We start from the raw sequence: 72,089 nt of genomic DNA, 5'->3' as shown, positions 1-72,089 counted from the left end.
TGTGCAGCCACTCTCTTGCTGTCAGAGTGCCGGTCGAGGCAGTTGTCCTGCTGCCTTGGTGCAAGCAGCACCTTCCTTAGTTGCTACTGATTTTATTTCTGTCACATACGTCAGGGGCCATTGATGCCAGCCATTCTTCCAACCTGTGCTCTAGTGCTTCTTGGGGTGCCTTCATGTAGATCCATTTCTCTTTGTTCTGTCATCTCAGTCTGTGTAGTTCTGTTCTTTGACTGTGGGTTAGATGTTTTCCTCCAGCCTGGGTGAAGGCATGACAAACTTCAAGAGCAGTGCTTAAAGCTCGTGCCTTGCCTCAATCTTTCTTATGAGCTGGAGAGGCTCTCAAGGTGCTGGGCTTTCTTATCTGTAGGCATCTGAATGCATGGAGGGGACGAGTATATTCCCATTAAACCTTCCAGAGGCACTAACTTAAACAAGAACAGCAATCTGTACATGTAGATATACTCCTCCCAGCTGTGGAACCAGACCAGTGATGTCAACTGCAGAAATCCTCCTTCTGGAAGAGTCCCCTATGGAAAGAGAAATCAAATATCAAATAAAATGTCAATAGTTTGCCACCATCTCCCCATTTTTGCTCAACTGATTAAGCCTTACTGAAATACAAGAAAAAAAAAACCACAGAACAAAGCTCATAGAGCTAAATAAATTATTGTAATAACTCACAGACAAAATTCCTGTTCTTCAAAACTCATTTCAAAACCTGACGCAGCTCGCAGGTGAAGGTGGTAGGAACTGTGCTGCGCCTTCCCCGAGCACCCCGTGTGAGGTCTGGCACTCCTGGAGCAGCCGATCTCCCGTTGGGGGCTCCCAGTGGGGACACAAAGCCAACACACAAGCACTCTAACCACCTGTGGGATGGAGGCACACACACCCACAAGCACCAAGGATCCAAAAGCGTCAGCCAAGGACAAAGCAGACAAGAGGGGTCTTCCATGTAGGTTTCCAAGGATTTATTGTGGGAAGGGCCCAGGGACAAAAGACAAGGGTACTGGAGGGTCCAGGGGCCTGACAGCAGGGAGGAGAGGCGGTACAGACTGACAACCCGCAAACCAATGGGGAAGGAAAGGGGAGGGAGGAGGGGATAAGGGACCAATGGGGCATCAAACAGCGAAGAACATTCTAGAAAGCATACATATTAAAGAGGGAACATATATATTCAAAGAGAAAGGGGCAGAAGGCCAACGGGCCAACCAAAACCCAACAATCTACATAAGGCTGCACAGGCTTGTGGGTGCTGGCCGTCGGCTAAGAGGAGATGTTAAACCTCAGAGCTGGCCCACCAGGAGTCAGCAGCTGTTCTGGGGCCTCGCAGCTCCCCAGTCACTCTGGCGGCAGCTATCAACCACCGCAACAAAAACCTCAGATATGGAGAGACAGCCCTTAGTCTTAAGTCTTTGAGAGACCATGGAAAGACAATAGTTTGTAGGTATGAGGTTCAGAATTCCTAAATTCAATCTCTCCTGAAATACCTTATTTTTAAGGCTTGATAGACATACACAGAGCTATAGAATTGCATGTGCAGGAATAACAGTAGTTCCCACTGGAACTATGCACTATGCTTATCTCCATGGCAGCCAAACAATTAAGAAAAGAATAAGCAAAAATCTACTGCTGCATATTCTTATCCTCATCCCTCCTCCTGTTTTTTTGTAATTTGCCAGCAATATCTACTATGATATTTGGATCAGAAATGTCAAAGTTAAAAAAGTCATGTGACTGAACAGGGCAAAACATTTTATATCCAGCCCTTCAAAGTCTTGTCCTTGCTGAACATTGTCAGACTGATCCTGTCCCACCTGGAATGAGGAGGGACTATGGAGTGAGTGCTGTAATGACAGGGTATCACCTATCAGCTCTTCCCAGAAGCAGCTCTGCCAAGTCTTCCACTTCACATTGGCAACTCGTAGGTCCCAGCCCTAATCTCCTTTCCCTCATCACAGAGGGATGTCTACATCCTGTGCTGCCCTGTTGTTGGCAGTATGAACCCTTGTGACCCATGGCCCCTTCTCTGGTTGCTGACTCTTAGACTTCTCCACACAAGCACAGGCTGGAGACTGAAAATGCACAGGAAAAAATAGTAGAGAATAGGATATAGGAAGAAGGTAGGAGAGACTGCAGTTGATGCAGGACTTGATCAGACAGCCGTATCAACCAGCAGCTTGCTTACACATGGCTGTCCTCATCTATCCACACTTTTCTCCATTTTCCCATGCGTATAATTCCCGCTCTCCACCTTGATCCATCTCTTTTCCCACCCTTGTCTCCTCCCAAATAAACCACTTTAGTTACTTTTTCCCCATTGGTTCCAGTTTTGCTACATCCATAACCACATTTGGCATTTCTGATACCTTTAGCTATCACATCTCAGCCTTACATGGTGTAGAATCATTAAGGTTGGAAAAGACCTCTAAGATCATCCAGTCCAACTGTTAACCCAGCAATGCCAAGTTCACCACTAAACCGTGTCCCCAAGTGCCACATTTACACATTTTTTAAAAACTTTTATGGATATTAACTCTACCACTTCCCTGGGCAGCCTCAAGTTCCAGTGCTTGACAACCCTTTCTGTGAAGAAGTTTTTCGAAACCTCTACAAGATTTATTGATACAGTAACCTGGACACTGTGGGGTTTTTTTCCAAGATTGTACTCCCCGAAAAGACTCCAGTATTGCCCTCCAGTTCTCTTACAGTTACCTGGAGAGCCTGTCCTTCTCTCACACAGTTCCCCATAACCAGCTGTAGTGGTTTGGTCCAAAATACTCATTACTGTTTATCTGCTGTGAGATAAGAATTAGGAGAAATGCAAAGCAGGCACCAAACTTGAAAGAATATAAAGAAGTTTATTAACAGACCTAAAAGAGGGAAGAAAAAAAAATTATACCACCTTCAGAACTCTCCTCTTCCCCCCACCTTCCTCCCTTCTCCCACTGACAATGTGAAAAAACAACCCTCAAGATGTTCAGTCTGTTTACCACTGCCATAATAACCTTGTTCAGTCCATTTAGAAAGAGAAGTCTCTTCTTGCTCATGCTATGAAAACATTATCACAACAAGACAGCCGCCCACTTCCAAATATTGTTCAGTCCAGTTAGGAAGAGGAGTCTCTCTGCTCCCATGTGAGTCCTTTCCCCCGACTTGCAGCTTTTCCCGCAACTGCTTTTGAGGGTCCACTCTTGAAGGTTTTTGGGGTACAATTTTAAGGTTGAGCCATTCAGAAACAAAAACAGAGGCCCTTCTCCTTCCCTGGGACCAAAGGGTCTTCATCATCTTCATCTCTAGGACTATCTCTGGGAGCATCTCTAGGAACTGAGGTTTTCTCCTTTTCCATTTGGAGCAAAAGTCCTCATCGCTTCCATCTCTCCCTGTTCAAACTTCTCATGAAATTACAGCTGCGTCAGCATCTGCCTATCTCAGTGCAGGTGCTTTTGCTTACGAGTTGAACACTCCACCCCCCATATCTTCATGAAATTACAACGGGATACTCTGATATATCATAGCTTCACAACAGAATTTCAGCTTTAAGCATCTCCTCTCTCTCTTCCCTCAGGTTTTCAGCTCTTCACAGCAGTAAAAGGGTTAATCTCACCTCGGCCTTGCAGCTTTGCAGCTGGAATGTTGAATTTTTCTTATCGCAGTGGAGAGGGGGGAGAGCCGAGCTGCTCCGGCTGCCCACGGCAAGGCAGTGGGGGGGGTTCCATGGCTGGAACAGGTCCATGGCTCCAGGATGGCCGTGGCCCGGCCCAGCCTGGCCCAAGCAGGGCCTGGCCGGGCCCGCTGGCCCCCACACGGGGCCCGCAGCCACCTGTGCCAGCGCCGGAAACGAGAGAGAGCTTGGAGGGGGAGTTTGCCTATTCTTAAATGTGGATCACAGAGGTGTTCACAACTTTAAGTGGCTTAGAGAATTGTCCATATTCAAACTGGCCAGCTGATAGGTTCTATCAGTTCCCAGAGGAAGCTGTAAGCACCCCTTAGCAAGGACATCCCTTCCGTGACTATGCTTGCTAACCTATGACACCAGCTGTGAAATCCAGCCACATCTCATGGTGTTACACCGTAATGTTTTCCAGCTGCTCACTCTGCTCTTTGTTATGTTTGGCAGTTTCTCTTGTTATGTTCCCTATTTTCTCATAGTCTGTTCCATTATCTAAGCCTCACCACGGGGCCTAGTCATCTTCATAATGTATTTTAGTGGGGAATGTAATCCGTAATGTGTCCTGGTGCAGAAATAACAGAAAAACACAAATAACTTGTCCCCTAAATGGAATCACAGAAAACATGATTGGAAAGGATTTCTGGAAGTCATCCAGGTGAGGCTTGCCAAGGAAGGAAATTTACTACTTCTTTGGTCAACCTGTTTCAGTGCTTAACTACTCTCACCATGGAAGAATTCCTTCCTTACATGTCACTGGCATTTCTCTTGCCGTGCCTTGTTGCTGGAAAATTTTCCTCTTGTCATTTCACTGTGCACGTCTGACCAAAGTCTGGTGCAAAGTTCTTTTTTACAGCATGACAGGGAAGTTTGCTTCTGTACACTATGAAGTCCACTTTTCCATTAATCCCAGTCACATCAGTAATGTACGTGGTTCAGGACAAAGAACAGGTTAAAAAAAATAAATTAAAATTAACCAAATTACTTAATGAAAACAAAAGTCAGCTGCATTTCCTCATAAATGGTTCAAAGGTCTTAGAGATGTATCAAATACATCATAGCTTCCAATTCTGTGGAATCACTTCACCTAAATCAAGGCTATCTCTTGTACAGAAAGAAAAGGAAGGGGAGAGCCTTGGGTTTAGAGAAAAAGAAGCAGGGAAGCTATTCCAAAGCTTTAAATGAAAGATACTGTCAGAAATTCAGAAAAGGAACTTGATACCTGGCTAAGGATGTTAGTATTGTCTGAGTTGCTAAGCAACTCCATAAGTTATTAATTTCAACATTAAGTAAATTCTGTTATTTCAAGAATTAATTACAGTCTACTTTGTATTATTTAGAAGAAAGCAAGATGTACTTTGTAATGATAGAGTACTTCTCAGTCTTTCACTTTACAGCAGCCTGCCACTAACATATACATATAATATCCATACACTGGTTAAAAAATATAAAATCCTTAATCCAAATGTGGATACCCAGATAGAATCAGCCTTCTTTCCTTGAGGTGTTTTAATGTCACCAAACCTGAAGTTGATCTCTACCACTCAAGTCCTTCTATTTCTTTGTATCTGCATCTCTGTCAGTTTATGACAGAAAGATATATTATAGTAATCAGTGTTCTGCTGAAGGTACAGCATCTTTTCTGATGCTTATAAGATTTATGAGCTCAAATAAGCCCTGGTCAGCATAGATGTTAACTATTTCAAAAAATGCTGTTGAAATCATCCCAGAGTACTTTTTTTTAATTTTTTTTAACTTTCTTTTTTTTTTAAGTGTTGAAATAGGTGGCAAAGCATATTCAGACATTTTGGTTTTTATACCATCTCAAGGTAAAGAAAAAAATTCAGTGACATGAAAATAGAGAAAACCACACAGGATAGGATGGGAAATCATTTAGAAGAAGATCAACAGCTTAATACATTTGCAGATGTAAGTATTTACTTACGACCTCTTGTGATTTGTATCGGTCTTGGGGTGACTTTATGATGTGTATCCCATATCGTTGCCCTATGCTCAGAAATTAACTTTGTGCCTTTCTATGCCTTTAAACTGAGCCTGAGAGGAGGAAGGAAAAACTGAGCAAAACTTTTTCAAAGCAGTTTGCAGCTTGTTCAAGGTCACACAGAGATAGCGACTTTTTCTTTTCCCAGCCAGCTTTCAGCCAGTTTTTCAGTTTCTTTTTCTCTGGAGGGAGACTGAGAGTTGAACTTTTTTCCCTTCCCTGGAATTTCGGATTTTTTCCCTTTTTCTGCTGGACTGCTTCAATATCAGAGCACATTGGGAGGACTTTCCAGCAAGCACAGAGGGCCTGGCCATGGGCCAAGCCCCAGCTCCGAGGAGACCAAAGGGAGGACTCTAACACTTGCCCAGGTTTTTTTCTTCACAGCAAAAGATTTTACTATTTAGCATTATTTTCCTTTTCCCCTGTGTTTGTTAAATAAATAGTTCTTATCTCCTTCACTTTCTTTCAAGGAAAGTTTATTTTTCCCAAACCTGGTGGGGGGAGGGGTGGTTGTGCCTTCTCTCAGAGGATATATCTCTAAATTTGACCAAACCAGAACAGTATCCTGTAAGAAATTCGTGCCACATACTTAGGAGGAATCCATAGACCACTGCATAATTTATCATCAGTCAGAATGATTCTGCTTTTGACTGTACCATGAACACAGTGGGCTAAGTGATAACCGTCATCAAGTGAAAACTGGGGAGGTTTTACAGATCTCAACACATCAATTTACACTGGTCAAGCACCTGATTCATCGTGCTTCGTACAGCAATCTCCTCACTTGGCACTTCCCTATTGCTACTTGGGGAAGGAAGGTGATTTCACATTTGCAGTCTATCTAGGAATTTGTTTATTTTTAAATAAGGAGAAGTTTCTCCTGGATGTTATTTGAGGGTGAACAATGCCTTAGAACTTAATTCAAAAAGCAGCTCTTAAGCACACAGTTGCATCATGAATATTTATCTGACCGCATGCAAAAGCTCTGAATATCTTGGCTCTGCTGTTCTCCTTCTGCACGAGACCCCCCCTTTGTTGGGAAAACGCTGCCATCGCAACCACGGGCAGCAGAAGGCGAGGGGGCTGGCAGGCAGGGAGAGAAAGCAGGTTGGGTTTTCAGGCTAATTACAAGGTTTTGTGTTCTGGGTCACCTTGTAAATGAGATATGATGCTCAGAAAGCTGCAGCCAAAGCTCCTCGGCAGAAAGTGGAGCAAACACACAAAGGTTCTGCTGGTGTTTAGCCTTTCTTGAAAACAACCTGCAATTTTCATGGTGAGAAATTACAATGGCTCTAGAAAATTGGTTCCTGGGGCATCTTGCTAAACAGACAAAAGTTGTTTTTATGAGCCAGGCTGTAAAACCATTTTCTCTGGGTCTGGTGAGTGATCTGTATCAATAGACTTCTCCCCTCAGAATTCTTCTGACATACTTGCTAAAATGCATTAAAATTAATTTTAACACAGCTTGAACAAAACAGATTTGAGCAGCTTTGCAAACTAATGCTGCTTCAAAACATTTTGTCATATTGATCAGTTTAGCACTCCTTCAGTTAAAGGCTGGCATGCTTTCTGATTATCTGTACTGCACATATAAAACATTTCTAGGCTATCTGAGGAGCAGATCTGAAGGCAGCTGGAGTCTGGTTCCTACATCTCCTCTGCCTGTGGCTTGTGTTTATGTTTCTCATTCACCTTATAATTCTGCAACTTGAACCACACTTGCCACAGGAATATTCTGAAAATTAGTACTTGCACTGCTCTTTGGAGATGCCTCATCGTCACTCTTGGTATTTTCTGGATTACAGCGGCCTGGTGGTTTATTTACATGGTAGGGTTCCATTCTGAAATGCTGCTTCACATAAATGAGCACCAAGGACGCTTTTACTCTTAAAAAACCGTACAGGGTGTATATGTGTTAGACCATAGCAGGGCTGATTCCTCATACAGGGTATAGATGTTGTGGGGACATGAAACTGCAGACAGGACTGTAAGAGCATTTTGGGGGACCCTCAGGTAATTGCAGCCTAATGCACACTGCACCTCGGCTTTACCTGTGCAGCTCTGCAAGGAGAGGACTTCACTGCTGAATATTTTCAGCCCTGGGGCTATTTAAAAGCTGTGTAGATGTGGCACTTAGGATATGGTTTAGTGCTGGATTTGGCAGTGATGGGTTAGTGGTTGGACTCAATGGTCTTAAAGGTCTTTTCCAATCTAAACAATTCTATGACAGTTTTCACCTGGAATGTTGACAAGGACCTCAGGATGGACCTCTGTCCCTCACTGTTCCCAGTCTGTCCCTCATAGACTATTCCAGCACACAATTAACAAGACTTATTCTCTTACGGTTTTGGCTTTGTTCCTGTCTGCCTTGAGAAACATGGATAAGTCACTTGCAGAGAGAAAAAAGAGGGATACAATGAGTCATCACTTTGATAGCTCAGATAAGGCACGTAACTGCTAGAGCTTGCTCATAACTTTGGGGGTCACAAAGTTTAGTTTACATCAGAGCCATCATGTCTAAGACCTACTTTTGGACTCTACCTGTTTTTTAGTGACATATTTTAGCCTAGCTCAACCATTATAACTAAGTCAAAGAATGCCTGAGCGAAACCTTATGTTCTCCAATATGAAGAATTTCTCAAAAATGTATTAGGGCTGGTAAGATGATCTTGTCTCTTCTAGCCTTATACATAAGCATTTTATTAAGCTTCTTTATCTTCTTTTGAATTCTCTGGCTTTAATATTTAGAGTCACTCTGGTTTTGCAATTATTTTTAATCTTAGTTGCAATAATACTAAAGGCAGCTGTTGTATAAGAGCTTCAGCTGTATAAAAAATCCAGTAAATTTTGCATATTGTCTCTGCAACAATAGGGCAGCATTGTCCTTTAAAATACATCAGTCCTTTGAAATTAGCAAGCAATTTGTTGGTCAGTGCACCTAAACACTGAAGAGGAGGTAAATCGATCCCTGCCCTCAGGTCCCTGGATTCCACAGTTATTGCAAGAGCTGCAAAATTAAACAAGATTTTTATTCTAGTGAACAGAGTCAATTCAGACCAATGGAAGAATGGGAGAATATTGTCAATTCCTCAGGCAAATCTAAATCTTTCATCCTGCCCTTAACTGGGGCTGCCTCAGGACTGTTGCAAAGACAACTACTATAAAAATGGATCAGAATAGCCTTTTGCCTCATCATCACATCTCCCCAAATACTGCTGCCTCTGCAATACTTTTTTCTGTTGCTCTGCCCAGGAGATAAACCAGCTTCAATAATTTGCAGCAATTTCTAATTATTGATGAGTCTTCAGGTTGCCTTCTTTGAAGGGAATACACATCCCATTAGCCATGAATTTGATTATTAGGACCCACTTCAACCCCCTCTTATTCTACTGACAACTGGACAAAATTGTGTGGAAATTGTTCTGCAGTTTTCTAGCTCTGCAGTTTACCAGATCACTTAGAGAAAACAGACCAGCAAAATTGCTATAATTCCTTTCAATTTTTAATAGCTCTCTTGTGCTGTGGCTTTAATCTGTATGAAATTGCTAAAGCACTGAGTAAATAAAGCAGCTGTTACAGCTCATGGAGCTACAATATAGCCACGGCTTCCTGGAGAATGTTCAATACTACTACACAAAGTACATATATTCACTTATAAAAATATAAGTTAGTAGAGAATATAGAATTATAGTTCCAAAAAAGGCTCCTGGATTCTTGCATAAGAAAATGTCTATACTGTATGATAAGCACAGTGGGGTACAGAACCATTAGACCCTGAAAGATGCAGTTCCTGGTTGTGTCAAGCTGCATGACTGCATACCTGTACATTTAAATACCATTTTTATATCAGATTACATATAATTGCTAACATGCATCTGTGGCTGTATAAATGATTGTACAACCGCAGGCTATGAGAGTTGAACTTTTACATATTCATTTAAACGTGCCTGTGTTTACTTGACCAGCCTCAGAGTGCAGATAAGAAGATAAGAAAAGGAAGTGCCAAAGCTGTGAGACAGAAATTCCTTTTTTCTGTACTTTTCAAAATACATTTGATCTAGTTCCAGATGACTTACAGGGGTGAGTTAACATGCTACAATATTAAAACTCTATTAACATTGAGCCTATTAAGTCTATTAAGCTGTTTTGAAAGTAAACTTAATGTTGTATGAATGGCAAGAGGTCTTAGGCAAAGCAGTATGATTTTATTCTGGAGGATCTTTGTGCAAAGGCGGATGTCTCTGTAACTCCCAGTTTAATATTTACTCTCAAAACAGCACATGTACCTGATCCAGCAAATGCACATGTGGCTAAGGGCCTTGTCCTTTGCCATCATTTAGAAAAGAGGATTTCTAAACATTCTATCAATGTTGACAAATCCTCTGAAAAAATACTGGAGGGTTTTATATGTGAACCTAAATTGGCATATACTTTATGCAAATGTTTGCTTAAAAGCTGTGTACATTGTCTTTGCCTTAAATGCCATGGTTCTGGATAAATGCAGTGTGTGCAGGTATCTTTGTAGGTCAGGAATCTGACTTGCCAGCTACATTTGTAATCCTGAAATGATAAGAAAGAATGCTTCAATCATGGAGGAATAGCAAAAGCAAGATTATATATTAAGGAAAGTATGTATTAGAGAAAAGCTAGCACAGCTTTTGGTGCAGGGAAGGCTTACACAGATACAGGGAGCACTGTTGGAGCTCCCTAAAAGTGTGTATGAGTGTGGGACATCAAAGATGCACAGACAGAATCTGTTTGGATTCCTTATGGCCTTCAACAAGATACCTTGTAAAGAATGTTAGAGCATCTCAGGTTTTAAAAAGACTGATTTAAATACTGGAAACAGTTCAGAGAAGAGTGGCAAGTATGATCTGAAGTACGCTAAGTTCTGTATGAGGAACAGCTAAACAGAGTAGCCTGAAGCCTGGAAAAAATATGATTGGGATGGGAACATTGCAGTATTCTATACAACCACAAGTGAGGTGAAGAGAAGGAGATGCATTCTCCATACATCTTCTAATGCAAGCACTAAGAATTAAATTAGTGATTCAAAACAAATGGAAGCAGAGACTTCTTCCCATAATGCAAATATGAACCATGGAACTCCTCGCTGTGAGATTTTGTAGATGTTGCAGCTTAAAGGGGTTCAGAGGGTAGCCCAAAAAATTCATGGAGGAAAAATATTGAGACTTATTAAGCTCAAAGGTAATACACATCAAGATGATGATGTCACAGAATCATAGAATTGTTAAGGTTGGAAAAGATCCTCAAGATCATCGATCCCAACCATTAACACAGAACTGCCAAGTTCACCACTAAACCACATCCCCAAGTGCCACATCTACAAGTCCTAAATCACTGGGGACTGGGGGAGCATAGCCAGTCAGTCAGCTGTGTATTGCTACATTGCTCTGAGGCACAATTTTCTCTGCATGCAAATCCTCTCTTCACATGCCTATGATGTTTCCTTAGGCTGTTTGTGTTCCTCCAATAATGATAAAAGGTAACAGCAACAGCAATATTTCCATGGCAAGTTTTGTAACTGATTCTATGACAAATTTTGGAGCCAAAAAGATGAGAGGAAAAAAGAGGTTTACTAATGACTTCCTTTCTTTCGCTTTCACCATGATTTCCATGAGTTCCAGCATGTACTCCTAAGGGTTCTTTCCCCTCCACTCAATCTAAGTAGAGCATCATTGCTGAGCAGCAAGTTAGATTTTTCTTGGAATCTTAATGCTCTGCAACCATGAGTATTAACCTCTAGAGATGACAGAGGTTATGTGTACACAGAGCAACTTTAGGAAGACCATTTATATAAGAGCAGAAAGTCTGTCCAAGGAAACAGTGCATCTGTGAAGCTACGCGTCTTTGGCAGTGTGCTGCATAAGAGGAGAAATTCCCAGGCTGGGTAAAAAGCTATGTCACATAATTTATGCCTAAGGTCTCTGAAAGAAGAAATGTTGTTGGATTCTTTTAACATACCTCTCTTAAATAGGATTCACTGTATCACTGAATCCATCTTTTGTTTTATTGAGTAGCAGATGCCCATTCAATTATTCGTTTAAGTACTGTAACCTAATATGTGATAACCGGAAATTATATTAAATAGTCTTAGAGCGAGTGACATCTGCTGTTTGATTAGAGATCTATTCAAAGCCATTTTTATCTGCTGGAACTTCTTGGGCCTTACGCTTTGACCAAATCAGAGAATGTCTCAAAAAAGTATAGGTCAAATGTAATAAGATAGCAGATATTAGTCTATTATTGAAAAGGTAGTAATACTTTGAAACAAATAATAAGCTTGAAGATGGAATTTCTCATATATTTAAATGAAAATCTCTTACTTTAGCAGTGTGTTTCTAAGGCAACTAGGGGTAAAATATTTTCTCTACAAAAATGGCACCTACCAGTGATTTCAGAGACAATTATAAGCTTCTGTTTGTTTACTGACAAGGACAGAAAATTTCCATGATGGTACAGAAGTGGCTTGGTATATATCATTACATTTGTATAGACACAGGAATTTTGAATCCTGAGTAACATTCCAAACAAAAGTTTATGAATGTCAACAATTAACATGAAGAGTAAATGCTGGTTTTTTGCTCCAGAAATTATATAAGTATGACCCAAGTAACTTATTAAATAACATGACACTAATCTGAATTACCTTTTCCCATATCATATATAAAAGTAGCTTTGTCTTCCTTTGAGGAGTATTTGGATGAATTTGTTTAATGTAATGACATTGCAAACAGCAAGTAAAGTAGACTTAGTTCAGGTCTCCAGGAATGGAAATTTTAAGTGCCATTCCTTAGCATATGAAGGGACTTTTCCACCAGGAGAGGAGAAGGAATTGTTTTGGAATTTTTCATAGTGTGCAGAAAGATGGTTTTTTTTTACTGTCTGCATTACATCTTGTTGAGACTAAATACAATCCAGTTGTCAGTATGATATATGTCACAATACAGAAAATACAGATTCCTGATTTAAGAGCATTACAAGAGCTGTTACAGAAGTATCTTGTAATGTGTGCTCCTCCATTACTTTAATTAAGAAAATATACAGAAGGATCTCAAGCATATGGAAGTAATTGAAATACATGCAGCAAGCACAGTTTTCTCAGAGCAGGGCAGATATTTGTGTCACCTTGGCTCTCTGCTCTGCAGAGCTGGAAGGACATCTGGCACCTGCCCAGAAACGCTGCAGCTATTAATCATAGTAGAGTAAGAAATGACTTCGTGTTGAAACATGAGTATCCAGAAATATTCTTGGCAGGGATATTTCTCTATTATGAACTTGCTGTTAAGCTGTTTGGAACACTTCTTAACGCATTTTTTTAAGTCTTTGTTTATAGAATTCACCTTTTAAATACATTTATTTAGTGAGGTTTCATTTCAGTAAAACTACATGTTCAGTGAGTAGTTTCTAACTCATCTAGTTAAAATCTCGAAGATCACTTAGGGCAAAAAGAAGTGGATTGCAGGGTTTATCTGCTCTATTTCTGCGATCAGAGGAGAGTCAGAGATGAGATTAGAGAGTACCTGGGGTAACTACTAGAATCACACAATGAGCACTTTCAATCACTTGGGAACTGCATTCATCGAAGAAAGCAATTTATAAAAACATCACAATATGAAATATTCGGGCAATCGTCAACCCATTCCCACCACTTAGCAGTTCATCCAACTGAATTAGAAAGGTCAGTCACTGAAAACCAAACTGCTCTGCCTAGGATGACTTTTTTTGCCATCAAGAGAGTCTCTTCTGAGTGGTATGAGAGAGAAACAGATTGTCTCAGGCGCACTGGTGATTTATCTTACGCTGAGAATTGGCTAACAATGACAGTGCCTTGATCTGCATGAAAAAAACAACCAAACAAGAGCTATAGGTTGGATAAACCAACAGCTGAGCAGCTGCAGCATCCAACTCCTACAGCAGCTATGTCTGTCCCTGTCAGACTGCACAGCTCTGCATTACCTGTTCTTCACAAGGAGGTTTAAGCAAAAAAGGTTTCAAGGACAGGGGAAGGCTGGGCACCCAACTGCTTCTCCTTCCAGTAAAAAATGGGACAGAGAGGATGCAGAACCTTAACAGGTTGCAGCAAAATCCTTAGCACCTTCTTGATGCATTTGTTTCTCTGCCTGAGCAAAAGAATTTTACACTAACTTTCTTTATCCTAAATGGAGTATAGGAGCACACAGTCCATCTTAAGGAACTGTGTACTGAGCAGCATTATCTAGCATCTTCTCATCTCACAATGTATGTAATAAAGATAATTGTTAAAAAAAAAATTGCCTGTAATTACATATTCCCTATCATTTCCAAAATCTTCCTAAATCTTATTAGTCTTACTAAAAATTCAAGGATACACTTGAAACCTGAATGGTTTCATACTTTCCTTTGAGATAATTACAGGGCAACACAAATCTATTTTAGCAGCTTTGCTACCTGGCTGATGTTGTTTTAATGTTATCTTTAAATAAAATTCCATCTCGCCTCCAACCTTGCAATCCAGGTAATAGAGTGGGAAAGAGGAAAGATCTAACAGTCTCCTTTACCAAATGCCATAAAGGTTATCATCAAACAAAGCACACATTGGGATAATTCAGACATGGGCTCCTTTTCAGAGAACCAATTAACAAATGAGAAAAACTAGGCTGGATTTGTCTGTTCCATATGCAATTGGAAATGGAAGACACTATTGTTTCTAGCAATTCTCATTCTACATTATAAACTCATGCACACTCATTCTGGCCACCCTTTCTTCTCTGAAACAAACATAATTTACAACAGTTACCTCTCTTCAATATTATGCTAAATATTGAATATTTTGCATGGTCAGCCCAGAAACAGTAAGTGAAGCAAGCATAGAATAATAGCATGTGTCAAAAAGTTGAAACTGAAGCTGAGCAGAACAGGAAATCTGATGATTTAACAGAGAGTATTTTCTGGTTTGGTTTCTTTTAATCTATTTTTATTCCTGGTGTATATATCCTCCACCCAAAAAGATGTTTTCCTACACAGATTCCTCACAAACACAGGCTGCTGAGATCTCATGATGATGTGACCTAATGTTATTCCCTAATCCTCCATCTCCACCAACTATCCCAGTTGCCCCATTTACCACAACCACCTAGATACCAAGCCAAAGTATGCAATCCATGCTTTGGCCGGAAATCACCTTTGAGCTGGGGAAGCCTGGAACCTTCTCATCAGCAGGTGTGCATGTCAGTGCTATGGGGGTAGCCATCTGCACTGTGGCCAGCTTTGGGTACTTAATTTATTAACTAATGACAAAAAATTAATAGACTTACAGAGCAGGCATTTCACACATTTTCAGGGCCTCTGGGCTGTGGAGCTGCTTGTCCCCCCACAGCTCTCTAACTCCAGGCTAATCCCAGGACAAAGGGTGATGGCTTCAAACTGGAAGCGGGCAGGTTTAGATGAGGTATTAGAAAGAAATTCTTCACTATGAGGGTGGTGAGACACTGGAATGGGTTGTCCTGAGAAGCTGTGGATGCCCATGTCTGAAAGTGTTGAAGGCCAGGTTGGAGAGGGCTTTGAGCAACTCCCCCATGGCAGGGGAGTTGAAACTAGATCTTTAAGGTCCCTTCCAATGCAAACCATTTGGTGATTCTATGAATCTATGAGATAAAAATAAGACTTCTTGGAAGCACCAGTTTTATTTAAGAGCCCTACTTCACCAAATCTGACACACAACTTGGTGTCAGTGCTAGGTGCCAGAATATTCCAGTATCCAGACCAGTATCTACAGGCCTCTTGCCTCCTAAATGTTCTCTCAACTACCATTTAAATAGTCACCTGCCTGCTGTCAACAATTTTGCTCTTAAGCTCCTCTTCCTACCACATTACACACACATGAAACATACTCTTTACCTTCTTTACTTGTGTCCTATATACAACCCACTTGACAGCCACAGGCCTTGCTCCAACAGCTCCTAGGGACCCTGGGGGAATCCAGGCCAAGCCAAACACAAACATGGAGAACCCTTTCCTTGTCACTCTTCTCTCCCAAGTTCGTACAGTAAAATTCTGAAGGTAAACGTGATTAGAGGTGGAACAATTATAAGAAAAAGGAAGTGGGCAGGGCAGGGTAATATCAGGCAGCAATTAGATTAACTTAGACTACCAGGTCACACTCCAAAGAGAAGCATACAAAAGAAAAGCATCAGGATTTAGATTTTTTTCAAATTTTTATTCAACAATCTGCTTGCAGGAAATGCATAAACAAAAGCTTACATTAAATACTGTACAAAATATTGAAGTTGTTGACGAGCTAGTCCCCAGGTATGCTCACTTTTTATATCTTCAGCCATCTGCACTGCAGCTCCCAGAACAAGATCTGAAGGTTTTCCTGGCTGCAACTAATTATGACACATGAGAACTGCAGCCCTTGACAGGCTCCTGCTTGGTAGAATTTGACAAGACAAAAGCAGTCAATTGTTCGTACTGCAGTAAAAAAACCCTGAAGTTTACAAATGAAAAATAATCAAGTGTAATAAATGCATTTCTCTCAAAAACAGATGAGCCCACAGTCCTGAGGCACACTTATCAGAAGACAAAAAACCATGTTTTTCTGCTATGGAAATGCACTTTGTGGTGCTCTGTATTGATGACCTGTAGGCAATTACATCTCTCAAACCCTTCGGGAAAGAAAAGCAGATTACCATAGGAAGTTTCAATCACAATCACTGAGTAGAAGCCTTCAGAAAGATTCAGTAGCTTCAGACCAGAACCATGAACAACCTTCAAGCTCCTTTACAGCCATCACTGCCATTTTTAGTACAGTTGTTAGGAGGGCCTGGATTCCCTCTCTCTCCAATCAATGTTTTTATAAGGTGGTGTCAGTTTATGAGACATTTTTAGAGCTATCAAAGGCCAACTTAAGGAGGAGGATCTTCTCCTCGAATAGCTTTGTACTTTGCCATATCTTCCGGGAACACCTTTGTCAGTTCTTGAATTAACAGGCTTTTAAATTTCTGGAAAGAAAACAAAAATGTATATATATCATCTGAACAATTTATTTAGATTTCATCAAGCAATGTTACCCGATGAACAGAAATGTTTGTACCCAACACACCTCTCAATGACCTAAGAGAATGTTACCCAAAAACCCCCCAAAGCCACACAAACACAGGAAGTTATGTTTACAAAATCCACTGAAAATGCCCAAATGAAATCCACTAGGAATGCACCAGGCAAACTAAAATGTCCTTGAATTCCCAGAAATTCTTTTGCATTTTCTCCTAAGAAATACAGATAAGTTGGACCTCTCTTGTAAACTCTGGTGCACCAATATCTGCCTGACCTTATTAAGGAAAGCTGATTAAGGACATGTCCTCTTGATATGATACGGAATCCACTCCACCTTCAAAAAGCAACTCACACCTGCCTTAGAAGTGCATCATTTCACAAGCACAGAGAAAAGGAGGAGAAGCTTAGGGCTTATCTCCACATGTCTACATTGTGCAGTACAACTTGTCATCCTCCACACTAAGCCCAGCCAAAGAACATTCTCAGAACTCATTAAACTTCCTTTTCTGACTGTTTTTTCTGCAGTAGTTCCAGCAGCTAAACAGTATCACGGAATGCTTAGATTCATACTGAGTACAAGTTTAGAAAACCGTAAACACTGGCACGCATTCACTAGTTTTAGAAAGATTAACAGATGATTATAGAGCACATTTGACATTTTAACCCCCTAATATCCATTCAAGACTGGAAAAATACCCCTTTCGTTTTGCTTATTTCTAAGTTCGCACACAGCAGAATTACACACCTGTAAAAAAAAATAAATAAAATATCTCTACTGCTACATGTAACTTTAACCGATACAAAATCACAGTGAAACCTGCATCTCCAACTGTGGGACGAACTACAGGTTTCCTTTCCTGAACAGGCTGTATCAGCATCAATTAAGATACAGGGGTGCAGGGCAATTTCTAAGACAAATCACATAATAACAGAAATTAATAACTGCACAAGTGAAAAATGCCCACATATTTACAGAAAAGTAAAAATTTATCAAATACATTATTGCATTATACTTCCATTAATTCTGGTTTACCTTCATAGTGTCAATTTTTCCTTTTACTTGCTCATTTTTAGCCAAAGCTCGCTCCAGACACTCTTTGGTGTAAAGCTGAGGGTTGCGGCCTTGATCTATGTATCTGAAAGTAGAAAAGACTCTACTAAACTATCATGTTCCTACTAGCATGCTCTCCAAGGTACAGAATTATTCACCTTGCTGTCTTTTTCTTTCTACTATTATCTGAAATGTGCATTTTAAAAACCACCACAGTTAAACTCAGCCATTTCCAAAAGACAGCTGAAGGACGAGGCTATGGCTAGCAAACCTCTGTTTCCAGAAAGACTGGAGAGCCTTGAAGGAAGTATTAAAAGCACACACACACAAAAAAAATATATCTACCAGCTCCTCAAAGGCAATAAGCACAGATGATCAAAGGAAGATGGTCATTTTCCAAGCAACTGAAAGGGCACTAACCAGGAAGTGGCCTAGTTAGGACATGCTGAGCATTAAGCACACAGGAATAGGGCACCCAGCAAATCAAGGATGAGGAGGAGCTGCACACATCACAGTAAAGAGTGAAAAGTAACACTACTGTATCAGCAAGCCTATGTGTATTTTTGCTTTGCAATACAAGTCCTGGCAAAGGGAAACTCCCTTGATGAATAAGGAAAAGAGAACATTTCAGACAATCACCATAAATTCGCAACTGGAGTAAAAGCCCGACTGGAAAAAGCCCTGTACAGCCAGTAACACACTGGAGTACAGCAGACCAGTAATATGTGGACTTACAAGAAACACTAGTAAACTAAATTGTTAGCTATACCACAAAAGCTCTCTAGTACAGCTCTTCCTCTATGTTCATTTTTCTTTTAATGGTCTAATTCTCTGCCAACAGACTGCCACTCCTGAAACTAAATACCTGAGTACTGGCTTACTTTATTTTCACATCCTGATCCTAATCTGTGTGTAAGTTTACTTCCAAAATGAAAGCTTACTTACTAAATCAGTGTCCCTGCCCATGGCAGGGGTGTTAGAACCAGATATTGCTGAAGGTGTCTTCCAACCCAACCCATTCTGTGATGCTATAAAATGACTAAATTTCACAGAATTTGTGTTACTGCCTATGTACTTAGAAGTAAAAAAAAAAAAAAAAAATCTGAAAGGCCAAGTTGGACTGAGCTCTGAGCAACTTATCTAGTAGGCAGCATCCCTGCCTACGGTGGGGGGTTGGAATCAGGTGGATTTTAAGGTCCATTCCAACTCAAACCATCCAGTGGTTCTATGAAAACAGGTGTATAATTTATCACTTCTCCCACCTTTCTGCCTTCTCACAGGCAGGAGGTACTTATGACCTCCTGCCTGCTCACGTTCTCATGAGACATTTAGAAGGACCAGGTTTAAGAGACAAACAGCCCTCAGCCAAAATACCCACGCTGCGAAGCCAGGCGACCTCGAGTCACCGACTGCAGCATCTCCCCTTCCAGGCACACAAGGACTTACTCAAAAACTTCCAAGGGCACGCTGATATCGTGAAGCTGCTGCCGGCATTTGTCGATATCCTGCAAGCCCGTCACCATGAAATTCCTGTTGGGAAGAAAAACGGGTCAGGTTTAGCCGATTCAGTGGTCGCAGCGCTGCCCCCGACGGCAGGTGCGAGGCCAGCGACACCCAGGGACAGGGACAGGGAGACCTGAGGCACCACCCTGGGGCCTGCGGGGGGAAGGGAAAGGCCCCGCAGCCCGGCCCGCCCCCGACAACGGCCCCTCACAATTTCTGATTGAGCCCCGTCTGGCTGCTGGGCTGGAAGTCGCTAACGATGATGCCGAGCTGCCGGATGTTCTCCACGAACTTCTCCAGGTGCTCCTCCAGGGAGTCGAACTTCTCCGCCATCGCCGCCACCGCCTTCCCGGCCCCGCGCCACTTCCGGCTGCGGGCGCCTGCGCGGGAGGGCGCGGTGGCCGCGCCCCCTCCGGGCCAAGCCGCGCCCCCTCCCCCCGCTCGGGCGGTGCCGTCCCGGATCCCGCCGCCGGCGCGTGAGGGGGAACCGGGACAGCCCCGGTTCAGGAACCCCCCCCCACACACACACACTGTGCGCCTGCCAACTCTGAGCGGTATTCGGGCCTGTGCAAGAAACAGGTGCGGTGACGGGCAGAGGTTCTGCTTCATAGCCAAGCCCACATTGGAATCATCCAGTGGAATCGTGGGAGAATGGCAAAACGTAGAAACACAGAATTGCAGAGCGGTTTGGGATGGAAGGGATCACCTAGTTCCAACCCCCTGCCATAGGCAGAGAAACCTCCCACTAGACCAGGTGGCACGAAGTCCCATCCAACCCTGGCCTTGAACACCTCCAGAGATGGGACATCCACAGCTTCTCTGGGCAGCCTGTTCCGGTGCCTCACACTCTCACAGTGAAGAATTTCTTCCTAATACCCAATCTAAACCCACCCTCTCAGCTTGAACCCATTACTTCTTGTCCTATCATGAATTAGTCTATATTAAATAATCCAGCTATGATTCATCCCTGTGGAGAGGTTATCTGACATGCTTAAACCCCCATGGCACATCACAATAACTGTATGTTTTACAAATAGCTTTGTTTCCAGTATGTGTGTTTTGGGTTGAATCTCAGCAGATCAGTCCAGTAATGTCAGAAAATAACTCATCCAGCTTTAGGGTCCCCAGCACAGGAAGGACATCGACCTTTGGAGAGAGTTCAGAGGAGGCCACCAAGTGGATCAGAGGGATGGAGCACCTCTTCTGTGAGGAAAGGCTGAGAGAATTGGGATTGTTCATCCCGGAAAAGAGAAGGGGTGACCTAATTACAGCCTTCCACTACTTGATGGGAGTCTACAAAAAAGATGGAGAGAGACTTTTTACAAGAGCATGTAGTGGCAGGACAAGGGGGAGTGGCTTCAAACTGAAAGAGAGTAGGGTTACATTAGATACTAGAAATAAATCCTTCACTGTGAGGGTGGCGAGACGCTGGAACAGGTTTCCCAGAGAAGCTGTGGAAGTGTTCAAGGCCAGGCTGGATGGGGCTCTGAGCAACCTGGTCCAGCAGAAGGTGTCCCTGCCCATGACAGGGGGTTGGAACTGGATGATACCTTCCAAAATCCCAAACTGGGATTTAATATATTTTATGCATTTTGTAGCTATAACTTGTGGCGATTTCTGCTCCACCATGAGGACCATCAAAATCTGCAATTCTTAATTTCTTGGATATATTGGGGGTTTTTTTCATTTTTGATAGCATGACAACAACACCATCAGATGGTCAGTTTCTGTTCTGGGTTACCATGCTAGATCGATCAGTGGAAGAAAGTTGGGTCTTTGGAAAATACAAAGCACTATTTGGGAGCTCATAGGTTTAAGTATGATAACCTAAAATTAAAAAGCATATGACTGTAAAGAGCACGAAATATGAAGGAAAATACAGTACTGTGAAAATGTGAAATTAAAAACCAATCCTGGGATGCAGAAAACAATTTATCAGTTCTAGGCCTTGACAAGTATTGTCATCCTACAATAAAATAGTCCCACTGTCTACTGATCAGCAGTTGCTGAGTATCCTGTTTCTCTGTTTGGCAGAATGTTGTCTGGACAGCAGAAGTCCCAGGATTATGGGATTTTAAGACAAGTACTTAGCACATGAGAGATCTTGGTCTGAGGAAAATAATAACTTTTTAATATCTGGAAGGAAGCATGTACAATAGGGTGCACTTACCAAGTTAGAGCTGAACATGAGGAACAGGGGGGTCAAGTTTTGAAAGAACAGTGTAAATACAAATGATTGTGTCAGGCATGGCTCTGCAGGCACAAGAGGCTGGGATTCAAACAGGAGAGTTGCTTTACATCCCTCTTTGCACTTGGGCAAACACATCCAGTGGAAGTACGGAGCAGAACCACTTGCTTTCAGTTCATGAACAAACAAGGGCTTTGAGGTGCTGTTAGAACTTCCTCTCCTTCCTCTTAGTGTGAAAGCCTTTGGTTCTTGGAACTGAGCAAATATGACTTCTAGCTTGCTTGGGATAAATCCTATAGATGCCCATTATCACATCTGACTCAAGGAACATATTCAGCAGAAGAAAATAATGGAAGTTTAACATCAAATATAGAGATATCCAGCTCATTTTAAATCTATATTTACTAGCCTGGTTAGGCTAGATTAATTAATTAATTTTGTTAGATAAATGTATACAGTGCTTTTAAGGTTAAAACTTGCTGTAAATATATTACCAGTTGTTAAATTTTCTCATGATCACCAGCTTGGGCATCATTTTCATGTTCAGGGTAAAAAGTAAAAATGAAAAACTTGTGTTCCAATGAAAGAGAAAGAGAGAGAGAGAAAGAGAAAGAAAGTAAGTCAGTCTGACAAATAACTGAATTGTTCAATAGGTACATAGATACAGAAAGATTTTAAAAGAAAATGTCATGGCTCATGACGTAAGTAACCATATTGCACTCGTACCCTCATTTTCATACAGGGAGTGAGCAATTACGGACTTGTAAGCTGGACATCTGCACTGGCAGTTAAATAGGGTTTGTAATAAAGGATGGAATGAGGAGCCATATGGATCAATACGACCCATTTGGGAAGAGTAGCACAGATTAAATGAAAGAAAATCCTGTTTTGCAACCCCCTAATGAGTTTTTCAAGGGGTCAGCAAGCATGTAGATAAGAGTGATCTAAATGATACAATCTACTCGATTTGCCATCAGCTCTTAGTGAAATCCTTAAACAAAATCTTTTAAGGAAGTAAAGCAATGGAATAAGGGGAGAAATCCTAAACTAAATAAAGAACTGAATTCCAGATAGGAAATGCAGGACGGGGGCAAACATTTAATTCTTGCAAGGGGAGAATTGATCCCAGAAGAGTTCAACAGGGAACTAGGCTGAAAATTGTGCCATTTACTATGTTCATAGATGACCCAGAAAAGAGATCAGATGGCACAATGAGAAAATTTGCTTATGAGAAAGTTATTTGGCAGGCTAAAGATGAATGCAGTTTGTAGGAAACTGTAGAAGGACCTGAAAAGACCTTAAGATGGATCAGGTAAAGCAATGCACATAGCAAGTAAAAACCCCCTAGTTTCACATGAAGACTCGTGGCCTCTTGACCATTGCCATACAGGGGCAAGACCTGAGGATCAGAATAGAAAGTTCTTTGAAAACATCAGCTCAGCGCTCAGCAGTGATCAGAAGTCGTGTGGAGAGTTAGGAATTGTCAGGAAAGGAATTTGAGAACAAAGCAGAAAATTTCATTGTGCTACTGCAGTAATCCATGGTTTGCCCCAACCTTGAATACTGTGTGCAGTTCTCATTCCCTGGAGCAGACCTGGAAAGGAGTCAGAGCAGGGCTGCCAAGATGACTGGTAGATATGAAGTGGCTTCTGTAAGAGAAAAACATGAACAAACAGGGACTCTTCAGCTTGAGAGAGAGCCCATTAATGAACTTATGGCTAATACTTCACTGTATTTACAAAGCCATGAATGGTCTGGAGCCTAGATTGTCTTTCAGCACAAAAACTAGGGGCCATCAAAGTAAAGCCAAGAAGTGACAACTTCAATACATGCAAAAGCAGTGATTTTTGTCATACAAAGTTCATAAGCCGTCCTGTGGGAGTATTTGCCAATGGATGTTATGGACAGGAAAACCTTAGCTGTGTTCAAGGGAAAATGGAATGAATGCTTGGTAGACAGTCATGGAGACGTAGGTAAACCACACCTGGCTCAGGAAATCCCATGAACTGAAGGTAGCCTGAGGCCAGGAGGGTAGTCAGGAGAGGTCTCATAGATTATTTTCTTGGTTTTGCTCTTCAGCATTTATTTCTGGCTAGTGCTGAGCACCAGATACCAACCCAGATGGAGCCTTCATCTGAATCTGGGGGGTTACTGCTATAATGTCCTCCCTGGTTGGAATGTCAAATGATGACCTGTGCTGAGAAGGATGCAGACAGATTGCATAATGGTTTCTTACCAAGCAGAGCATAAAAAGATTGATTTGAGACTGTTCATACAGCCTTCAGGTCTGGAAAAAGCTCAGCTCGCTGTTTCCTTATTTAGTGGTACATATACTCCAGATAAATGACTTGTCCAATCTAATATGACACAACGTGGTGTTTAAGATTCATTACTGAACGTGCTGAGACAGCTTCTCATGAATACAAAAAATAACAAATAATTTATCTGTTTGTCCATCTCCAGAACTATGACTCTACTCCTAGCTCCTGTTTTCTGCTACTGGCCAGTAAAGTGGAGGAAAATGAATAAAGAAAGTAAAACACATTCAGTGGCACGTTTTCTCTCCTGTCTTTCTCGCTTTTCTTCTGCATGATTAAATCATTCCTTCCTCATTCTGCAGACCAGGAAATGGAGGTTGAAATTTCAGGTCATTAACTGAGAGCATCACCTGCCTAAGAATTCCATTCTGCAAGTCATCTACCCTTCATTGTTTTAATTAAAACAGGTAATAAGCAGAAGAGAAGCAGGGGAGATAGATGTGAACAGCACAGAGGATACCATTCACCTGCTGATGGTAATTTTGTTTAGGATGTTTTTCAACTGATTCAGAAGCATGTGGTACTGTCACATTTTGCTGCATTAAAATAATGTGATACAATAAAATAAACAATTCTTAAATATCAATTATGCAGCTGAATAAGAGCTGTAATTATAATTTCCATACAGATTTTGTGTTTTGTAATGTGCTCATTAATGACTTGAAACAATACACGTCTTACCACAAATTAGCAGGATGATGCATTTATGCATCATGGCTGGATCTCAGTCTTACTGAGATCACCTAAATTTATTTTTCTAAGAAGCAGCAGGATCAGGATTTTGTTCATAAGATAATTTTGTGGTCTTCCAAGGCCTGTAGATCTGGGAATGTTCTGGGACCTGATCCAAAGATAACTGAGACCCATGAGGTTCTTTCTATTGATGGTAAAGGACATTGGATGACAGTCTGTTCTCACAACACTGTCTCCAAGGAGGTCAGCAAGACACAGCAAAGGACTGACATATATGTTTCAGGACAGAAATATTATTATCATAGTGTAGTGATAACTCATCTCGATCTGCAATACTGAAACCTTTTATTTCATAGTACCTTTAATATTCCATAAAGAATTAATTCTTAATTTTGTTTTTCAAAACTGTGCTGAGAAATCAGTGGAATTATCTGGGGTTTTCCCTTGGAATATTAAACTTATTCATCAGACTCAGTTTATGTTACATCTGTATTGCTGCCATATGTCATTTAAAGCAAAATTAAGGTCCTCTCTTCTGAAATGCAGAGTTGCTTTCAACAGTTACCAAGTAGCCTTTTTTTACCACAGGTGTGAGAAATACATATATATATGTATATATAATCATACTCCTAGAAAAACGCTCTTCTGATTATGCAATACTAACAAGTAAGTTTGATTTGCCTATTACTGCTTTTTATTTTCTCCCCTGTACCTCAGAATAAGCAGCACCCTGTATTTAAAACTGATACTTTTTTCATTACCAAAGATGCAGGAAAGAAGGTATAGAAATATCCTGGGCAATGAGAATTTCTAAGACACCCAGACCACATGTGTGCTAGCAAATGAAAAAGACCTAGGACCATTTTCCAGTACTGAGTCCAGCTGGCATGGAGCAGCCCTTAGTTGTATTCCAAATCCTGAAATGTACCTGAAAGCAATTCTGGGAGAATATGGGTGGTCCAGATGAAAAAGCTGTGTATGTACCTCTGTCACTGTTATACAGTGTGGGTGCCTGTGCTCCTGTGTTTGTGTCCTTCCCTGTCACTTCTCATTTTTCTAAGGTAGATCTGTTAGTCACAGTGTACAAGAAAAAGGAAGTAATGGCCACATGGGTTCAAACCAAGGGACAAATCAGAAAATCAGAAAAATTACTGAGCATTCAGGGTTATGCCCCTGAAAAGAGTTTGGATCAGCAAACTGAGCAGAGCCATGGTCACAGCTGGTATGGAGCTACTGGCACCACCAGCTTGGGGATGGAGTATCATAGAAGGATAGAATATAAAAGCATAGAATGGTTTGGAAGGGACCTTAAAGATCATCTAGTTCCGGCTTCCCTTCCATGGGCATGACACCTTTCAGCAGACCAGCTTTATCAAAGCCCCATCCAACCTGGCCTTGAACACTTCAGGGATGGGGCACCCACAGCTTCTCTGAGCAACCTGTTCCAGTGTCTCACCACCCTCACAGTGAAGAATTTCTTCCTAACATCTAATCTAAATCTCTCCTCTTTAGTTTAAAACCATTTCCCCTTGTACCTCTCACTATCTGCCTGGGTAAAAAAGTTGCTCTCCCTCTTTTTTATAGTCCTGGGCCTTATGGGGATGTCCTGTAGTAGAGGCTGGAATCAGTGAACACTACAGGGTTCAGCCTGATCAGTACAAAGTGTCTCATGTTCACAGAAGTGCCCACAAGCTGCCTCCAGTTCAAACTGGGACTACCAGTTCTTCCAAGCTATTTCTGAACTGCACAGGTTTAAACCACTAATGGTGTATGAATATGTGGGCAATGGTAGGCTCTGGGGGAATTCAGAACGTGGTGAGGGAAAAGGCTTGAATATATGGCTCCTCCAGTCCATCCTGTCACATGGACTCTTTGGACACAGTCCTAGCCAATTGGTTCTCCAGTATACTTTATCATGTCAGTAGGAGTTCCTTCCTGAAAGGCACTAGGAGACAGGCAGGCAGTGCACTAAAGTCTCTCTTTCTACTATTATTTGGGAGGGGCGTTCAAGTGACTCTTCAGTTTTAAACTCATTCTTCACACTCTTGCATGTTGATAGCCCACTGTCTCCACAATCTGCCTGCATCACTGTGAGAAATACTTCACTGTTCATGCCCAGCATGCAGTCTTCAAATAGGTTTTATTTACAGAAGTCACCTGAGGAAGACTAATTTATATCTATTGATTCTTTTCACACCTCTGTCTAACTGATGAAGAACTGCTTTATTGCCCAGTTAGTTTAGATACAGATAGTATACATATCTATTCTGTGCTTTAATCAAATAATTGAATCATCTCTCAGACTTCTATGTGGTAAATTAAACACACTGAATTCTTTACACCTTTTTAATGAATTTCAGCTTTTTCAGTGTTTCTATTTTTTTCAGTATCAGCAGAAAAGGGAAGGTGACCTGCACATTGCAGTCTAGCATTGGTCCCTGTTTTGTGCTTCTTCTGTATCCCTTCCTATTTATGCACTGCAGGGATGCAAAATTCCTCTGTGCCACAAGATTCCTCTATGCCACCAGATTGTGATGATCTGGTACATAGTGACCCCTAATTTCCATTAATGTTTCCTTTTACAGGGAATATGGTCTGCAGTTACATAAACTTGCATGATTTGCTCCTAGTAAGATGACTTCACAATTTTTTTTTATTAAAACACATTTATTTCACAAACACAGCTATTCAATTCAGTCTGTCTCCACACTATTTATCACTTTGCTGGCCTTTCTGTTCGCTCTTCTTTTATTTGCAAGTTTTTATTTACCTCCAGATCATCAATACAACTATTAAATTATGGCAATAGCAGTGCCCTGGCAATTCTGCTGGCAATATTGCCAAATAAAGTCCCACTTGGAAACAGATCTCCTGGTCTGTCATATTGCTCCCAAAACTGAATTTGGAGTGATTAGACCAGCCTGATGTGAGGCAAATTCAGGTCAAGTCTGGCATACGGGATTGCCCCAGGGTCCTCTTTTTACAAACTGTATGGATGAATTTGTGTTAGATTTGCCTTGCTCAGGCCACTAGTCCAGTGCTATTCCAACAGGCATCATGTCCCAGCATATCTCCACAAGCCCTGGCGTGGGCTGTACCATGCACAGCCTTATCATCATATAATAAAAACACTATTTTCATGGTCCTTCAGTGCCCCTGACTTTCCAAAACGATTAGTAGCACACACTCTAAGACTGCTTTCTGTACTGTGAAGGATGAAAAGCTAGAGCAGGAAAAGCCCATTCTTGCAATGATCACCTCACAGACCCCATAGTTTGGCTCTTCTCCGTGCCTACTGCCTCTCTTCTGCCCCCCAGCACAGGTCTTCAGACACAACCTCAGAGCACCATTCTGGGGAATGCCAGTTTGCCCTCCTGCCCCAGTAGTTCTTCTGGGATGGGATTTCCCTAAGTTTAGGAAAAACCCTTCTGGGACAAAATGGGACCTAGAGATGGAGGTCAGAAAATCCATATGAGGACAGTTCACCATGGTTTTGTGGCTGGGGCCCCATATATCTTCCCTGATTTTCACCTTTGCAGGCATCTACTGAAGAAACAGAAGACACTGTGTGTCCTAGGGGCCATGGCAGAGGGGACTGATCATGCATGGGTAGGGAACAGCCTACCCTGAAGCCAGAGAAAGGCTGATGGAAGAGGAAGAGACCATCTGTTCTCAGAACAGGAGGAAATAAGTAAGTTACACTGCTTCAGGAAGTGTTTGGTCCCCTGATGGCTCCAGGCCCTGGTGCTACTGGGTTGGCAGCAGCCCTTCCACTCTCTGTCTTCCCTTCACCAGAACCAGAACCACAATGTCAGACCTGGTTACAGCCTCCTTGGATGAGTACCAAAGGTAGAGGGATGAGTCCTTGGCCAAGCCTCATGAGACACTTCTGACAACAAAGACACCCTACCTAGATGCCTGGATAGATCCTCCATTTCTAGTTTTCACATATTTTTCTGCTTTTGCATTTCATATACAAATGCCACCACTGGCTCAGGGTTCAAGAATATGTATGAATCTTGTTGCCTGGGGTTCTGCTGCAATAGCCAACTATGGCAGAGTGGCTGTGTTTAGCACTACCCATCAACACGGCTGTAGTTGTGGTTTAGGTCTACAACGGACCTAATTTAACTTGATATGAATGCATGTCTTAAACCCAAAAAGATTTTTTGTTTCTGTTTCTCATATTTCAGTCTAGAAACAAGGATGTCCAGGGTCATCCTCTGTCTCATAAATCCAGATATATCAGTATTCTTTAGAAACAAAAGAAGTTACTGATTTCTTCTAATTAGTTAACTGCAACAAATTAGTTTTCACAGGAACAACAGGTATGAAACAGCCAGCTGAGGTTTGTTCTACAGTACAACCATCCCAGCCCTGACAAACCCCCTTTGAAGTGCACAGCAAGCCAGCAGCTAGGGTACCTCCCTGTGCTTCCAGGACTCAAGCACAGGTTTGCTCCTGTCATCCTCTTATAGATGATATTGCAGGAGGAAGTGCCTGTTGCTCCTAAATCTAACAGAGAAAAGACTCTGTCTTTTTGTCTCACTAATGACAAACCCAGCAGCTGATCTACAACTGTGTGCAGATTCTGATAATAAACCATCTCTCTGTGCCTCTTCATGTGTACAAAGGACCACTGACCTGCACTGATCCCACAGGTGTGGCAAAATCCCTTCTTTTACATCTATGATTGCAGCCACAGGGTGACAAGCCATTTGTTCTTCACATGGTGTACAACTCAGCACTCACTAGATTCCACCTTATATTGGTTCTGCAGAAGCAGCAGTGAATCGTGCAAGGAACTATCACTTCTACTTCAAATGGAGCTGCCACCAAAAAATTTATTTCTTGAACCTAAGTGATGAAGCACATGATGTCATCTAATCATAGAAAGATCCAGTGTTGCATGCCTGATGCTCTGAATTCAGTAGGCTTGCTGTTGTAGCCATGCCCATGAATAACTGTTGACTGGGAATGTTATCATCAGTTGGCCCTGTTAATGCAGAACCATAGAATCATTAGGTTGGAAAAAAACCTCTAAGATGATTGAGTTAAACCATTAACACAGCACTGCCAAGTCCACCATGAAACCATGTCCCTAAGTGTCACATCTACACATAATACAGCTCTTTTGTCATATTCCAAAATGTACTTTGGGCTGGTTCAATGCTTCTGTAGCTTTCTGTAAACGTGGCCTCCTTCAGGGCTCACCTGTCTCCCTGGGAATTCTTTGTGTAAAGTAGGTATTCATCTCTCCAGCCAAGGACCAGGGAACTACCAGCTGGTGGCAGCAGCAGCTTCTCCAAGATCAGGATGTCAGGACTTGATCTCAGTTCCTGGCAACACTGTATGAGAGTATGCAAATATACACTCCCCATTTTAAAGAAACTGAGCCGTTATCTGTAATCTTGCAGCTAATCTAACTATTTTAAAAGAACTTAGCTTCTCTAATGCTTTGTCACCTTTTGAATTTTTTTGCATAGTAGTTCGGGATTTATAATTGGCACTGAGAAACAAGAAGCTAAAACATGTCTCTTACTGTTGTGATAACCAGGCTCATGTTAAGACCTTAGGAAAAGGAGGAAGAGTTCATTGCCCATAAAGGCATTGCAAGTGACCTTTCTTATGGCTGTGTGCTGTAAAGAGGAAAAAGAGAGAATATTTTGAGATTTGAGGGAGTATGAAAGTAAAGGATTTGACTGGGGTCAAAGAAAAAGTGTTTAGCTGGCATCAAAGAGAAGTGTGAGTTGTTCTGGGATCCAAATGTGATCTTATCATCATATTATACAAAGGTTCTAATACGTTCCCATCTTTACTCAAAATACCTCATTGAGGGCCATCTTCAGTCATATCAACCTGTTCTTTTAAATCTGTATCACTCTGGCAGCACATCTTTTTAATCCCTTCTACCAACACATCCTTCTTTCTTTATCTCTTTCTTCTTTGTCTGCTTCTCCAGATATATGTAAAAACTCTTTATCATTGGCCCCTCAGCCCTTTGTACTTCGTACTCTTGAACTTTATCGTGTTCTGTCACTTCAGAGGAGCAAGAGGTCTGTGATGCAGTTTAAAAACTTCAGGATCCAAAAATTATTTCATGGCGCCATAAGGTCTTTGAGACTAAGTTACTGAAATTCCAGCATTCTGCCTTTAAAGTTTAACTAAAGTTGGTCTCTCTGTGTTAATTTTGTGTGGTTTACACTGATATCCATCTGTTGCTTAGATGACCTACAGTGCTTTTGCCAAGCCAGGGGTTCATGTGGAGCTCTGAGCAGGTAACAAGAGACAAGCATGTGTCCTTTTTGTGCTGTGAACCAGAGTACTGGAACACCTGGAGTGCTGCTTTCAGGCTCAGCTGCTGGGCACTGAGACAGGTCTGGGAGACAGGTCTGGCAGCAGCCCTCAGCTTCATGTGGAATAGACTCCAGCTGTGGGAGGAGACCACTCAGACTTTCCTTGGGGTAAAGAGCCATCCATGAACAGGATACTCTGCAATAAAGGGGCTACCTAGGGCTCAGATTCATATTGTTTGCCCCCAGTTAAAAGCAGGATTGTTGCAAGGCCTCACCAATGGCCCTGGCTCTCTGGTTATATGCAGGAGCTTAGAAAAGTTCATGGTCTCAGACCTGTATAAATTCTAGTCAGAATTCCGAGTCACACAAACAAAAGTTTTTGCATCTGGAGTTGAACCATCATATAGTTGCCATTCCTCCAACCATTCCATGGGATACAGCTTCCTCACTGAGCAGCTACCAAATTACTTCACAGATGAAACTGTAAGACAAAAATGTGGCCCAATATCAAGGCTGAGGGTGGAACAAGGTAAAGGATGCATTGTATCTTTATTTGGGGAGAAATTTGTGAGGGATTTCTGCTCTTTACAGTACTGGCCACATCTTGAATTTGTGTATGAGTGCAAGAATTTAAAAATACTTGTGTTCATATATGAGAAGGTCACCTCTGACACAGAGTTCCGTGATTCAGAATTGCCAGATGCAAATGTCTTTTAGTCAGTAAGTAGCAATACATGAGCATGAACACCATGAACATAAAAAGCTTCTCCTGAGCATTTCCAATGGTGCGCAGACTTAAAAATCAGACAGCCAACCATATTCTCCATGGATATTGTTTATGTTTCTCATTCTTAAAAGCTATCGCTGTGATACAGTGGCTATTCATTTACCCAGGTATCCTTTGCATTTACCTGGGCTTATCATATCTGTTGCGTGGAGGTCACCACAAGGATGTTGTGTATCTAAGTCAGTAAAAGAGATTAACACTGCCAGATGCACTTCCAACACCAAGAAGAAGGTAATTTCAGAGGATGTGTCAACAGGAGTGTAGGAATCCCACATATACCTCTATAGGTTTTAACATTCCAGGAGTGAACATTTTTGTGTCTTTCTTCATTCTTGCTGTTTGTTGCTGAAAATGCCTTTCTTCTGAATATCCTTCTAAAAATAAATCATGTTGTCACTTTGGAGGATGAAAGGAGGCAAACAAAAAAATGAACAGTCAAAGGTGTCGAGTGAGATACTAGTAAGCACTGGGACAACTCAGACAGGCAAAAGAGGGAGAGATTAATAAATAGCTTGCTTGCTGAAAAAGTGTGTGTTTGCATGTTTGCAAAGAATTAGCTAAATATAACTCCATTTGATTGTAGGAAGGAGGCTATGTCCCATGCTATAAATTAAATCAATGTAGCCTACCAAGCTGACCTAGGTAAATAACTCCTTTGAAAGAGTTCCAGGCCTAGAGGCTGGCCTAATGCTGAGTGTATCAGCAGGATACATGAACCCTAAGATTTTAATGCCGCCTATAACAATCTATCTTCAGACCTGCAGAGGAAGGCAAAAAAAAAGAGCAGTAGAGGACAAATCATGCATCAGGAAGAATAAAATAAAATCTTTCCCAACTCCAGTGGAAGCCCTGAGGCATGGAATTATTATAATGCAAATTGACAGTGATCTAATTTATTTTCTCACACACTTGGGGATACTGACACACCAGATGCCCAGGGACTCATAATATAAGCTTAATTTTCTCTCTTCAGGCATTTTCCTATTCTATTGTGTTGTACAATTATGCCCATAGACTTCTCGGGCTTCGTGCTACCAGACTGCAGGCTATTCCTTCCAGTGCTCAGGAGAATATTCAAACGCTTCCTTCATCATATACCTGGAAGCCTTTAGATTTCCACTGCAGATGTATTCAGGATTACTCACTGTACTGCCATTTGATCATGTGATGAAGTCAATATCCCTCTCTGACATTTACTTCTCAAATATATTTATAAAGTGTTATCACGGCCCTATTCAGTCTTTGCTGAGCTATGCTAAACAAGAAAAAATCTTTTCATTCTCCTATGAAGATATGACTTTTGTTCCCCTAATCATTCTAGAAATGCTTCTGTGCACTTGTTCCATTTAAGTAACATTTTCTATCACTTGACATTAAAATTCTGCTGCATTTAAATGGAATTAAACAATATGCATACGAACTTATTGCTGAACCACAGGTAAGTCCTTTTTTGCAAACTCAGTAAAACAAGAAAATCACTGGTCAATATTATCCTACTAGGAAAAAAATGACAAAAAACAACACCTTCCTGACAGACCCAAACATCAAATTGGTACTGTAATAGGAGTTCAGAGCCCTGAATCTCCAGCTAGTGGCAAATGCTTCTCTACCACAAGAAGATTCTAAGATGCCCTTCATCAACTGCATGCTGCTCCACAGGGAGCTGAGGGCTGCTGCCAGACCTGAGCTTTGAATGCTGTCCTGTGTCACTAATAAGTGGCCAAGCCTGAAAGCAGATCTCCAGCTTAATATGTAGGAGTAATATCTACCAAAGATCAGTCTATTTTTCATACCCACATGTCTCTCTGATTTGAAAGTCATTGCACCACTCTAGGATGTCATTCTGCACTGTAAGTGGATCAACCAGTCCTGCTACAAAACAAGGACATGAGAGTCTTGTTGGGGAGATAGCAGGTGAGTTCAGTTTGACTCCTGCACTTGGCAAACTGCTGAGAAGGTATAATAATGAATAAAGTTAATAGATATGTTTCTACTATTTAAGGTACTAAGGAACAGAAATTTATTAAGAATGTGTAAAGAGAAATCATGGACCAAATTTGTTCATTTTTTTTGTCAGTCAGGGAATATGTGGATAAGGACAGTAGATACAGGGGAAGTCTCTCCTGCAAGCTGTTTAACTACCTGTTGTTTTCCCTCAAGACTTGACTTCAAGCCATCCAGAGTCCATACTGGACTAACCAAATAACTTGCTTGCTGAGGAAGCCTGGGTATGAAAAAGAAGAGTTCACTCCATCACTTCAGCTTTTTGACCCTGCAGACAGTAAGGACAGAGACTGTGATGAATTTCACTACTTTCAGCACCACCAGAGCAGCTCCCTGTGGCAGCAGAACCCTGTTTGGCCAGGCACACCTATTACAGCTTCCTTGTCGCAGAAACAGCTTTCTCATCGCTTCCTTCATTAATCTTGTACCATTTCACAGAGCAGTGGTGCAAGGCCACAGAAGGGCTGCTTGGCTCTGGCCTCCCTTTGCAGAGACCTTCCTCTTTTCTTTTGGCTTCACCACTGGGTAGATACCTCAGTTATGTGAGACAGGTAAGTAACTTCCATAATGTTAAATTAATGATCGCAGCTCCTGCTGCCATCTGCCACAGGAACACCATGCAGAGACCTTTCAGTTTAAAACATTAATGTAGCCAACACAAAGGCTCAAGGTGCTGGCTGGCACTATGGTTCAGTTCAGCATCTGTGCCACACCAACCTGCCTTATCCTAGGTATTCATCCAGGGGTGAATACTGAGTGCCTTGTTCCACCTGACTGCCTGTGGGGACTGAAGCTGCAGGTGAAGATTCTGTGACTTCCAGCTTTTGCACCAGAGCAGGAATAGTCTTCCAACCTGTCCCATCAGGTTTCTCAGTGCCCTGTTCCATATGCTAATAAGAATTTTCCATGTCTGCCTTAGCTTCTCCCCCTGCAAGTCCTGCTGGAGTAATTTTCCCAATGAAGCACAGATAACCTGTTTCCTGGAAGCATGACACACCACGAGATGTCTGGGTGCAGTTTGCACTCCAGAAATTTCCCAGCTCCATGGATGGGCCATCAATAGTTCAGGGGAGTGGCATGTGTGCCACACCAGAAGGCTGCTGAGGGGAGTTTTGGACACGCTTTCCAATATCCTATAAACTGGAGGTGCCTCAACTGCTCAGGCAAATGTAGGAGGTAGGAGATTAATATGGAATGAACAGAACAATCTTTGACACTTCAGCCTCCACCCACTTCACATTCCCCAGGATATCTGACCTCCAAGGGAAACACTCTGTCAACAGTACTTCACAATACAGATCTGTTCAGGGGTAGGGAATTTAGCAAGCACCTCTCCTCCTGCACAGACCCGGCTGCGTATCTGCACACCGGAATGGATCAGAGCAACTTCAAGGGTTATCACACTGTTGGATTGGCAAGGTCAACAAGACGGAGGGAAGGAGCAAACAAGGACAGCTTTGTGGCACCTGGGCCTCCCAGGCCATCACTGACAGTTTGCTCGCAGCTCTTCACCTTCTCCCTGTTCAATGCAGGCCGATGGAGAAGCACTGGGTGTCACACATGGGTCAGCTCTGCCAGTATCTCCTGACATTGCCCTGTGGAGTCTTCACGGAGGAAGAGGAGATCCACCTCCAGATCCTCCACTGGGAAATGTGTTAACGGAATGTAATGCTGCTATGTGCACACACTGCCTATGGCTTTACATCCTCTGCACAACAGACGTAAACACACTTCGGGCCCTGCCTTCACTATTCTCCAATTCAAAGCATTTATTGTATTTTTTTTTCTTTTCCAGTCTTTGAAGGTAAAGAATGTGGTGAGAATCAGGTGTTCTTTCCTGTATACAAAGTCCCAGGAGGTCAGACCTACTTGGTCCGGAGGGGAGCAGGTGTGAGAGGGATGGGATATGTATATCTGCTGTACTGAAGAAAGCAGGATTGTCACATCATTCCCAACATAACAAATACCGAAATGCACACACACACACACACACACACGTATACACGTTATGTACTTAGAACTGTTTTTCAACCATGTTTATATATCGATTTTTACAGGCCTTATATATGTGATTATATGTGTTTAGGCAGGTAGGTGTATATACATATACGAACTGCACTTAAATGCCATCGTGTCCTCACACATGACCACAGAGCTGTTCTGTCTCTGCGTTAGGTGCGGGCTCTGTCCGTGCACACACACGTGCACGGAGCTGCCGCGGTGTCACTTCCCGGCCCTGTGGGCGCCGACACGCGCGCACACACACGTACGTGTGCAACACCTGCCCACGCACCCGCGGGTCTGTCCCGGCGCCCCTCCCCGCCGTCACCGCCCCCGGCCCGCCCGGCCGGCGGGGCCGCTGCCGCAGCGCGGGGCGGAGCGGAACGGGACGGTCCCGCCGGCCGCCGCCCCGCCGAGCCCCGCAGCGGCGGTGCCGCCAGGCACGCAGGCGGCGCGGGGGGCGCGGCGGGGCTGCGGCGGCGCTGCCCGGGCGGGCGGCCCCTCTCCCGAACAAAGGGCCGAGCGCGGGCACAGGGGGGCTGCGCGGGCGGGCTCTGATCCCCCTGCCCGCCCCGGGGGGAGGCGCCCGGAGCGGCGCGGGGCCCGGCCCGCCTGGAGCCGCTGGGGATTGGCTCGGCCGGGCGCGATCCGAAGGTGCCGAGGAAGCCATCTGCAGCGCAGGCGGTTTCGCCGCTGCTGTGCGGGGGGAGGGAGGGGGCTCTCCCGTGCGGGCGACTGGGGGATTTTTTTTTTATTTTTTTTTTTTCTTCCTACCTTTCCCACTCCCCCCCCCCCCCCCCCTTCCTTTTCACGGGATCATGGCCACGGCGGCGGGGCCGTGATGTCCGCGGGAGCAGCCCCGTTGCGGCAATGCTCCCCGACGCAGCTCTAGGCAGGGGAGGCGTTTGAGCGGCGGCCGCACATCCTCCGGCACCGCGGCGGCACTGCCGCCGCCGCCTCTCCGCGCCCCGGACCGGCGGAGAGGGGCTTCGCCGCCCGCCCGCCGACAGCAAACCCGCCGAGCCGGGCTTTAAATTGATAATAACCACACTAGAGCCCCACCGGTGCTCAGAGGAGGGAGGGATCGCAGAGCGGCGCTCAACATGGCCACTCTCCTGCGGAAAATCGGGCTGATCCGGCTGCACAGCCGGGACACGGAGGACCCCAAGCACCACCACCACCACCGCAGCAGCAGCCAGCAGGGCTCCTCACTCCGCGGCAGGGGCAACCAGAAGAACAGCAGCAACAAGCCGCAGCCGCAGGGCCCCCCCGGGGGCGGCTGCAGCAGCAGCAGCAGCGAGGGCAGCCCCGGGGGCCACAAGAACAAGAAGGCGCCGGAGCCGGCCAAGCAGCCCCCGCAGCAGGCGCGCTCGGGAGTCAGCCGGGAGAAGCCGCGGGAGGTGGGCAGGGAGCCCGGCGCCGGCAAGGAGGCGGCGCAGCGGCCCGGCCCCGGCTCCGGCCCCGGGTGCGGGTCGGGGCCGGCGGCGCTGGTGCCCGCGGGCCGGCAGCAGCACTGCACGCAGGTGCGGACCCGGCGGCTGATGAAGGAGCTGCAGGACATCGCGCGGCTCAGCGACCGCTTCATCTCGGTGGAGCTGGTGGACGAGAGCCTCTTCGACTGGAACGTGAAGCTGCACCAGGTGGACAAGGACTCGGTGCTGTGGCAGGACATGAAGGAGACCAACACGGAGTACATCCTGCTCAACCTCACCTTCCCCGACAACTTCCCCTTCTCGCCGCCCTTCATGAGGGTGCTCAGCCCCCGCCTGGAGAACGGCTACGTCCTGGACGGCGGAGCCATCTGCATGGAGCTGCTCACTCCCCGCGGCTGGTCCAGCGCCTACACCGTGGAGGCCGTCATGAGGCAGTTCGCCGCCAGCCTGGTCAAGGGGCAGGTAGGGCTCCCTGCTCGGGGAGGAGCACACGCATCCATCGCTCGGGGTGCGGGTCCGAGCGGTGTTCGGGTGGGAGCCCCAAAGGCGACCAGCCCGCGGCTGACCGCGGCCAGGCCCGGTCTCCCCGAGGACCTGGTGTCACCGGTGGGGCGAAGGCGGGGACACACGTGTTTGGCTCCGGGGTCCCTTCTCGGGCAGGTGCGGGAGAGGTGCGGGGCAGCTTGGAGGGACGAGGAGCACATGCATCCATCGTGTCCTCCCGTCAGGCTTTTGTCCCTATGCTTGGCTCTGCCGCCTGTGGCACACCAAGATACCGTGCCCATTACCCCTGATGGGCACATCCTTCGCCCCACAGCAAAAGGCGGCTCTCCGGGCTCCAGTGGGGTTTGGGACTGGAGTCTCCTGCCCTTCACCAACCAGTCGGCCATACTCGCTGGTCTCTTGCGTGCTGTGCTGCCGCTGGCGGAGGGCGCGATGCTGGAGCTGCTGCCCCCAGGTCTTTGTCTGTGCTGTCCCACTTAGCATCCCTCCGGGGACAAGGGGCGACCCCGGCTTTGGGGCTTGGCACACCGCTCTGAGGTGTGTCACGGGGTCACACCGGGAATCGCTGCCCGAGCAGCACAAGCTGCTGGCAAACTTGTGCAGGTTTCAAATCGTCCGGCCCGGAAAGAACAAGTAATTTGGGCTAGGTACTGCAGCTGCAGCAGCCAGACGGTTCCTGCCAACTCTTCTCTTAGAAGGAGGTGATCAGTTCCCCCGGCAGAGGATCTTGTCTGACCTGAATCGGTGCATTTTATGCTGCTTTTTTTTTTTTTTTTTCCCTTTTTCTTCTGCAGAATATCTGTAGAAGAGAAGTATTTCATAAGCCGTTTCTAATAAATGAGCAAATAGTCCTGATAGGCAGTACCTCTTTATGGTTATTATAGTGGGCAATGCACACATGGCTCTGACGGGGTGGTTTTCCTGTTCGTGAATGCCCTTGAACTCGGGGGACATGCACAGCTCCGTGTCTGTCAGTAAATGATACTAAGCAACTTCTTAAATTTGTATCTTGGCAAGGAGATGGGGAAAGAGTAAATAATAACATACTTTTATTTGCTTACAAATGAGGTTACTCCTGTTTGCATCTATGGAACTGCTTGCCTGAGCAGAAGTAAAGGCTTGTTTTTTCTTAAGACTGAAAATTAATTTTGATTTTTCAACAGGCTCTTTTGTAAGTGGCTTTTCCTCCTTTTAACATTTGGGTCTACTGCTCCTTTTTAAAATCTGATAGTATTTTTCTCTGCACTTCATTTCAAGAGGTCAAGTTTCCTAGGTCACCTTGGAATATAAAAAAATATCTACCAGGAAAAAAAAAATTAATTAACAGGGAGCCTCGGGTACGTTGAAGTTCTGTAACTGCTCTTGCTGCATCTTACTGTTTGTTAGCCTGTCTCTTTTTAGAGAGGTCATAGTTCTTGTTATTTGTTAGAAGGACAATCCTAAATTCTCTCATTTTGTAACAATTCAGCCTCTTTCTGCAGTGTTGAATTTTAAAGGGGTTAAATGAATACTTACTGGGATCATAAAATGGCTCAGTGAAGAGAATCACTGAATTGTTTTATTAGTAATAAATTCTCAGCTATATAATCTGACAATTTTCTTCCCTAAACCACTTAAGAGATTTCGAGAAAGTAGTAGCAATTTTTGATTACCAGACGATGTTTATGTGTGCATCGTTAATAAACACATTTAAAAAGCAACAGTTTCAATAACATTCTTCCAGAAGTTTGCAAAGTCAATTGCAACAGAAAGAGAACTGGCATTAAAAAAAAAGGCAGAAATAAACTGCTGACAGTAACTTAGTAGTTAAAGAGATATAACATGGCACGTTTCAATCTCTCAGATTGTTCATTCCAAGTGGAAAGGTTATTAGGCAGTATGGTCAATAAATTTGTTTTCTGGGTTAGAGAGATGTTGCCTGTGATGGGTTTGCCGGCCTGTCACTGTAGCTGGGCTCTGTGTCATGGGAGCCACGTTTCTGTAATTGCACTCCTCTCGTTATGTAATCCCCACTCCATTGCATAATAGGGCTCAAAATATGACTGGCACTCTCCTATCCCCGTTTCATTTTACAGGTGATCTACTTTTGACCATTTGGTTTTTAAAACTAAAAACGGAGCCGACGGAGCTTCGAGGGCTGAGGTGCTGCATTCCCCAATGCTGCGTGGCCAGGTTTGGGTGACTCCTGCCATGCCGTGGGCAGTCTTGGTGCCTGCAAGGAGCCATCCCGAACAAAGAGCCATGGCTGTCGGCAGGTTAATTGTGTAATTTCTGTAAGCAGCCTGCAACCTGCAATAGCATGAAATATTCAAGATGCTGTTCATCAGCAAGGCTGGAAGGGTGAGGGCCATTCTCCATCACCTCAGAATGAACCTGCCTGAGCAAATGGCAGCAGCCATCAGGCTGAGGGGGAGATGGGGCACTGCCGCCACCAGTGAGTCAAAGGGACCTTCCAGAGAAATGTCACTGGTTCCCAGCACCATGATGTAGCATGAAATCACTCCAGCCTGTGACGCATCCAAGAGTGCGCCTGGCTGGCACAGGCGCCAGTGTGAGTGGGCAGGGCTGAATGTTCTGCTGGCACACCTTCCTCCTTGGGGCAATTCAAGGGATAGAACGAAGGTGGCTCATTCCATGAGACATTTTTCGTCAGTCCCATTTTGCTGAACCAACTGTGGCACTGTCATTCTCTGCTGGTTCTTCAGAGAGAAGCAGCACTTCTTGGTCTGCTGGTAGAGCTGAAAGTAACTGTGAGTGTGTGTGTGACCTTCTGGTTTTTGACAAAGTGATCCAAGAGCAGATAAAATTAACATTGAAAATATTTTTTCAGGCAGTTAAGATTCTTGACAAACTCAGATTTTTTTTCATAGATTTCACAGACATTTTAGCAGAGTAGAAGAGAAATGGAGATAAGTCATTCTGACATCTCATGGGATGTCACTCAGGAGTTGAGTCTGTACGGAGACTTAAATGTGCAACTGAGAAATTAAGAGTTAGCACTTTCCTGTTACTTTTCAGCATTGCCATTGTATGTGGGGAAACCTGTGTCCAAGTTCCCAGACCTGAGCATGTCTCCCAGGGCTTGGATTTTAAAGCAGGGGGGCTGTTTCTCTAGATTTCACCAAGCAGGAACCATACACTTCAGGTGACCTTGCTTGAGAGGTGCCCTACCTTACAGGATGCCCACCCTATTGTGAATCTAGCATTGTATTTTTAGATATTTTTTGTCTGTAAATAAAAGTGTTTAAAATGGAAGAGCGATGACTTTTGTTTGAATGTAACAATTCAGCAGTCCCAAATCTAAGGGTTTTTTTCCCTCAGTTTTCAAGGAAAAAATGTTAATTACCAAACAAGTTGGGGTTTGTTTGGTTGGTTGCTTCAGCTATTCAGCTGAGAAAATCAATTATTCACACAGCTCTAGTCAGTATCTTGAGGGGAATTCTCAGTACATCAAAGGCCGAAGACTGTTTATCTGTCTGGGATCCAGAATCCTATTTTAAAAAACTTGGTGTTGTCCTTAACTCAACTGTAGCCTTGCTTCTAAAGGGATGACTTTGTACTTGCTTCCTGCACAGTCAGCTGCTTGCTAGCTCCTGGCATCACAGGCAAGAGCTTGGCCCTGCTGAACTGGCGACAGAGTTGCCGTGAGCCGCTGCAGAGCCGGGGTGCCAGCCAAGGAGGTGGGGTCATGCTAATGAAATAATTTAAATACCGGTTGTTTATCATCCTGGAGGCGACTGTTTGACATGTCTGTCTAGGCAGAGCTTCCCTTTTCTGTCTCTCTGTGTCTGTCCAGGCCGTGGGAGTGGCCCTTGGAGTGTTACTCCTTCTTAGCCCTTTAAAATGACTTATTGATAATTTCAGAGAGAGGTGTAAACATTAGTTGCTCTCCACTCCCAGATAATGGTGTCATTGTCACAATTATAGCAATAATTGGAGAAAGGAAGGAAGGGGGAATGGTACCAGTTGAAGGAGAGGGATGTCATGACGGAAGGTTCATCATGGCTCTCCTTGTGTGACAACGCACATGGATGACACCAATGCCCATGTTTCAAGGAGCAGTTGTCTCTCTCATTTGAAAATGTAGGAGATGATGTGGTCCCAAAGGAAAAGGAGCTGACTTTGTCCAAAAATAGGAGAGGTTTTTGTGTTGTCCAATATATGTATTGTTTCTCACCGGACGGAATGATTTGCTGGTGGTTTGATGGACATTTAAAAGAGGACAAAGCTATATATACCAGCATCCAAATAATGTATCAGGATTTTTTTTTCTTTTTTTGAGAGCAACAGACAGAGCTGCACCTGATGCCTTGGGGACTTTGGACGTAAGCTTGCAGTAGTGCTGACCAGTAGATGCCTTGTCCTCTTTTTTACAAGTCCCGTGTTCTCTCCATGGACGCTGGGGACAGCCGGCCAAAGGCAGCTGTCAGGTAGCTTTCAGCTCTGCAGATTGTCATGAAAAAAAGGTCTTTGTTTTGAGGGAAATACTCCCTTATTCTTCCAATGAATAGGAGGAGCATAAAAATTTTTCCAGGATTCCTGCAGGGAATAGAAGAAACATACAAATTTTGCCAGGACATATTGCAGTAGGAACAGGGAACCCCTAATTTTGAGTATTGCTGTTGTGGGCTTCTATATAATGATTTAAATAAAAATCAAAATATAGTTTGTAGTTAAGCTTTGATTTTGTCTCGGAAAAGTTCCTGAATTCAAATAAAAGTTGTTGGTGTCTGGTACTTTGATCCTTCACACTGTAACATTATACATACCTCAGTGGAACCCTGTTCGTTTGCTTCAAATGCTGTGTGCCTTGTATGACTATTGAATGGATTTATCTTTCCATTTTAGAGATTCGAATATCCTAGCTGAGTTTTACCAGATTGAAACAGCAGAAATGGGCTTGTTCTATGAAAAACAGCTACAGAAGGTAGCTGTTAATCATAGTCTAAATTACTCCCTCTTCATCCTTTCAAACAAAAGTGTGCGCAAGCAGATAGCAGATGGGACTTGCACGGTGTCCAGGAGGTCAGCAGATTCCAGGTCTTTCAAATATGTATAGCAGAAATTGATTGCAAATCCATGGGGTTTCATACTCCAGATGCTGGGTTTGAGGAGTGTAGCCATGAATAAATCAGCTAATCTCAAAGGCTGCAGAAATGTACAGAGGACACAGTGGTCTCTGAATTATTTGGAGTCATTGTATCCTATTAGGGCCTTAAAAAGTAGAACTGCTTTGCTTTTTGCTTTTGATTGCCTGAGCAAGTGATGATGGTTATTCTCAAGGGAGGAAATGTTGCTTTAGGTCCATGGGTGAAAAACACATCGACTCATATACAAAGATGACAGAGGAGACAAAGACTGTGTTAGGGGACTTGTTTCCCATGAAAAGGTATCTTTTATGACCCATGGATGGGCCAAAGAGATAACAGAATATTGTTTGCCTACAGAGGAAAATCAGATCTTTTTTGCCTTCTAAGATGTCTCTTTTATTTCATTGGAGAAACCTAGGATTGTCAAGCTGAAGTTTAAGTGAGATCATGTGTATTGAGATGCTGGGCCTGATGGACGGGCTGGAAAAAATAATTGTTCATGTGTACTCTGATATATTGCTGTTCTGACCATCCACTATTATTATGCAAATGTATTCTACTGAGAGGAATGAAGACACAGGGATTCCAGCTCATTGAAATAGGAGGTTGGTTTAATTCTTTTAAAAAGCAGAGGGAACATAATCTCCATTTTTCTTCTTCAAAGCATAAAAATGAAAATTTTAAAATACTTTCAACTGTCCTCCTTACTGTTAAAATAGTCATCAAATAAACTAAATCCCTAAATTGAACTAAATTACTAATTTTAAAACATGCTTTTATGGAGAGAGAAGTAATTAGCTGATCTCCTAAATACGAATTTGAAAGAATTGTGGCTTTGGATTTTGTGAGAAAATTGAATTTGCTGAAAAGAGCAAGATTCTTCTTCCCTGAATCATTTAAGTGTTCATTTTCTTTAGTGTAAGTGTTCAGGCAGAGGGAACCATGAAGCATTGGGGTGCTTTGTCAGATACTTTATTGAAAATTGTATTTTTTCAAATGCAGAAAGCCTAGTCACGAAGGGTGATGTCCTGAAGGAGTAACCTCAATAACCCACTTTCTATTGTGAGGAGGATTTACTCTTCCTTTTACAGGCTAGCCTTGAAAATATGCAGTTTTCCCACTATCCACACAATGCCCAGGGATTTCCATGCATGGCCAGATACTTCCAGATTGAAGATTTGTAACTCCACAGTAATTCAGCTCCTCGTATCTCAGGAGTCTGATTGCCAGGCATGATCTGAGGCATGTCCCCCTGTGGGCATCTGCTCTCACCAAGTGGGACAGTGGTTAGGTAACATATTTGCTGCGTTTCTTTTTCCCCTCTAAGCTCCTTTGGACTGGCGGCAGTCAGTGAAGGGCTCTTCTTTTCCTTGACGTATTCAGTCCTTCACATGCAGTTTCCAGTTTTCTCCTGTAAATGCCAAGAAAGGTAATGCTGACGTTCATTGCAAAGGGAGATGGGCAGTGGGAGGATTGCTGGGTGCAATTCCTCTGCAGTTAAACAGGGAGAAGATGCTGTGGTAGTTATGCTGGCTGAATGGCTCAGAATGTTTCTTAGTTGTAAGGTGCACAGGATCCAGTTGTCATACCTGTAAGTGGAATAGCAGGTTTCTCTTGGATATCACTCTGTTTTTTGGAAGTGCAGGGTCTGGTCTGAGTTGTACTCCACAGGTCATTTCTGGAGGGTGCTGAGCACTCTATGGTGTTTAGCTCCATCTGGAAACAGCAGTAACAGAGTAGATCCTGGAAGTCTCAGGACAAGCTTTACAGGAAGGACGTGATACTGTTACCTAACCTGGCTTGCAGTGAAATGAGCACTGCACTGGGAATTGAAAGAGCCTGAGCTAAGAAGAAGCGTAGGTGTGCTTTGATGAGAATGAATTTGTAGTCCAGTCTGCACGGAACAGGTAAGTGGGCACTGCACTTCAGATGTTCAGGTGATTCCTCTTCTGAAACAGGATCAAGGTGCCAGTCTGATTCGCCCCATTCTCATTAAAAGTCACACTGAGGAAGGACACATCAGCTGTGCCTGTCCCCAGCCATATGTGGCAGATGTGTGCCTGCCTCATGCACGTGCAGAGTCTGTCCTTGGAAAATGTCTTTTTATCTGCTTCACAATATTGTGCGTTTTCCATGTTAAAATTGATGATCCTCATTGATTTAATCCTTTTGCTGCGCAGGCTCTCCAAAACCCATGGAACTTCTGCAGTGACTCCTTGATAGAGTTACAAGTCAGTTATAATCCCAAACCTGCATTCAAAGACAAGTGAAAATAAACCCGAGGAAGGAAGACATAAGCCTGTGTTATGAAATGGCCTGGAGCTCAGATGCTTGTCATAGTCAGGCTTTATGAGCTGTGGAATGATGAGGTATTTCTCCCATTTCTAGACTTGTGTTACAAATGGTAGCAAGCCCCCAGCTGCAGTATATAGGGCTCGTTCCCATAGTACATGCCCATGAAAAAACCAAAAGCATTGTGAAACAAAAAAAATTGATCTTATTAGTTTTTAAAATTTTCTGTGAATTTCTATAATTATTAAATTTTATGTAAATTTGACAGTATTATTTCCATTAAAGTATACCTGGCATTGAAGTGTTCTATAATTATTTGCGGGAGAAGGTTGTTTCACAGTTTGAGCACTTAGCCTGAGAAGAGCTGATCCAAGTTTAGTTTCCAGGTTTTGCCACTGACTTCAGGTGCAGTCATGGGCTAGTCATATAACTTCACTGTATTCCTCTTTCCCACATGTAAAGTGCACACAACTGTCTCCCAAAGGTCATTTGAGGCCATGTGCTTAAAGCACTCAGAAGTGAGGGCTCTCTGAGTAGATGTCCATGTGCATCAGTATGAAACATACTGCAGTCAAGAGATTGGCACGTTCATATAAATAGCAGTGGGATAGCACATCCACTTGTGACTCTGATCTTACTAAATTTGGGTTTAACTCGACTAGATGTTCCCAGAGGCAGCCTGCTTTTTACTACTGTTTTGTTCTTGTTTTTGTTTTAGCATTGTAAAACTTAGGGAAATGTGAAGATAGACATTGTTGTGGTGCCTTTGTCTTTACAGCCTGTCACAAAGGATGGTTGGCTTTGCTTTGGTTGGGTCCACACCCGTGACTGTGTTTGACTTGGGTAACTTCAGGTTCCTGATGTGGAGGACCTGTGGGCTTATGCCCACATATGTTGTCATGTTCCCAGCCTTCTCACATGGAGTGGTCCTCAGGAACTCTGCCAGTGCCTGATTCCACAGAGAGGTAGTCCAGGGAGCTCAGCAAAAGACTGAGACTACATTGCAGAGAAAACATCCCTCTGTCACCTAGACTAACCACTACCCTTCTGGTGGCAGGGGACAGGGATTGTCTCTTTTGGCAGAAGCCCACCATGTTGTCATACCTGGAAATGCTTGAGACACCAGAAATGTGGCCAGTGAGAGTAAGAAGTTTTCTTATTCTTTTGCCAGCACAGAGTTTGTCCCACCCGTAAAATGCAGGGAGGGAGTTTCTTAACCCACATCTGTGCTGAGATTGTGCTGCCAGCTCAGTGCTGACTTAGGGAAAGGCGAGGAAGAGCAGCACAGTGCTCTGTAGCTGTCAGACGGAGACTGAGGCTGTAAGCGTTTGTATCGATTAAGAGCTACTGGCACCAGGCTGCACACAGACAAATGAGCATAAATAATTACTCAGCTGGAACTCAGATTTCTTTTTCCTGGACAAAGAACAGTTACGCTCCCAGAAGGCACAATTTATAGGATGCTTTAATGCTGGAACTTGCTAAGTTTTCACTTCTTTTATGGATTATTCTTAAAAAGGAGAGCAAAAAAGGCATGGAAGTACTGCTTTGGAAATCACATATTTGCAGGAAAACCTCACGGTTTTAATTCACTTTTGCTGCAACATTATGAGTATTTGTCTGTATCACATTCTATACCACTTTGTTTTAGCTATAGCTAATAATCATATACAATACAACATAAGTTGTGTGCAGTTTTTGAGACATGATTAACTGTGCCTCATCAGTACATGAAGGAAAAAAATTATAAACCATGTAATTGGGGGGAGAGACTGTGTATATTGCGCTCTAAGAGCGATGTTGTGACACATTGCAATCAGTGCACTGAGAGCATGACAGTAGCTCACTTCAGCATCGCTCTGCTTTTGAAAGCCTCTCTAAAGCCAGTGGAAATATTTTCCTCTGAAAGCTTGTTTAAATATTCTAGGATAAGGCTGGTTCAGGCTTAAACACTGAGTACCTCTGTTCCTTATCGGAAAATATTTGTTTGCATAGAACAGTTGGGGCCCAAAGCCATTAGTCACTGGCACATTATGGAACGTGCTACGTACCAGAAACTCATAGCATGCTTCAATATTTAGGAAATCCATAGACTTTGTGTCATCCATGGAGAGACCTGGGACAACAGACTTGGAAAATGGGCATATCCCTGTGGATCATCTTCCTGTCCATGGGCGGATCACCACAGATACCATGTCTGGCACAGTGACTTCCTGTAGTCTTTTGTGTGCTTCTCTCTCTCTGCTTGTTTTCTGTCTCTTGACATTTACCTAGGGATGGGTGAGCAGAGCCTGCTGCAGCGATCTGTTAAGAGATGGAGGCAGAAAAGGAAACTGTAGCCATCCGTGTATCCTTATGCTGGCTTACGGGATGGGCCAACTTTAGCCCCATGTGCAGAAGGCTTATATGATTTGCCCTTGGGAGACCAACCCAGAGTTATTTGCATTGCCAGGACTAATGAAAGTACACAGGGCTGAGGAAATTGTGTTAAGAGCTGTGCTAACAACGTGATGGTTTGCCTACTTCTGAGTCTCTTAGCTGTGCACTACTGGAAATGTACACAGCTTTTTGTTAGCTGGTCCAGGTAAAAAAAGTCTGGATGTGGCTGAAGGGTTTGCTGTGACATCTCAGAGATCCATACCACAGGGGCTTACATTGTTTCCACAATAACATCAGTCCTGTAAGGGCTGATGGCTGAGTACAATAAATCTCTGAAAATTTGAACCTAGTATAGCAGGAAGTGGCATCAGGAGAGGACTGACTACAACCTTGAAGGGTTCAGGAGCTGGCTGTGCAGTGCCACAGCTGACCTGTGTTGGCAGTTCAGCTCCAAGTGTCTAAGCTGGACTTGGAGACCACCACAGGTCCCTTCCAGCCAATACTTTTGGTGATTGTATGATCCTGTGGAAAGCTGATCTCCGTTACATAGTGCTGTCCTTCTAGGGAGTGCCAACAGGACACACATGGAAGCACACCTGGAACTGTACTAAAATTGTTGGGTTTGGATCTGGGAACTACTATCATTGATTTGACAAGAGAGGGAGCTCACATTGTCCAGAGAAATCCTCTTCAGGCCGTCCTGACTCTGGAAAGACCAGAAGAAATATCAAGACTGCTTTTCATGGCACCATAGGCCAGGTGTTGGCAGATCCATGGTCATAGTGGTCTCAAGAGTTTCAGGCTTCATATTTGGATTCTGTACAGGACTTAACTCTTTCTTTGAGCTTTGATCTGGTGATGCTGGGGAAGAATCGACATGGCACATTGCTGATAGAGGTACTGACGGATTTTGAAGAGCTAATAGTTGTTGAGTATTTTTGAGGGTGCACTTCAGTGTCACAGAGCATTATGAAGGGGAGATGTGTTCACAGAGACTACTGTGGCATCACTTGGAAGTAGAAAAGCTCCCAGATTTGCCCACAGAGGTCCATAGATGTGAATGTGTCATGGTCTAACCTCAGCTGCCAACAAAATTCTACACAGTCACTCTCTCACCTCATCCTCTGGCTGGCTGGGGAGGAGAATCAGAAAAAAAAGTAAAAACTTGTGGGTTGACATAAGAAGTTTGATAATTGAAACTAAGTAAAATACAATACTAATAATTATAATAATAACAACAAAAACCCCAACTGTAATTACAAAGAGAGAGAGAGAGACAAAAAAGCACAAGAAGACCAAGTGCTGCACAATAACATTACTCACCACCCACTGACAGATGCCCAGCCCTGTCCCCAAGCAGTGACTAGCCCCTCCCAGCCAACTGTCCCCTGTTAATATACTGGGCATGATGTTCTATGGTGTGGAACATCCCTTTGGCCAGTTCAGCTTGCTATTCTGGCCATATTCCCTCTTGGCTTCTTGTGCACCTGCTCACTGGTAGAGCACAAGGCACTGTGAAAAAATCCTTGGCTTAGTGTGAGCATTGCTCAGCATCAGCTAAAACATCAGGGTCTTATCAACATTATTCTCATGCTAAATCCAAACCAAAGAAAATGATCTCTATTGCAACTGACACCAAGACAGGGGGACGAATCATACATGAGATTCACCTTGGGTATTTTGCTGAACATGGCAGGAGGGAGTGGTTGGTCCCTCAGTTCAGCCAGGATCCTGAGAAGGATGCCCACAGCAGCTCGTGTTCCAGGAGGTCTTTCTGCCCGCCATCATCAGGGATAGAGACTGGATGCTTATCAGCTGTTTGTGCAAGCTCATTAGTTCGGGCAAAGCCTGGATGAGCGGCAGGGGATTGCTCGCTGTGCCGCGCTGGCTGGGCGCAGCAGGAGCACGAGCAAGGGAGGAGGCTGAGCGCAGCACACGTCCCCCTGCGCTTCAGCACGGCTGCAAAAACCAGTTGGGTGCTGTGGCATTGCTTTCACCTTTCATATGTTTCTAGCTTGTTAAAATTATATCTTGATAAGTACATGAAGTCACAGCAGATGGCAAAATCTGAAACGTTCTCTCCAACTCTTTAATTAGGTTTTCAGTTATCCCTTTATGAAAGACACTCCGTGAGTGTCTGAAAGTATTGCAAGTATTTAAATAAGCTCCTGGTGTGACTTCTCAGAGCTGAAGTCAACACTGATATCTTTATGAAAGGCTTTCTTGGGCTTTCTCTGTTGTTTTTAACCTCTTGTGGAATGTTTTGATCTTGTTCAGATATCAGTTTGATATCTTTCCTTGATGTGGTGCTGGACACATCAAAACATCGGCAATGCTAATGATCTGTATTCCTTACCCTGGCAGTAGTGACGCATGTAGTTTGGGGATTGGTCAAAATGCAGTTGTGTGCAGCAGAGCTGTGGACAGCACATATTTACATACTGTATTTACCATCACTATCATGTTTACAGAATGCAGCAGCTCACAGGCTCCTGTCCAGAGTTAAAATGACTGCATGTTTAAGTAGCAGGCTGAAAATAAACTGTAGTCAGGGCTGGTAGTGGTGCCTGGTAAGGTTTGACACTTTCTTCTGTAATTGTGTCCAAAATTACATTTTTTTCTTAAACTTGGGAAGAGTTTTCTGGGAATGGCAAAAAGCTAAAACTCAGTAAGACAGTAGATACCACCTAAGTATAGGCTTGAAAGCATCTGAACTCTGTCAGCTGAAATTCCAGCCTTCTTTCTTTTTACCCCAGGTTTACTTGAGGCACCAAATAGGGAAACTTGCAATCCAGGAGGTTAAATTTTATCCAAATTATATACAGCTGACAGGATATTGGTTAATAGGAGACAGTGCTGACCATACCACCCATAGTTTCTGTATAAGCATAGAAATACATGGACTACAGCGGGGTAGAATTAGCTGGTCTTTGATGATGCAGTTCACAATACAACCTGCATATGGTACCAGAGTGGAAGTGGATTTAATGATCCGTTGCATTAATAACAGAAAACTTTCAGAATAAACTCATGAAATGATGCTCCTTTCATCTGATATGGCTCCAGTAACATTTTACGTGATGTGATGATATTTACCACATCATTACAGCACCAGAGGATTCTTACTTTTCTGCTTTGAAAGCCATACATAGTCAGCACCAAACATGAGCTGTTCGCAATGCAAAGATCCTATTTCTAGGTACAGCTTAGTATTAATACTTTGTTAAAGCTGGGGAAGATGTGAATCATACTGTCCTAGGTACTATGCATATAATTCCGAAAGGTATCAAAGCCTTAAAATATAAAAAATAATGTGCAAAACACAGGAGATGGCAAATGGATGTGATCCAGAAATTAAGTAGCAGAGTAAGTTTATATTTCCTTTCAAAAGTATTTAATCGGTGAGATTTTGAGGACAGCATTTTCTGTGCTGATTTACTCTTCTATTGCACTTTGTTTTATCATTCTCTGTGTTTCTCTAAGTGTGATTCCAACAAAACCTCAGATTAGGAAGAAAATACAAAATGTTTTGTAACAACAAAAATACTCCTGCAGAATAATTATGATTGATAATTATATATGATATAATTATGTATGATAATTATTCAATACAAGTTTAAAAATATGTTACCCAGCTTTATTTAATTATTCCATCTGTCACAGCTAAAAATGAGCATTTTCTAAGAAAATTTATGATTGGGGCTCAATTGAGATCCATTCAGATCATCCTTATTTGGGACATATTAATTGCTAAATCTGTGAGATGTAGAAGGTGTCTTGCTGTTCGCTTTATCAAGGGGTATTTAAAGAGGAAATACATTTCTAGTCTGTAAATGGCAGCCAGGGAGAAAGGCAATGAAAAACATCGACAGGTAAAATAGCTGTTTTGAGGAAAACCAAATGGGTATAAACTGACTATGAATAAGTTGAGGTGGGAATTGGAGGGTGTTCATAATCTCTGGTTAAAGTATGCTCTGAGAGAGAACTCAAACTGCACCAAAAAATGATTTGTTAAAGCAGGAGTAGGAAACTGCTTTTTTCTTTCATGTGTGCATAGTTTTGCTATAACAGGAGCAGTGCTGAACACAAAAGAGCCTCTGCAATATAGTGACAGCTTTCTAGTAAGAAATTGTTTGTCCATGCTGCAGACTAATCTCACTCTTTTTAGTCTATAAAAGTAAATGTGATATTCTGAGGGCAGATTTTGTTTTCTTTTTTCCCATTTTCACCCTTTTTTTCCCTCCGTATAGCTGACTATTTTCTCAGTATTTGTTGCATGCTATTGCCAATGCCAGTTTTTGGTTTGAATTCAAAATTGACACTAAAATCAGGGAAGCAAAAGATGATTTTTGAGCTAAAGAGCAGAAAAGAATGACAACATACTGACTTGAGAACATACTAACTTTGTTCTTAATAATTGTAATACTGTAATAAGGTATCTGCTCATCAAATACCATTTATTGTTAAAAAGGCTTTCATGCTATCTATCAAACAATTACTAAAATTACTAGATTAGTGACTTCGATAAACTTCTATTTTGTAACAAATCCAGTAGGCATAAATACTTTATAAAGATATTTATTTTATTTTATTCATTTTTTAAAGGTATTAATTGTTGCAGAGTTGTATTAATCTGTAGCTGTATTTCTTTCTTCTGTCTCTGTTGGTTGGTAATTGACACAGACCAATGTGAAAAATAAGGTAAGCTATTGTTAACTCAGTAAAAGTCTCTACCGCCAAACAAGGATTTGAATTTTATACGGCTGTGCAGTTAGAGGTAATATCTAATTGCAGAGTAATAAAAATGCAGTATATGCAAGTGGGTATATTTTCATTTGTTATCAAACTTGGCATGAAGGCGTAATAAACAAATTAGAACTTTTGATTTAAGATGGAAGCAAGTTGGTTTAAGGCACTCGTTTTAAAAAAGGCGGAGCTGTTCATTTCTCACGGGTCAGGTCGGAGGAAGGGGAGCGGAGTTATGTTCCGCGGGATGGATGTGATTCCGAGGGATGGATGTGATCCCGCGGTGGCAGCGGGGGTGAGGCAGGGGCAGCGCTGAGAGCAGCCGTGCCCGGGCAGTCTCTGACCGCCAGGGCTGCCCCCGGCTGGGCAGGAGGGGTGGCAGGGGTGGGCGTGAGGGTCCTCCCGCCAAGCACGGAATGCTGGAGGTCCCGGTGCAGCCGAGAGGGAGGCGAGCCCCAAGGCATGGCCGCAGCGGCGGCCGCGGGTTGCTGTAAGCAGGGCAGCGTGCCAGCGCAGGGGCTCGCCGGGAGGAAACAGCCCGGCAGATGCCTTTTTTTTTTTTCCTTCTTTTTACCCCTTCACTGAATATCATTTTAAATCATCTCTAATAATCCATTTGTCTGCTCAAGTTGGGGAACTGTGCTTGCTGGTACCCGTAAGTGAATGTCTCTCGGGCTGATGCGTTGGAAAGTTAAGCTGTGGTTTCCAGATGCGCGTTCACATCTCTAATGAAGGTTTTCTCTTTGTGTTTGGTGCAGGGCCGTATCTGCAGAAAAGCTGGCAAATCAAAAAAGTCATTCAGTCGAAAGGAAGCTGAAGCAACATTTAAGAGTTTGGTGAAGACCCATGAAAAATATGGGTGGGTCACCCCACCCGTCTCTGATGGCTGATGTTAGCAACCTGCACTTGACAAAAATGCTGAACAAAAGTACTGTGACATCTCCTCAGTGCTGTACACCGCCCATCCTTTTCTACTTCAGCTTCAGTTACATACCATGAATGTCAAGGAGACATCTAAGTTATTTATGAACAGATGTGTTTACAGAGGGAGAGAAAAAAAATGCTGTGTAGGATTATATTTCAAGACTGGAGAATGGTCATCATTGAAGTCACTTGAGCGGATGCTGAGATTGCGTCATTTGCCCCCATACAGCCCACATTGTCTTCAGCTTCTTTCCATGACAGCAGCACCAAACAGCAGTACTGGAAAGTCTATCCATTACTGCTCAGTTCATTTAAATGTAAATGAAACAGTTAATATTTAATAGGGAAGCAGTGCATTGCAGGTACATGTTTGCTGTGCTGTTTATCTTTGTCTCCTAGCAGGTCAACATAACTTGAAGATTTGTCTTTATGTGGAACTGTGGTCTGCTGTGACTAAATTTAGACCTCATTTGTGCTCTATATATGACCTTTAATTCATAAATGAAACCAGAATTTAAATGCTGAAAGGTCCTAGTGTTGAAAAATTATTAAGTGGAATCACCCAACCGGTTACAATGTGCTCTCTGTGCTGATATTGTGATGTGCTGTTCAGAAATAAACCAGTGCAGTTAGCTGAAGGTTAGGTGGTTTTTGAAAACACATCCATGCCAGGGCTCAGAGGGGTTGGTCGGTGGTAGCAGAGCAATGATTACCCTGCCGGTACCTTCTGCAGTAGCATGTGGCCTGTCAGTTCTTCAAAACAGCAAAACAAACAAGTGGAAATGGACAAAGCAACCTTAAAATTTTATTTGTTTAATTTTGAAATTATATGCCAGTAACGGAGTAAAAATTTTCAAGTCAAATGGATAATGGTTTGTAAGATGATTTGCATGACTGGAATTTTTCTTTTTTATTTTCACTCAATAGACATTGTATGTACTTAGAGCCCAGTATCTGAGAAAACCCACTGATGTATATAAATGTCCTATTATTTAATCATTGAAATTTAAGTTTTCTGGTAAACAAATTGAAAAAAACAACTTTCTAAGGGACTCCATAAAAGCTGAAGGTAATGTTAAGAATGGTATAGAAAAGGATTAAAAAATGTGGATTCCGAATGGAAAATCATATTGGACATGTGCTGAATAAAATCACCAGTATCGTTCTGTTGCCTCAGGAATTCAATCATTTTGGCCAGCTTCTGTATTCAAAGTAATAGATTTTCTGTTGTGGCAATCTAAGCGCCATATAGATGTATCTGTTGTGGTGGTATTTTAATTGAAAGTAGGACAGTATCGATTGTAAGACTGATTAGGAGGGGGGAAGCAGTGTGTATTTGGAAGCACTTTCCATTATATGGCTAACACAAGAGCAAATCGAAATGGTTGACCAGTTTCTGTTTGTATTACAGCAACACTGGAGACTATACAGAGAGCTTGGGGGTCTGGAGTTTGATTTAAAACTACAAGCAGCATAGAAGAATAAAAGGAGGACAATGGAGTTCAAGCACAAGAAAAGAAGCAGCAGAGCAGATATTCTTGCTGTACTGGTGCAAAAACACTGCTCAGTTAGGCTGTCGAGCTTTGTCAGCTAGATCCAGAGAGAAATAATCAAAGCCTTCACCAAAAGGAATATGCAGGTCAGAGCCACTCAGTTTTGTGGGCATACTTGGTTTCTTGCACTTCTGATCTCCATCAGTAGTCACTTCTCTTTCTCCTCTGATCATTTGTGGTGTGCCTTAACTCAGTTACAAAGGGAAATGTTTCATACTACAAATCTGCCCAGATCTTGCTGTCATTTATCTCACTCTGCTTTATACCTGGAGACAAGGCTATAAGCAGTGTATATATATGTACTTTTCCTCTCAAACTGCATATCAGTTCTGTGCATCCACCAGTAGAATGTGTCTTTCGAGTGAGGAATAACATTTCAAGTAATTCACTTACTCATTTTTTATAAACTTTCTTTGCTCTCCCTTATGAGAGAGGAAACTGGTATGTTAAGCACCAAATAATTTGTAATCCCTAGTGGGACTCCCTGAGAACACAGAGAGTGATCTAGCACTGGAAAGCATAAGGTTTATTTCCCTTCAGAAAAGCTCTTCCCTCACCAGCACAGTAAAATTATGTTAAAAACAGCATGAAGGTGTGGTAAGTCTTTGGGGGGGGATTATTTCATTTTCTGCTGTTTTTTAACCTGTCTCTTTTTTTCTGTCAGTGGGTTATTTTAAATCTTCCTGAGAACCCTATCTTTAATATTTAATTAAAGGGTTAGCTAAAAGGAACGTAGTGGGTGGATTGCTACCACTTCCCTCAAACCTACTTATTATGTGTCTTCTTAAGTGTGCTTTAAATAGTTAGAGCAAACATCATCGCTAAAAATCACAGTTACTTTCTGGCTGTAGGAGGTTCTCTGCATCACTCAGCGTCTTGGAGCAGTAGGAGAGGCAAATCAAAAAATCTGGAGTGCTTTGAAGCTGTAGCAGAAGGGGAGCAGAGTACGTGTGATGATAAGCTGCAGCAACAAATCGTGCGAGGAAGAAAGAAGGCAAAGTACACTGCATGAACTGGGGCAGGATGAAGTTCCTGCTGCACCAAAAATAATACTGCTGCTATTAAAGAGACCATGGTTTGTGGCAGGAGCAGCCTGTGCTGGGGGCATGCAGGAAAAAGGGGACAGCAGGGAGTACAGTAGCTTTGTGCTTCTGAGCAGGGAGGGAGGGAGGGAGATGGCTAGGAGAGTGGTTAATTAAGAGATCTATAAAGAGAGCTGATCTATTTTAGGGGAAAATTAGTTCATGGTTTTTGTCTAGCTGCATGCTAGACAGGTTCTAATTTCTCTGCAACAGACAAGCCTAAAAGAAAAGTGAAGGAGAAAACTGGGAAAGGAAAGATGTATGAGTGGAAGGAAAAGAGGAAGACCTGACAGAGAGAGAGAGAGAAGGAAAAGTATGGGCTGGAGGAGATACAACTGGGCAGGTGAAACACAGGACAATAAAAAAAAAAAAAGACTGATAATGGAAGGGTATAAAACCAGGGAAGCAACACAGCATTAGAAAAAGCAGTTTAGGTAGGACATACTGCAGGAACTGATTGCAGAGCTGCTCCAGGTACCTAAGATCCAAAAATGTACTTTTTGTTTGTATCCCAGAAAGTGAGAGCTCCTTCCTTGTTCTCTTCTTCTGGCAGATGAGAAGAAGGATGTTAGGATTTGGAGCTGTGTTGTGGAACTTAAATCAGGCCTTCATGTCTCTTATGTGACTGAGAAATAAACCCAAGTGTCATTCCCAGATTCTAAATTCCAGGAGGCCAAAATGAAAACAGATTGGACAGTCATCTGCTTGGTCAAAGTTCCTCAATATCGGCAAAGTGAGAGGATTTGTTTTGCAGACAGCAAACCTCAATATTCCCCATTTATCCAATCAAAAGCTTCCTTAGGATTTCTTGAAAATTAGCAGTCAGCACAGATCCTTCAGCTCTCATTAGACCCATTTCATCAGGAACATTATTTTCCATCTGCTGTCCCCAGAACAGATGATTAATTTGAAACTATCATCTGGGGAGGTGTGAAGCTGCATTGGGAAGTTACCTCCTGGCTTCTTTATAATATATCCTTTTGGAGGATCTTCTTTGAGTCTAAAAAAGCTGCTTGAATGAATACAGGCATTGAGCAAAGCAACCTTATGATGAAGGAAGAAAGCTAAATACCTAAATGCTGAAAGATTTCCACAAAGAACAGAATCGATGATTCATATGGGAATGTATTTCTATGTCGTGAGAAATTGGTCCTACAAATTCAACAGTCAAAACCTTAGCAGTCAAAGACCTCTTACGTTGTTTTCTCTCCCAAACAGAGTGTGTCTCCTTCATTCCAGTCTAAACTTCAGTCCTGAGCCCAGAGAAAGATCATAGGCATGGTCTGTTTATTTGGTGCTGTGACACTGTCATATGTTAAAAAAAGAGACTCGTTTCATTATCCTTGTCCAAAGCAGTACATAAGACCCTAAGATGAAGCTTCTTTCATAAATAGCAGGGTTGGAACAAAGCCTTCTTAGTATGACATCACATGTATTTACATGTGATATGACAATGTAACATATATATATATGTATATAAACTTTTAGAAAACTCATTTAGAAAGACGTTGAGAGTCACAACTGCCGAGCAATAATGGCCAGTGCTCTGATGTGCATGCACTTTTCATTCCACAGGAACTTGCAGTGGAGAGAAGTCTCATCTTGATAGGCTGACTGTACAGAGTAAAATACCGTAGAATTAACTGGCTTTGGGATTTAAATAATTAATTTAAATTAAATGGGTTTTCTTCTCCACTTTTTCATTTACTTTTTTTTCAAGATTTTCAGGCACCCACATGGAGCCACAGTGTCTTCATCCTCCACTGGCAGTATGATCAGCGTGGTAATTTACATGACTCCAGTGAGGTGGTTGACTATGAACATACTTCTTGTTGGAGAAGTTTTTAGAGGATAACTGACTTCCAGCTGAATGCCTGGGTGTGGAGCTTGGCAGACGCACTGAGGATTCACTTGTCAGTGTTACGTAGGCAGATGTGATGCATGCATAGGCATCCCAAAGCTTAGCTGAAATTACATGGGGAAGCATTTGCATAGAGTCAGTGTGAAAAGTTTGTCTCTTCCATGCAGGAAGTAACTTCTGGTGAAGAAGTTCTTCTCACACTGTGCTGTGATCTAGACAATAGAGTTAAGTAGGCCAATATAATTGGTGGCACAATATAATTTTCCAGTTATGTTTTCCCTCCCTGACAAGCACCAACTTAAATGGTCTGCTACAGACATCACATTTCAGAAGATGACACTCAGTAGTAATGCTGAAGTAAAACTCCTGGATATTATCTCCTCCAGCCTTCCCAGTGCATTCCTGAGGGGAAGATGTAGCCATGATCTAAGTGAGCAAGCAAGACAGAGAGGGCTGTGCACATGCACTGAGAGCATGCACTGCCCTACAAAGTGCCTGCTGTGGGACGAGGGGGGCAGCAAGCCTCTGAGCTTACCTAGACAATGTGCATCCTGTCTTGTTTTCAGATACTGACCTTGCAAACACTTCACAAACATGCATATCACTTGGATTGAATCGAAGGGTTCAGTACGCCTCTGACCCAGGTTCCTGCTTGCAGAGCAGATGGGTTACTAAATACACACTGGGTTTTCATGTAAGTTGGTGACACAGTTAAAGTTTTGCTTTGCTGGCTCTGAAGAATAAAGTGGCTGTCAAACTAGGTCTGAGCACAAATAGGTTGGAAGTGAGTCACCTGCTATTATCAGAACAGTTGCGCTTTACAGGTGGTTTCATCCTTACATCAAAGGGTGAAGGTGAGGTACTGCAGGGACAGTCACCAGTAGGACACTGCAAGAAGATAAAAAGACAGCCTGCCTCTGTCATGTGTGTGTGTCCCACATTACTGACTACTTAATTGCATCCTTTGAAGTGTACATTGCTCTGCTTTGTAAATTTTACCCCCGTCAAAGTTTTACTGATATGCTAAGGAAACATGAAGCAAGTTGTGTAAATTTACATTAAAAGCCTTCGTTTCAATCTGGAAGCACGCAAATGCCATGCTGACGCCTGTCAAATTTCACCAGCAGCTTCCTCGCACAAGTCATGGACAAATGAGGGATGACGGTAGCTAACACAAAAATAGAACCACTGTAATTTGGATGTTTGACTTCGTCTTTTCGCTGATTGCTTTGTCTTTTGGTTTGACTGACTGCAGACTAGAACGTCAAGCTAACAGCAGTGGAACTGTCATAGCGTTTGTTTATTTATAACAGTTCCTTTTGTTCATGCTGCTAAATAAGGGGGCAATAAATATTCATTGCACTTGTGTTTCACCAAACGGGAATTCAGAGATAACTCCTTGCACTCGGAAAACTTTGCATGTTATACTCAGTGTTTGCCACCACACATAGCATTCACTATCTTTTGCTGTCAAATATTCTTGTATTTTCTTATTCAGTGACCTCCTGTGTTTGAAATTATTTGTGGTTTATTAACAGAAATATGTGAAGTATGTTGCAGGTCCTCTTGGCAAAAATCAGTGAAATGTAACTGAACCAAATCTAGTTGCCTGGGTGATTTAGATGAGTGCTTCACTTGCTATTTGCATTAGCAAGATCTGCAGACTTTCACTAAATATTCCTCAACAAAACCAAGACTTCAATTTCAGCACAAAATCCATGCTGACATGGATTAGCATGTGTCTTGGGAATGAAAGCAGACTGTCCTTACAAAAAATTTAAACCATTTATGCCAGCATCATTTAGTTCTGGAAATGCATAGTAACAATACAACACAGGTAATGCCTTATACTGGATGAGGTTTTAATTACTTGATTATTACATAAATATACTTTTATAATGTATTAATAGAATTTGTGATAATCCCAGCAAACTGGGAGGAGTGATTGATACTGGAGAAGCTGAAGGAATGGGCCAACAAGAACTTCATGAAGTTTGCCGGTGACAGGCATTAGACCCTGTATTCAAATGGAGCCACCCAACTGACCAGGACAGGCTGGAGCTGTCTGGCAGCTCTGCAGGAAAGAACTTGGAGTCCTGGGAAGACAGGAATTACAAGGGATCAGCACTGCACCCCTGTCTCAGAGAAGACCAGCCACACACTGGGCTGCCCTGACAAAGGCATTGCCAGCTGGTCAAGGAGCATGATTATTTTCCTCACTTGTGAGTGACTATGTCCAGTTTTGACCCCCCAGAACATGGCATTTTTTGACAAATTGAAGTGGCACCAAGAGGGGTCAGGGTCTGGAGCCTGTGATGTGCAGGAAGAGGCTGAGAGAGCAGCTTGTGCTTAGACTGGGAAGAGAAGGCTGAGAAGGGGCTGACAGAAGTCACTACCTGCTAGAAAGGGATTGCACTACCTAGAGAGGGATTACAGGGAAGATGCATGAAGCCACTTCTCTGCCATGAGCAAAGAGCAAGAGGCAGTAGATGCAAATTGCAGGAAGCAAGGTCCCTTGGGTGAAGGGAAGAACCTTTTCCAACCACGCAAGCAGGCAAGTACTAGAGTAGGTTGTCCGGAAATAATGGAATCTCCACTGGGAGATTTTTGGGATTCAGCTGCACAATGAGCTGCATAGTGCCCTGAGTAATCTGATCCATGCTTGAAGCAGGCATTTTGACTCCATAGGTCTTTTCCAAACTAAATGTTTCCGTGACTCTGTTATATGTATTATAAAATTCTGCTATTCAGAGATACTAGGAAAACAAACTTTATAGCCAAAAACATGCCTGATTCATAATGCTGCTAACCTCCAGAAAGAGTGAAGTATCCCCTTCCAAGCACCCTGTGCTCTTAACTTCAGTGCATGGATGTTGGAGTATGAAGTTGTACAAACACCTATTGAAGGTGTCACTAATTCACACTAAAATTCTTACATACCTACACCAGCTACGACTCCACTGTTACAAATCCTTCCCATATAAATGTGTGTCTTTCCCTGAAGAACTTTAAGGTTTGTCATGTTGTCTGTTTTCCTGCAATGCAAGATTGAAAAATACTTCCCGCCGTAGAAACCATGGAAAGCAAGTCTGGAGCTTGCAGAGGGGATCTTCTGCAATAAAGATCGCTAAGTTTTGGAAAGCAGATACTCCAATTGAAGCTGTGTCACAGTGCAAGTGTTCGTGATTGCTAAGGTGAGCTATCCTTGAGTTCTTAGGGACAAAGCCCCTGTTCTCAATAACGCCCTAATTTTACCTCCTCTAAACAATCTGCAAATTAACATCTGAGGAGAAAAGGATTTTGGTGACATTTCTGACAGGGACTTTCTCCTGTAATATGTCATATCATAGAATAACAGGATATGCTGAGTTGGAGTGGACCCACCAGGATCATCAAGTCCAGCTTCTGGCCCTGCACAGGACACCCCCAGACCATGTGCCTGAGAGCGTTGTCCAAAAAATTCTTGAAGTCTGTCAGGTTGATGCTGTGACCACTTCCCTGGGGAGCTGTTCCAGTTCCCAACCACCCTCTGGGTGAAGAATCTTTCTCTAATTATCCAACCTAAACCTCCCCTGACTCGGCTTCAGGCCCTTCCCTCCAGTCCTGTCACTGTTTACCACAGAGAAGAGATCAGTGTTTGTTTCTCCTCTCCCCCTCACAAGGAAGTTGCAGACTGCAATGAGGTCTCCCCTCAGTCTCCTCTCTCCAGGCTGAACAAGCCCAGTGACCTCAGGTGCTCCTCACACAGCTTCCCCTCCAGGCCCTTCACCATCCTCATGGCCCTCCTTTGGATGCTCTCTAATAGTTTAAAGTCTTTTTTATATTGTGGTGCCCAAAACTGCCCCCAGCATTCGAGGTGAGGCCGCCCCAGTGCAGAGCAGAGCGGGACAATCCCCTCCCTTGCCCGGCTGGCGATGCTGTGCCTGATGCCCCCCAGGACACACTTGGCTCTCCTGGCTGCCAGGGCACTGCTGACTCATGTTCAACTTGCCTTGGACAGAACACCCAGGCACCTTTCTGTAGCACTGTTTTCCAGCATCTCATTCCCCAGTCTGTACATTCATCCAGGGTTGCCCCATCCCAGGTGCAGAATCTGACGCTTGACCTTGTTAACATTCATACAGTTGGTGATTGCCCATCTCTATAATTTTTCAAGGTCTCTTTGCAGGGCCTCTCTGCCCTTGAGGGAGTCCCTCCTTAGTGTAATTTGCAAACTTTCTTAGTGTTTCTTCAAGTCCTGCATCCAGGTCATGTCACGGTACAGTTCTGCTTTGCATTTGATGTCCACATTAGGCTGCACAACAGATCCCAGTCTGGTCAATTCATGTACTTCCACTGTCCACCTTGTGGGGTCAAAGGCTCTACAGGCAGTGTGAGGACCTGGGTTTACCTTTCCTTGCCTGCTTCCTTGTATGCTTTACATCACCACACCTGAATACGAAAGCTGCCTCTGATTTCACTTATTTTGACCCCATTTCTGAAATAAAGTTGTGTTGTCAAGTACCCCTTCCTCGAAAGGGCAGTCAGGGCACTTGGAAAAACAAAGGGATGGAACAAAGGGCTCATGTATTCCAAGTGAGTAGCCCTAGAGCACAGCTGGTAACGTTGCCACAGTGAATAGTGCTGTGATTCAGCTCCCTTATCCTCTGCTTCTCGCAAAATGGAGTCATACTGGAAGTGCCGTCAGTCTGAGTGTTAAGCACTGCAAGAGCAGTTTTGCTGCTCTCGGCGAGCACAAGTGGTGCCCAGCCTTTACAGGGCTCCTGCAAACAAGGTGAGTCACTTCTCTCCTCCCCCACCATGCAGAAAAGATCTGACTCTCATCCTGACTTTCTGAACAGTTGCTCTAAGGGGAATCAGTTATCTCTGATGTATTTTTAATTTTTATATGTATTTTTATTTTATATTTTCTTTTATATATATATATATACACATACACACACATAGGCAAAGCCTGGACCCAAATCAAGACCAAAGGTGAAACAGACTCTGTTCTGGTATTCTTTTCACCATAAGACCCATGAGGTTTTCAGACCCCGGGCATAACTACATAGACATCTTCTGCAGGACTTGGGGTAGAAATAACAACTTTATCTAGGGCCATTTCTGCTCTTCTTTCTGTATTGGCATTTAATTTGAATTTAATTGGAATTTAAAGGTTCCTTCCCATTGGAAGTAACCTGAAGAGTCCAAGTATTTTGTGACATGAATTTTACTGACAGATGACATGACTCATCCATTGCTAGCTGGAGCTATCTACAATTCACGCACCAGCTCTCAAAAAGTGACAGCTGGGTGCTGCCCATAATACCCATGGTAAATTCTTTATGGAAAAAGCATAAATATAACTAGACAAACCAGGGTACGAGTGGTGAGGATCCACCATGGTGAGGGTGGCAAAGGAGGAGGCAGAAACACCTTCACCAGTACACCTACTGACTGTGTTCCTGGAAGAGCTAACAGATTCTTTGGAAGGAAAAGAACCAGAAGTTATTGCAGCCTCCTGAAGGAGAAGCTCCAGTTTATGCTGTTGGTTTCTCTTGAAATCTTCTGTTAACAGAGAAGAACATTAATTCCTGCCAGTAAACAAAGCCAAAGAGAGATGGATGAGAAGTCAGGGGTTGCCTAGATATTTGAAAGATGACCAGAAAATTCTTCTTTATAGCTCTTTGTCCTACATTACTTCACATGCCTTGAGCAGCTATTCAGTTAAATATGCCTTTCCACCTTCCCAGTGTTTTCCCAAATGATTTGGAGTAGTGGATTGTTCTCAAGGGGTCCTGTGAGTGACACCATTATGAACCAGTACAGACTGCTTTTAAATATAAAAGTGCTGGTAGGAGGGAGAGAACTCACAAATGGCAGTGTATTCCCTGCATCCTCAGCTAGCAGGCACTTGTAATTGCAGAGCTATACTTGATTTGCTATGTTTTTAGGGGAGTTTTGTGTAATGTACCAGCTGGAATGAGAGCGGAAAGTTGTCCTTAAAACGTAAATTGAAGTTTGTGTTTATCTTAATGACCACAAAGAAACATGCCACAGCCTTTGTGTGGCTTCAAGTTAGGATCTGCTGGATCAGAGCAATTCTGCAGCCATCTCTTCTTGGAGCTAAATGTATGAATCTGAGAGTAGAGAGCCCTGGTTTATAACAAGGTCATCTCATCTCTGTCACTGAAATTAATTTCAAGAAATAGATTCTTTCTTCAAGACACTTTGTCAAGTGATCTGAGATTTTGCCACATGACATGTAACAAGAGGTCTAATATAATAGAGAAATTGAAGCAGCATTTCGATTTCCCAATACCGACATCCCTTTGTCCTCTAATGCCAATGCTCTTAAACAAATGGGAAAAGCTTAAGAATACTCATTAACTCATGAAAGTAAACAGCTGGCATATCCGGCTTAAACTGATGTGGGCAAAGCACAGAAGGTTTTTTTAACATTTGGCCAGATTTTTCTCTACATAAGCAGAAACTAGTGAAAGGATAGGACTGCCCTGTTTCCAATAAAAAGTGTCTTCAAAGGATCCTTAGGAATGTCCTTAACTTCTTACAGAGGCTAGTTTTACACTAAGGGCAAAACATTTCTTTTAAACAGACCCCCCTGCCATTGTGCATTGCTTCCAGCTCCACAGACCTGTCCTGCCCCTGGTTCCCTGACAGCCTGCCAAACCAGGAATGCCATTGCTCAGTAGATGACAAAACTGGCAAAGTTTAGTCAACATCTGTAATGTAAAGATATTATCCTCTGTGACTCAAGCAACTAGTCAAAATGTAGTGTAGTAAATTATTTCAATTAAACTAATTTTTTCAATCTGGAAGAGAACATTTAGGTATCTTTGATGGAATCCACACTCTTGTAAGAAAACACAAAGTCTTATCTTCTCCATCTAAGAAGGAAATAAGCAGTAGGAGACTGCTGCTTATTTCAAAGCTCCTTGAACAGAGACGTCTCTTTGTCTACAGGCTACCTATGGAAAAGAGAGATTTTTTTTCCTTCCCATTTCTTTTCTTTCTCTAAATGAATCATCTGCTGGTGCCTAAGGATAAGCCTGCCAGATTCTTTGTGCTGAGGTAGAAGTGGAGGGAGAAGAGTAGGGCAGGGTAAGGGAGAAGAAAGGAAAGCAAAGTTAACACAGACCAACCTGCAAAGATGTCACTGATCTAGCCAAAGGGAGCAAATTCAGAGAATCAGCTACAAGAAAATGAATTGAGCTGAGACAGGCAACCACCCTCATGTCACTCCTTCTGCACTTTCTCTTTTTGTCACTCTCTATCAGTAAGGCAAACATCCATAAAAGGGATTCACACAATTAAATCTCGGTTCCCAGGAAATACTTTGCCGTTCCGTCATGCATCCATTCCTTCCTTCCTTCCTGAGCAACATAACACTTTGCATTGAACCTTTCTTTTTAAAAGAAAGTTTCACCTTTTCAGAGACAAAAGTAATTAACATCCCCACCCCCAAAAAAAGACAACAAAACTCCATCCATTTTATCAGCACTAGTCCTCAGCATGCTTTTTTCTCAAATAAAAATAACCTTTAACTTAGTGTAAAGGGACCCAACTATTTCAGAAAGTGGAAAGTGGCCTTATGGAAATTAGTAAGAGTTGATGGCAACTTCAGCATGATCCATGTGTCGTTCTGAAGACATGATGGCTTCTCCAGATTGCTCCAAATGCCACAGCACTGGGTGTTTCATTGAAGGATGCCAGAAGGCACCAGCATTGCCTCAGAGCTGTCTGTACCCTTAGGGAGCAGCTGAAAAGGATGGTAGTCACAGAATTACAGAATGGGGTGAGTTGGAATAGACCTTTAAAGGCCAGTTAGTCCAAGCCCCTGGCAATGATCAGGGTCATCTTCAACTTGATCAGGTTGGTCAGAGTCCTGACCTTGAGTGTTTCCAGGGAAGGGGCATCCACAGTTTCTCTGGGCAACCTGTGCCAGTGTTTCACCACCCTCTTCATAAAAAAATTTCTTCCCTTTGTCTTAATCGACTCTCTTTCATTTGGAAGCCATTCCCCCTTGTCCTATCACTTCATGCTCTTGTGAAAAGTCCCTCTCCAGCTTTCTTGCTGGCTCACTTCAGGTACTGGAAGGCTTCTATAAAGTGTCCCCGGCACCTTCTCCAGGCTGAACGACAACGCTCCCAGCCTTTCCTCACAGAAAATGTTCTCCATCCATCCCTCTGATCATCTTGGTGTCCCTCCTCTGGACTCGCTCCAACAGTATCCTGTCCTCCCTGTGCTGGGGCCCCCAGAGCTGGATGCAGCACTGCAGGTGGGGTCTCACCAGAGCAGAGCAGAGGGGCAGAATCCCCTCCCTCACCCTGCTGCCCGCGCTGCTTTGGATGCAGCCCAGGACACGTTTGGCTCTCTGGGCTGTGAGTGCACAGTGCTGGGACATGTCCATCTTTACATTCATCAAAGCTTCTCAGTTTGCAGTTAGAGCTTTGGTTTTGTGATCCCTCTGCTCATAGCTGATTGAAAAGGAATCTTAGTTTTCACATTGTTATGCGTGGGACAGCTTTGGCTATTTGGTAACTTTCTTGCCAGGATGTTTGAAGACTCAGAACATGCTCTACCAACATACAGGCTTTTCCTAAAGAATGCCTAATGATATTTATACATTGTATCTTAAAATCTTTCAATATTACTTGCAAATTCCAGTCTGTGTTCATGATGTGCAATAAAACCAACTGCTTTATGTTGTACTAGGCAAGATTTGAAAGAGGCATCTGGTTTGTATTTTTGATGTAATTTACAAATATTGAGATCAGTACAAATTAACTGTCCAGCTGGATGAGAAAGTCATCTAATTCTGTGTCCTGATGGCTCAGAAGGGAGTGTCAGTCTTGTCCTGGGGATCAGAATGATTCAGTCTGGAATGGAGATGATCTCATTCGACCCTTTGCTCCAACAAAGATCATCTGGGACATTAGGTCAGATTCCTCAGGGCATTGTCCTCCTGAATTCCAAATATCTCGAAAGGTGGACACTTCACCACTGCTCTGGGCAGCCTGTTCCAGTGCTTAGTTACCCTCTGGGAGTTTCCCCTTTTCCCTACATCCAGTTAGTAGCATGACTGCTGGCTCTTGTCTTCTCTACAAGAACTCCTGTCAGGGGCCTGCATTGGTGAGAAGTGAATAAAACCAGGTCAAAAAGAAAGAAGAATGGTTACACTTCCCCAGTTTGTGTCTCAAGGTAGACATTTCAGTGTTTTATCCTCACAGAATCTCCCACCAAGCAGAGGTCTCCGATGACAGTGAGAAATTATTTTCTAATATGTAATAGATACTATTTTATATATTATGTATTATTATTTATACACATAGATTGTATAATACAATACTATGCATACATTTTATACCTTCTATAATGTAAATAGAAAAATTATTTACATTGTGTTATATAATAAATCATAATAATTCAAAGAAGCTTCAGGGTGGCCTAATTGCAAGCTTCCAGTACCTGAATGGAGACTACAAGAAAGGTGGAAAGGAACTATTTACAAAAGCAGAACAGGGCAAAATGGCTTCAGACTGAAAGAGAGTAGGTTTAGATTAGATGTTAAGAAGAAAATCTTTATTGTGAAGGTGGTGAGGCACTGGAACAGGTTGCCCAGAGAAGCTGTGGATGCCCCATCCCTGGAAACGTTCAAAGTCAGGGTTGGATGGAGCTCTGAGGAACCTGGTCTAGTGGAAAGTGTCCCAGCATATGGCAGGGGGGTTGGAACAAGACTGCCCTTGGGGCCCCTTCCAACCCAGGCCATTCCATAATTCTGTGAAAAAATCTGTGACGTGTTATTATGTAATTTGATAGCCCATAGTATATTATATAATTATACTAACATGTGCATGTATTATACACTCTGTTATACAAACCTATAACAACATACATATAGAGTACGTAGTGTATGTAATATAATTTATAATATAAAATACATATAGCTTATCAATAATCAGTAAAATTTTAAAATAATAGATTTAAAGTTTATATAAATATAAACATTTAACACAAGTCTAAATCGTTTAAGGTAATCTGAGTATATATATATTTAATAAACACTGGATATAAGGTGTGCATTGAGGTTTAGCATGTGTTACATACTATGATATAATTTTATTTGCACCCTTTCAGTGTCCAGCTTATGCCCCTTCCAGACTCTCGAGCACAAACCAACTGGGTCTTTTGGAACAGGCTACTCTTTTATGTGCCATATTGGTTTGGTGCCTCCTATTTTTTCACCACTTTTTTCTGGTACTTCCCGTCCTCACAAGACTTTACCATCATTCCCGAGCCCAGAACTGGCATCTCTTCAATACTGTCTGCAGAGGCGGTTGCTGTTAAGAACTTGCCTAGCAATGGCCTTAATTGCTCCCTTCAAGCACCAGGGAGAGCAGCTCTTGCATGGACACATTTCCCTCAGGAGCCGCAGCCAGTAAGTGCATCAGTGCTTCATCACGTTGCTCAGTCCTGGAAAGCAGCAGTTCCAGTGCTGTGCTGCGTACACACAATTCCCCAGGGGCTTCTTTTCCTTTTAACATCAGATGTTTGACCTTCAAAACCCTTACACATTCCTCTCACCCGCAGCCAGCTGCAGTACTTTAAATTGCTTGTTATTCCTAATGTTGCAGGATTCCTCTCTCTCCCAGCAGTCTGTTCCAGCTTCCCAAGTTTCTCCTAGTGTTTATCCTCTGCCCTCCCACTTCCTGTCCTGTTCATCGCTTCTCCCTGAAGCCTTCCCTGCCTCACAGCCTCCTTGGGGGCGCGCTGCCCATTTCACCTCCCTGCTAGGAAGCCCTTTGTGAATGGATGCACCCTTCTGGGAAGAAGCAGGCACGCAGCATTTAAGAGCACATCCACAGCCACGCCACACAAGCTTTTCCCCTGTGCCAGGAAAGCACCGCGGGGGCGCAGCGCTTATGGAAGTGAGAAGCTTTTACTTGGCATTTACAATGGTTCCGCTCGCCTACCTCTGAGGAAGCATTGCTCGGGCACACTGCTCCACTCAGGTCTTCTTCAGCACGCTGGGCTCCTCCAGACACATCCTCCATCCTCCAGGGGTGCAGGGAGGCAGAGGTTTTGAAAGGTCACACCCCTCTAAAGAACACTGACATAAGGAGAGCTTGTGAAGCTGCTCTCAGAGGCTGCCTTTGCTTTGGCTTCTCTTGGCAGGCTGTTTCTGGGCGTCCCTTACCATACGTGAGTGCAATTTGCTGCTAGTAGGACACATCTTCCAGGCAGAAGGGACTGAGCAGCTCTAGAGCCAGAGCCAGTCTTTCTGTCGGAGACCTTCGATCCCAGTCAGGGGGCTGGAGGCAAATACAGTGATTTCCAGTAATCACAATGCATTTGTTAGATTCTTATTCTCACATCTTGCTTAGAAACAGTAGTTGGCATCTGTGCTTGGTGCAACCAGCCATAAAGTCAAGTGTTGTCCTTACCAGCTGTTTCAGACTTTTTATATTGTTTTTATGACTAGCATCTGCTGTTCATTCTCTCACAGTAGGGCTCCTCTATTGGCAGTTTCAGCAGTGAGCCTGACAAAAGTTATCGTCCGTATATTCCCTCTTTAAATCAACAGTAATTTGTTGGTAATCACTCATCTCCTACTGAGACCTCTCTGTCTTCCTATGTACTGTGCTTTTTCTTTTTTTTTTTTATATTAAAACACATCTACAGCCTTTCAGGAAAACACAGTATTTCAGTACAGCTGTATAAAGTATTACTCCATGTAGGACTGGGGTAGAGTAGCTGGAAAGCTGCCCATCAGAAAAGAACCTGGGAGTGCTGTTTCACAGCTGGCTGAACATGAGCCAGCGTGTGCCCAGGTGGCTTGTATCAGAAGCGGTGTGTCCAGCAGGACCAGGGCACTGATTGTCCCTCTGTGTTCAGTGCTGGTGAGGCCACATCTCGAGCGCTGTGTCCAGCTCTGGGCCTCTCACTACCACAAGGTGCTGGAGCATGTCCAGAAAAAGGCAAGGAAGCTGGTGAAGAGTCTGGAACAAAAGTCCTGTGAGAAGCAGCTGAGGGAGCCGGGGTTGTTCAGCCTGGAGAAAAGGAGGCTCGGGAGGACCTTATCCCTCTCTACAACTGCCTGAAAGAAGGATGTAGTGAGGTGAGGGTCAGCCCCTTCTCCCAAGTAGCAAGTGACAGGACAAGAGAAAATGGCCTCAAGTTGTTCTAGGGAAGGTTTATATTGGATATTAGAAAAAATTTCTTTACTGAAAGGATTGCCAAGCATTGGAATGGACTGCCCAGAGAAGTGGTGGGGTCACTGTCCTTAGAAGTGTTCAAAAGGTATGTGGATGTGGCACTTGGGGTTATGGTTTAGTGGTGAACACGGTGGTGCTGGGTTGACAGTTGGACTCACAATCTTAGAGGTCTTTTCCAACCTGAATTATTCCATACTTCTATGAAAGGGTCAGCTGCCTGGGTTTTTTGCCATATTTTGCTGAATGGCCTCCATACAGGAGCAGGTAAGCACTGGAGCAGCTGCCCAGCAAGGCAGTCACGCTGGGGCATTCCCAAGACTCACCTAGATCCTGACCAACCAGGGAAGTTGGCCCTTCATGGTGCAGGAGGCTCACTGCACCACCTCCCCAAGTCCCTTCCACCCCAGCCTGCTCTGCTGTTTCCATGGTCCTACATGCTTGGTTTAGTGGGCAGAGTTGATTTGAAACTCGGTCTCGTTTGCCTCAAGAGCACAGCCCGGAAATTAATCTAGAGAGACAGAAAATGACATCAGCTTTTTGTAGATGGCTGGCATGCTACAAACAATATATCAGGGAAATACCCTGTTTCATGATGTTTACCTTTTCAGATTAAATCTGATTTAATGTGCTTTTCTATAAACTTCAGGAAAGAATCAGGCTGAGTTCAGCTTTCCTTTCAATGTCGCTCCTGGAGGTCAATAGCATCACCCTGTTATCCCAGCCCTGGACCAAGGCAGCCTGGACTACAAAATGTTAATGTTATTCCCTCTGTTTAGGCACACCATTTGTATTACATTATCCCTCCTATTTCTTCTCCAAGGGAACAGCACAGTCTGTGTAATAGCATGATCAGAGATTTCATATTATTTTAACCCTGCAAACCCTTTTGTATGACTTCAGTTCTTTAACAAAGTGTGTCACATCCATGACCTGTTGCAATATGTCACAGGAAGGAAAACATTAAAGAATTAGTTCTTTTTGGAGGCTTTTGAGTGAGGTATTATGTGAGTTTTCCGATCACCGGATGTAAATTCAAATCCTGTTTGGATGTGAAAAGCAGAATAACTGGATTCTCCATAGGAATCAAATAAATTTTTCATCAGTTGTGATGACTGCTTTTGTTATTTGACACACATTTTCTAGGTTTCTCTTTCTCTCCCCTTTTTTGCCAGTGTTGCTTGAGAAGGCTTTGATTAAAAAACAAAACAATACAAACCAAACCAAAACCAAAAACTAAAAACCACCCCACCAAACAACTTTTTTTATCGGAAAGAAAACCCAGATTGGCTAATATCAGAAGCAATTCAGTTAAACACTGAAGTCCCACCCACAAGCAAGTAAGGGTCAGTTGCTCAGTTGCCTTAATGTTGTCTCTGACCATCTTTAAGATGTTCCAGAGCACCAGAAATATCTCCACGGGACTGGCTGATGTCCTGTGTGACCTACAGGAGACCATCAGCACACACATGTATTACTTCTCCCCACAGAACATTTCTTTCTAAGAAAAACTGCTTGCCTGCTATCAACACCTTCCACCAGTATTTCTTCCCTAGAGAGGCTCTTCCCACCTTCCTTGGAACATGCTGGAGTCCCAGCAGGACAATTGCCTCACAGCTGTCATTCCTTTTGTACCATCACTTCCTTTTTGAGGTAACGAAGAAACTGAATCTCCTGCACCACCTGATTTTACCACACACCAACGAGCAGTGTCTTACAAACCCCCCTGGTCAAAGCTCAGGCCTGGGCTGGTGCTTCTTTGGGTGGGTGGCCATCCCTTGACCAAAACTGACGGGGGCATAGGTTTTTCTGTGCTGTCTAGTAACCAGATAAACAGATAATCATGCCCTCATTTAATTTTTTTTTTGAGGGAATAAAAATGTTCTAAAACTGCTCAGATCTGCCCTTTCTATCTGAAATTCACAGTCATTATGTACAACTCATCCTCTGTCTCTAGAGACAACATAACATTTACAGCTGAACATATGACTTAATGAAAACAGGAACAATTCAGATCTGTAGATGCCTCACATTATTCATGTGCTGCAGCTCTCCTCAGCCAGTAATGCAGCATTTTGGAACACAGGACACAAGTCCCCAGCCTTGTACGTCTGCAGTGTTCCTGAAGTAACGGTGGTGGCACAAAATGCCACCAAAATGGAGTCTCATTTTTACCACAGCAATCTAACATTAACAATTTCATCAGCTGTTTCAACTCTTCTATCCTCTGATTTATGATATAGTTTAAAGAACCATGAAGTTACTCCTCCTGCATTTTGACAGATTCCATTGAATCAGCTTGAATTACAGAAAATGAAAAGCACTGGCAATACCAGCCTACTGTACACAGTCAGCAGGGGATCCACTAACTGCGTTCTTAGACCATCGCAGGCTGGTTTCACTTGAGCTGGACATGCACAGGTGCTTCCCTAATCACTAAAT

At 43.1% G+C, this 72,089-nt stretch overlaps 2 protein-coding genes across 2 annotated transcripts; one reads left to right on the top strand and one right to left on the bottom strand.

Annotated features, from left to right (window-relative positions):
• Positions 1 to 15,908: 15,908 nt before the first annotated feature.
• Positions 15,909 to 19,636, bottom strand: MED10 (mediator complex subunit 10). Its single transcript, XM_082293292.1, has 4 exons — positions 19,493 to 19,636; positions 19,225 to 19,308; positions 17,761 to 17,863; positions 15,909 to 16,672 (listed from the first exon to the last, which is right to left on the bottom strand). Exons 1-4 carry the CDS (start codon positions 19,612 to 19,614, stop codon positions 16,577 to 16,579), a joined length of 405 nt encoding a protein of 134 aa, XP_082149418.1. The 5' UTR covers positions 19,615 to 19,636; the 3' UTR covers positions 15,909 to 16,576.
• A 17,473-nt stretch (positions 19,637 to 37,109) lies between these two features.
• On the top strand, positions 37,110 to 53,004 carry UBE2QL1 (ubiquitin conjugating enzyme E2 QL1; the record flags this gene model as incomplete). Its single annotated transcript, XM_082282305.1, has 2 exons — positions 37,110 to 37,463; positions 52,771 to 53,004. The coding sequence occupies 2 exons, from the start codon at positions 37,110 to 37,112 to the stop codon at positions 52,900 to 52,902; spliced, it is 486 nt and encodes a 161-aa protein (XP_082138431.1). The 3' UTR covers positions 52,903 to 53,004.
• Positions 53,005 to 72,089: the final 19,085 nt, after the last annotated feature.

This window comes from Coloeus monedula (genome assembly GCF_965178545.1).
Source record: "Coloeus monedula genome assembly, chromosome: 1".
NCBI lineage: Eukaryota > Metazoa > Chordata > Aves > Passeriformes > Corvidae > Coloeus > Coloeus monedula.
The sequence above is the reverse complement of the archived record's forward strand: the minus strand, read 5'-3'. Positions and strand labels throughout refer to the sequence as shown.

Excerpts from the sequence above, each read along its gene's own strand:
- MED10 (XM_082293292.1), bottom strand. The coding sequence starts at position 19,614 with ATGGCGGAGAAGTTCGACTCCCTGGAGGAGCACCTGGAGAAGTTCGTG. Across the intron at positions 17,864-19,224 it reads GTGCCCTTGGAAGTTTTTGA|ATACATAGATCAAGGCCGCA; the intron begins GTAAGTCCTTGT and ends TTCTACTTTCAG. Across the intron at positions 16,673-17,760 it reads GAAAAATTGACACTATGAAG|AAATTTAAAAGCCTGTTAAT; the intron begins GTAAACCAGAAT and ends TTTTCTTTCCAG.